The sequence below is a fragment of the Coregonus lavaretus genome (genome assembly GCF_964263955.1).
Source record: "Coregonus lavaretus genome assembly, chromosome: 1".
Classification (NCBI taxonomy): domain Eukaryota; kingdom Metazoa; phylum Chordata; class Actinopteri; order Salmoniformes; family Salmonidae; genus Coregonus; species Coregonus lavaretus.
Genome location: NC_139988.1, coordinates 49,669,761 through 49,741,654, shown reverse-complemented (window position 1 = coordinate 49,741,654; position 71,894 = coordinate 49,669,761). Strand labels below are relative to the sequence as shown.

Genomic DNA, 71,894 nt, shown 5'->3' with positions numbered 1-71,894 from the left:
AAAGTTATACTTAAATCTGAACTGGTTCTCTAGCAAATTAGTAAGATTGACTCACCCAATGTTCAAGAATGGCCTTTTCCCCTTTATTCAGATTACAACCACTCACTTTCAGTAATTTGAAAAGGAAATCATCTCCCAGATATCACTATTTCTAAAACAAGCCATAGAAAGTTGGTTGCAATTTCAATTTAATCCTCCAGAAACGACAGAACAAATAATGCAACAAATATTGTGGTTAAACTCAAATATACTAATTGACAAAAAAACTTTTTTTTTGACAAAATGTTTAAAAAAGGTATAATCTTTGTAAATTATATCATCGGTAGGACTGGTGGAGTTATGTCGCACATGCAGCTAACAAAAACATATGGAAATGTCTGCTCTACCCAAAATTACAACCAAATAATTGCAACCTTACCGCAAAAATGGAAGAGGAAAGTGGAAGGAGGAGAAAGTAAGGAACTTGTCTGTCGGCCTTGCATTAAAGAACATAATTGGTTAAGGAAAACTGTAATAAATAAAAAGGTATATCAGTTTCATTTAAGGACCAAAGGATTGACAGCCGTCCCATATACTGTAGACTGCAAAATAGTTGGGAAGAGATTTTTGACATACCGATCCCATGGCATAGTGTTTATGAACTGATACGCAAAACGACATCGGATTCAAAACTTAGAATCTTTCAATTTAAAGTATTATATAAAATTCTTGCTACCAATAGAATGTTATTTATATGGGGGATACAATCTTCCCAGCTCTGCAGATTTTGCTGCGAAGAGACAGAATCATTAGATCATTTGTTTTGGTACTGTCCATTTGTAGCTTGTTTTTGGACACAGGTCCAGGAATGGCTAAAGGATTGCAATATTTACCTGGAGCTAACCCTGCAGATAGCACTACTGGGTGATCTGAAAAGTCATAGTCAATCGATCAATAACATAATAATCCTATTAGCAAAAATGTTTATTTTCAATTCACAATCTGTAGAAACAATGAGAATAGAAAGGTTCAGAACTTTTGTAAGACATCACAGTACTGTTGAAATATATATGGCAAATAGAAATCCTATATGGATGGTGTTAAAAGATAAATGGGAGGTGTTGAATGGAATTGAAGGATGGGACTAATAACAACTAACAACAAACAATAACAAGATAACTAATAATGGGGGGGGGGGGGGGGGTCATGACCTATACAAATGTAAGTTACATGCCTGCCTATATGTTCTATTGCCTAATATAATCAATATTATAGCGAATTCGGGGGGTAGCCCCGACCAGGTTTCAAACCCAGGTCCAGCGACTGTCAAGCCAACACCTTAACCGTTATGCAAAGAGGTCCAAAACTCTTGACAAAGTTGCTAGGTGTTGGATTAAGGTTGCTACATTACCCCCTTCCTTTGGGAGAGCGTGTCCCCCCGCTTCTCTATACCAAGTCCCACACGTGCACACACCTCTCCGATGACCATCCCACTTCTTACACCAATGTAGCGAATTCAGGGGGTTGCCCCGACAGGGACTTGAACCTGGATCCAGTGACTGTCCAGCCAACACCTTAACCATTATATCAAGAGGTCCAAACTTGTTGACGAGTTCACTAGGTGTTGGATTAAGGTCGCAAATTGTAACATTGTTTATTTACAAGTTAAGTTACATTGTATGGAAGGCCTGTACTCACCACCACGGATTGTTAGAGGACTGATGCTTCGCACCCCCTGACAAGACCATAGGGACAAGACTACCAATTATCCACTATTTTACACTTCCATACAGTAGGCCTAACCTATTTCCCACCCAGGCATTCAAGGAAAAGTCTGATTCTGAAGTGGCTTCTTGGAACTGATATTGACTTGAATTCTTGTCTTAATTATATTCAGTTGGTAGGTAGCTGCATATTTGTTAGGCTACCTTTAACAATTTAAAGACCATTTTCTGGCTGTGGATGGTATAATCTGTGTTATAATTAGGTTTACTGTAAATGTTTTGAATATCACATGGGTATTGTCCTAGATTACTAAAATAGACAGACAGACAGACAGACAGACAGACAGACAGACAGACAGACAGACAGACAGACAGACAGACAGACAGACAGACAGACAGACAGACAGACAGACAGATAGATAGATAGATAGATAGATAGATAGATAGATAGATAGATAGATAGATAGATAGATAGATAGATAGATAGATAGATAGATAGATATATAGATAGATAGATAGATAGATAGATAGATAGATAGATAGATAGATAGATAGATAGATAGATAGATAGATAGATAGATAGATAGATTTTTCTATCTATCTATCTATCTATCTATCTATAGAAAAATGTGTTATTTTGGGGAAACAATGGCATTGTGTTTGCATGTAGCTTTTTATCCCTGTTCTAGACTGGTTTTCTGTAGTACAATAATAGTGGCTATCTGATCATTGCAGTGTCATACAGTGAACGACAGGGGGCAGTGTGGAATCAGAAGATTCAGACAATTGGAGAAATGTTTCAGTTTTATTCCTCTAAAAATGGCACATATCTCAGTCAGTGAAAAGCTCTTTCTGCCCTCCTTTATTGCGGCTTCATTAACAGACATTTTCACACTCAAATTATAAGTCAATTATTGTATTTTTACACATATGCACAATATATCACATACATTAAAACCTTTAATAACATAAACACAACAGATAGCCTAAGTTAGGTTAAATTAGATTTGTAAATTAGAAAAACAACAAAAAATAACAACCATTTACCACCATCAGAAAGGTGAGAGTCATGAACCCTGTCAGTGAATGGGGGTCATATCCATATCCAAAAGCCTGTATATGTTTGCAGTTAATTACCATCAGCTGTTTTCAGGGTTAGAAGAATATGAACGGTTATGGTCCCATTCATGATTGGGTTCATTCTCTGTCATCTCTCCCATTTTATACACTACCTGATCACCTCCATGTCTCAGAGGCACCAATGGTGTTGTCCCTCTTCTCGCTCTACCCTCCTCCCTCACTAGGCCTCAGAACCCAGGCTTTCCTAGTCACTTTCTTCTCATTTCTAAAGGCTGTGGGAAGTCCTTGACAAATATCCAAAGTTTCTCTCTCATGGCGCACTTTGACATATCTCCCCTCCTCTAAATGCCAGTGAGAACCTTGACTCTGGGTTTATAACCGACACCCCTTTAAATAATTTGGCAGGGACCATATGTCCCTGCTGCTTCCATATCCACAGCCCCTCTCATGTTTTTAACACTTCAGTCACAATAAATAAAAAATACACATCCATCATTAGTGTCATTTGTTTTAATACAACGTGAGCGGTGACATGGACACCAGACATCCAGAAAGGGCACACTAGTCTGGGAAGGGCTAGGTTGATGTGTTCATCCAGTTCGGTTTGCTGTCTGATCAGCTCTGCAAATAGGCAGTGACAGGATCGCAAGACACCTGTTGACTACAAGCACCGCCAAAACAGATAGCATTTCTCACTGACCACTGGGAGCCAGGGATCTGACCACCAACACAAACACTCAGGATGTAGAGAGGTCTAACAGAACTTCTCCCTCCTCTCATCTTCCCAGGTGGGTTTCAGCAGACTGGAAGGGAGCCCCAGCCCTAGATCCATTAAATATTAGACCTAGCCATTGTCCAATGAAAACTGAGCAATGACCTCTGTTGGAGAGTCCAGATGTCATAAGAGAGTCATGTCAGTGGTTTCCTCTGAGTGAAGCATCATGGTGCTTGGCACTCATCTGATGGTGCTCACATTGAATCAGTGGACCTCTGACCCCCCTGTGTTAGCCTCACCTCTCCCTCCTCTGTCCGCTCGTCAGAGAGAGGGAAGACACAGGGCCTCAGCGATCCTCCTGTTGCAATTTTTTAAAGAAATCCTACATGTCAACATTTCAAGTTTCAAATAATCATTCAGTACAGGCTCTCTCACTCCCATGGCTATTTAAACAGTATTTAGCTGACTGTGTAGAAAGATAAGCCTTACACAAACCTCCTCCAGGACAGTGTGTATACTACTTACTGTGTATGTGTAACATGACTGGACCAAATTCCTTAAAATGTCCTGATAGACAATGATTTAACAGACAAACCAGACAAATGCATTTCAGCAACAGCATGTGTGACAAGCAAGCTATGACTGCAATCACATGGATGACTATGATTTAAAGTTTATTATAGTACTTAGTTAACCTCATATGAACCATCCTGGTCTTGCGAGATCAGGATGGTTCGTACGAGGCTAGTTCTTAGTGACGTTGTTAGCAAATTACTTCTATTGCACAAACAAAAGGGTTGAAAATAATCAAATGCATGGAAACACATTTCTGAGTTTCAGCAATCAACCATTCATTTAGTGAGGGTTTCAAATCATTACAATCAAACACACTTAACACATTCGTAAAAACATTTTTGTTGGGTACTGAACAAGCTCATTGATCAGTATTTGACCACCTTATTACTTGATGTTTTGCAGATATTTTTTTATGGGGCTGAGATGTGTCCAGTTCTCTTAGTAACAGACAGGGTCTCCCAATCCCGATCACATGGCATCTGGTCTCCACACACACGGCTGGACGCCCACCTTGGTGGCGATGAAGCGGGGTTTGGGTGCCTGCATGGCATTTGCCCTTAGGGGAGTGGGGAGGTTAGCAAGGAAACTAAGCTCAGGGGCACTCTGAAACTGCTTGGCTCCTTGGAGCCAACTGCAGGACACTCCAGGATAGGGTTCTGGGTAGGGGATGGGGATGGGGTTAGGGACAAGGGTGGCATTGATTCTGGGCAGCCCGGGCAGGCCCCCTGAATAGGTAGGAGCAAGGACGGGATGTGGGGCAGAGATAGGAGCTGGGGCAAAGACAGGGGCAGGGGGTGAGGAGAGAGGAGCAGGGGTTGGGGAGATCATGTCAGAGCGGGTCAGGCGCTCTCCCAGTGTTGTGGCTGAGCGAGGAGCGATCACGGTGGGGGCCAGGCTCGGGGCTGACATGGGCGTGGGTGTGGAGAAGCGCTTGATCTCATACACACGGGCCGCCTTGACTGGGATCTGTCTGGGAGGGGTCATGGTGCTGCCCACCATAGTAGTGTACCCTCCCTGCTGCTGTCTCTGGTCCTGGTAGGAGGGCATCGCCGACAGGTTGGCAACACTACCCCCGAACATAGCTGAGTTGAGCTGGTAAGGCTGCCTTCTCATGAAATCCAGAGCTTTGATTCCCTCCCTCTGAAAGGCGATCCCTCCTTTGCCTCCCCAGCCCCCCCTGTCAGACCTGCTGGTATCTCTCTGTGGCCCCACAGGACAGGAGGGGGCCAGCAGAGGGTTGTAGCCAATAGGCGGGGGGGCGCGGATGTTGGGGGATAACTTCCACTGTGAGATGATATTGGGGTTGGGAGCATCCTGGGGCTTGGCCCCTGGGTGGGTGACCTCCTGCTGGTAGGCGGTCTCCTGTGGAGTGTCTACCACATACTGGTCCATGCAGCTCTGCCTGCGGGCAAACAGCTGAGCCCCCTTGCCCTCTTCCTGGGGGATCTGGGGGGCCTCGTGGATGACCCGGGGTTTGGGGGCCACCGGTGGAGGCATCCTTCCCTGGCAGGCTTCAGCACCCTGGTCTTCCTCAGCGCCTGACTCAAAGGCCATCATACTCTCTGAGTAGCTTCCGTAGCGGGGCCTGTCATCCAGGTTCTGCACCATGTTCAGCAGGTCAGGGTTGGGAGAATTCTTCTTCTCACCAGGGACTCCGAACATGGGCCTCCTACCGCTGCGCCGACGAGCCTCCTGGAGGATGCCGGTACGACCACCAGGGGGAGGTGGGACCTTGGATATGGGGGATCTGGGTATAGGTGTTGGGGTTGTGGGGGGTGGGAGTGGAACAACTGAGACAGAAGCTTGGAACATCTGGGCAACAGAAACTTGAGGCTGGGGTATGGGTGCACCTGAGAATGGTGATGGAGGTGGAATTGAGGGTACATTGGCAAATGATACTGGAGGTGGGGGTATGGGGCCACCTGAAAATTGTGCTGGGGGTGGACGTATGGCTATGAAGGAAGCCTGTGGAACAGAGGACATGGGTGGTTCTGCCAGGTTCTCCACAGAGAAGGCAGGACGGGGATGAATGGCCGATGCTGAGGAGGAGGTGGAGAAGGGTCCTCTGGACACAGAGGACGGGGGAGAGAAGGAGGGATTACCACTTGGAGGCAGCTCTGATGAGGAAGAGAAGGGAGGTCCTACAATAGACACAGAGGTCGCCGGACGCGGGGCCCTTTTGGTGATGACGGGGCGGAACACAACAGGAGCGGTGGCGGCTCGGTTGGTCACAAACCCTGGGTTGAAGGGGCGGGCTGTTCTGTTGAGCACAGAGCTGGAGGAGAGTTCTGGCAGCGGTGTTTGGGGCGGAGGTATGTGAGTGGTTAAGATAGACACTTGGGTGGTGATTGGTTTGGGTGCCACAGTCAGGGGTGACATCACCATGCTAGCCATGCTCACTGCAGAGTAGGCTACGTCTCCATTAGCCATGCTGTAGGCAGTAGGAGCAGCTGGGGCCGGTGCCATAGGCCTCTCTGCCACAGACCGAGCCTCCTCCTGGAAGGCTACAGGGGGCGGTGGTGCTGTAGGCTGCTGAGGCTGGTACATCTGTGGTTGTGTTTCTGCCTGGGGCTGGCTCTGTGTATATGGCTGAGGCTGCTCCTGGATCTGTAGTTGGTTCGGTGATTGGGTCCTTGTCTGAGGTTGGGCGGCAGCCACCTTCTTGGCGTGCTCGGCCGCCCTCTTCCTCTGCTGCTCAAACAGCTGGGCGCCCTTCCCAGAGATGTCACTCAGGCCGGGACTGGGGGCATCTTCTGCCCCGTCCCCTCGCTCCCCCCCTGCGGTCGCCCTCTTCTCCAGCGCATCTAGGTAGTCACTGTCCCAGGTGGTGTCGGGGGCGGCTGAGAAGCCATCCTCATCAAACTCCGACTCGCTTCCTGGGAAGAGACCATCTTCCTCCTGGGAATTGTGCTGCATGTCTTCGTCCACACTGCCGAAGCTGGTCAGCGTGTACTTCTTGGAGCGCTGCCTGCGCTTCTTGAACATCAGCACACCCTTGGAGTGGGGGTTGGGGGCGTCTGTCAGAAGGGAGGCGATGGAGCGGCACTTGGTTCTGGCCTCCTTCACCTTTTTATCTTGAGCCGTGTCACCCCGGTTCAGTTCTGTAGGTGTCAGAGAGCATTTTTTAGGGTGGGTATGTCTGTAGAAATGCCATTACTGTTTCTATGTTATCTTGGTTGGGGTAATTTTCATTTCAATCCAGTCGATACATTTTTTGAAAAGTTCTGGATGAAACTTATTTTCAATTCTTGAATAGGAGTTATAATTCATCTGAACTGATTAACTTAAATTGGAACTGAATCTAACATAATATACACAAAAAGATCACGGGATAGTATTTTATAGGGTGGACATTGATGCATTGGCAACAGTAAAGGGGGATTTTTTTTAACCAGTGATGAACGACCAGATTTAACCTTTAAATGGAGAACTCAGCGTGACATCAGGTTCTAAAAACAGCAGGGAGAGTCTTTAACAAGCATCCATCTTCTAACATGCTACCAGAGCACCTCCGGAAAAATGACTGGCAAGCCACAGGCTTTTCACATTAACCAAGGTGATATGATGTTTTTTATAGTGTAATGATGTCATGTCATAGTATCGTGGGGAACAGGTTAGAGTTACTAGATAAGTGGTTAGGAGACAGAAAGTGTACATTACTTATGTCAAGGTAGATTAGTGATGTTTAGGATAGCATGATTGATGGACAGGATACTGACTTGGGGTAAGGGTGATGAACATCAAAGACTGGGAGTGCCCATGGAGACTTACTAGATGTATGCCAAGAAGAGGGTAACAGAAGGTATATAAGGTAGAGTGTCTTCTCTGTTCAAGTTAGTTCGTAACACCAAGGGCAAAGCTCTGGTCATTGTTGTAACGAACCCGGTACCGATCATTAAACATTTGCATTAACTGTCTACAAAGTGTCTAACTATATTCTTGCATCCTTGATTATTTGATACCCAAGAAACTCATCATAACACAAGATAAAGGAGAAATCCCAAGTTCCCAGCTACTAACTTCACCAAATAGCATAAAGAGTTAACGGAAAGTCCCATCTTGTAGGCAGAGGTTGTACATTTCCACTAATTTGTTATGGTTTTAATTAGCGTAGGGAGGCTAAATCTATGATCCCAATGTCCTCAACTATGTAAGGAGTTGTTATTTAATTTGTCACCGGCAGTGTCCCTTAACAGGACATGTGACAGTGAACCTCTAATTAGGGACACTCAGGGATTTATGGCAGTTTATTTCTTTAACTTCTTAAAACAGCAACATCTTCGAATAGCCTCAGCCCTCCCTGTCCTGGAGTTTATAACTGACAGGTGGGCATGTTGTAAGTCTTTTGTACAGTGGGGGAAAAAAGTATTTAGTCAGCCACCAATTGTGCAAGTTCTCCCACTTAAAAAGATGAGAGAGGCCTGTAATTTTCATCATAGGTAAACGTCAACTATGACAGACAAAATGAGATTTTTTTTCTCCAAAAAATCACATTGTAGGATTTTTAATGAATTTATTTGCAAATTATGGTGGAAAATAAGTATTTGGTCAATAACAAAAGTTTCTCAATACTTTGTTATATACCCTTTGTTGGCAACGACACAGGTCAAACGTTTTCTGTAAGTCTTCACAAGGTTTTCACACACTGTAGCTGGTATTTTGGCCCATTCCTCCATGCAGATCTCCTCTAGAGTAGTGATGTTTTGGGGCTGTCACTGGGCAACACGGACTTTCAACTCCCTCCAAAGATTTTCTATGGGGTTGAGATCTGGAGACTGGCTAGGCCACTCCAGGACCTTGAAATGCTTCTTACGAAGCCACTCCTTCGTTGCCCGGGCGGTGTGTTTGGGATCATTGTCATGCTGAAAGACCCAGCCACGTTTCATCTTCAATGCCCTTGCTGATGGAAGGAGGTTTTCACTCAAAATCTCACGATACATGGCCCCATTCATTCTTTCCTTTACACAGATCAGTTGTCCTGGTCCCTTTGCAGAAAAACAGCCCCAAAGCATGATGTTTCCACCCCCATGCTTCACAGTAGGTATGGTGTTCTTTGGATGCAACTCAGCATTCTTTGTCCTCCAAACATGACGAGTTGAGTTTTTACCAAAAAGTTCTATTTTGGTTTCATCTGACCATATGACATTCTCCCAATCCTCTTCTGGATCATCCAAATGCACTCTAGCAAACTTCAGATGGGCCTGGACATGTACTGGCTTAAGCAGGGGGACACGTCTGGCACTGCAGGATTTGAGTCCCTGGCGGCGTAGTGTGTTACTGATGGTAGGCTTTGTTACTTTGGTCCCAGCTCTCTGCAGGTCATTCACTAGGTCCCCCCGTGTGGTTCTGGGATTTTTGCTCACCGTTCCTGTGATCATTTTGACCCCACGGGGTGAGATCTTGCGTGGAGCCCCAGATCGAGGGAGATTATCAGTGGTCTTGTATGTCTTCCATTTCCTAATAATTGCTCCCACAGTTGATTTCTTCAAACCAAGCTGCTTACCTATTGCAGATTCAGTCTTCCCAGCCTGGTGCAGGTCTACAATTTTGTTTCTGGTGTCCTTTGACAGCTCTTTGGTCTTGGCCATAGTGGAGTTTGGAGTGTGACTGTTTGAGGTTGTGGACAGGTGTCTTTTATACTGATAACAAGTTCAAACAGGTGCCATTAATACAGGTAACGAGTGGAGGACAGAGGAGCCTCTTAAAGAAGAAGTTACAGGTCTGTGAGAGCCAGAAATCTTGCTTGTTTGTAGGTGACCAAATACTTATTTTCCACCATAATTTGCAAATAAATTCATTAAAAATCCTACAATGTGATTTTCTGGATTTTATTTCTCAATTTGTCTGTCATAGTTGACGTGTACCTATGATGAAAATTACAGGCCTCTCTCATCTTTTTAAGTGGGAGAACTTGCACAATTGGTGGCTGACTAAATACTTTTTTTCCCCACTGTATATATGTACTTGGTCAGGAGTTTATTATTGACATAAAGTATGACATGATCACATACCCTACTGTAGATAACAGAGATTCTCTGTTATTGTAACAAATAAAATATTTGTATATATGGAATTTCCCTTTAATCTGCCATCTAGTCCATCTGTCTAGGGATCGTTATTGCTTGATAAACTCAAAGATTACAATTCAAATATGGAAAACTACTTATGTGATCCTGCTTTAGGTGGCTTTTCAATATGAGTTTAACCATTTCTGTGACTGATAAGTTGTAGTTGCTTTCTCACACCAACATAATTTATTAATTTTACTGATCCATTATTGGCCTTATCTTAAAACCATCAATTTCTGTGTTCCTTTGCACTAAGTGGAGCATCTGAAACATCCGTCGTGGAACGTCATCCCACAGCAAACCTCTTCATCGCTGATACACAAACATGCATTCTTCAGCTGTTAGCCCAGGTCACTGGTCCATACATCAGCTGTCTGACAGACTGATCAGAGCAGAGGACACTCAGCCTCACTATCATTAGCTATTAGTGTATTGGTGCCTAACCATCCGGCCAAAGACAGCACATGTGTGTGTATTTTGTATATTCACGTGTATGAATGGAATGTTATCATCTTTTGTTTACGCTGTTTTAAATGTGTCTTACATATACAGTACATATACATTATACAGTTGAAGTCGGAAGTTTACATACACTTAGGTTGGAGTCATTAAAACTTGCTTTTCAACCACTCCACAAATTTATTGTTAACAAACTATAGTTTTGGCAAGTCGGTTAGGACATCTACTTTATGCATGACACAAGTAATTTTTCCAACAATTGTTTACAGACAGATTATTTCACTTATAATTCACTGTATCACAATTCCAGTGGGTCAGAAGTTTACATACACTAAGTTGACTGTGCCTTTAAACAGCTTGGAAAATTCCAGAAAATTATGTCATGGCTTTAGAAGCTTCTGATAGGCTAATTGACATAATTTGAGTCAATTGGAGGTGTACCTGTGGATGTATTTCAAGGCCTACCTTCAAACTCAGTGCCTCTTTGCTTGACATCATTGGAAAATCCAAATAAATCAGCCAAGACCTCAGAAAACAAATTGTAGACCTCCACAAGTCTGGTTCATCATTGGGAGCAATTTCCAAACGCATGAAGGTACCACGTTCATCTGTACAAACAATAGTACGCAAGTATAAACACCATGGGACCACACAGCCATCATACCGCTCAGGAAGGAGACGCGTTCTGTCTCCTAGAGATGAACGTACTATGGTGCGAAAAGTGCAAATCAATCCCAGAACAACAGCAAAGGACCTTGTGAAGATGCTGGAGGAAACTGGTACAAAAGTATCTATATCCACAGTAAAATGAGTCCTATATCGACATAACCTGAAAGGCTGCTCAGCAAGGAAGCAGCCACTGCTCCAAAACCACCATAAAAAAGCCAGACTACGGTTTGCAACTGCACATGGGGACAAAGATCGTACTTTTTAGAGAAATGTCCTCTGGTCTGATTAAACAAAAATAGAACTGTTTGGCCATAATGACCATCGTTATGTTTGGAGGAAAAAGGGGAAGGCTTGCAAGCCGAAGAACACCATCCCAACCGTGAAGCACGGGGTGGCAGCATCATGCTGTGGGGGTGCTTTGCTGCAGGAGGGACTGGTTCACTTCACAAAATAGATGGCATCATGAGGAAGGAAAATTATGTGGATATATTGAAGCAACATCTCAAGACATCAGTCAGGAAGTTAAAGCTTGGTCGCAAATTGGTCTTCCAAATGGACAATGACCCCAAGCATACCTCCAAAGTTGTGGCAAAATGGCTTAAGGACAACAAAGTCAAGGTATTGGAGTGGCCATCACAAAGCACGCTGAGTGGCGCAGTGGTCTAAGGCACTGCATCGCAGTGCTAACTGTGCCACTAGAGATCCTGGTTCGAATCCAGGCTCTGTCGCAGCCGGCCGTGACCGGGAGACTCATGGGCGGCGCACAATTGGCCCAGGGTAGGGGAGGGAATGGCCGGCAGGGATGTAGCTCAGTTGATAGAGGGTTTGTGGGTTCGATTCCCATGGGGGGCCAGTATAAAACAAATATGTATTCACTAACTGTAAGTCGCTCTGGATAAGAGTGTCTGCTAAATGACTAAAATGTAAACCTCAATCCTATAGAACATTTGTGGGCAGAACTGAAAAAGCATGTGAGAGCAAGGAGGCCTGCAAACCTGACTCAGTTACACCAGCTCTGTCAGGAGGAATGGGCCAAAATTCACCCAACTTATTGTGGGAAGCTTGTGGAAGGCTACCCGAAACGTTTGACTCAAGTTAAACAATTTAAAGGCAATGCTACCAAATACTAATTGAGTGTGTGTAAATTTCTGACCCACTGGGAATGTGATGAATGAAAAAAAAGCTTAAATAAATAATTCTCTCTACTATTATTCTGACATTTCACATTCTTAAAATAAAGTGGTGATCCTAACTGACCTAAGACAGGGAATTTTTACTAGGATTAAATATCAGGAATTGTGAAAAACTGAGTTTAAATGTATTTGGCTAAGGTATATGTAAACTTCCGACTTCAACTGTACATAAAAATATGTATGTTTTTCTTAAATGTACCCTTTCTTTTTATTTCAGTCTTAGCGAGATGTAGCAAGACATGAACATGAGAGGGGAATATAGTGGAGGAGAAGGACAGAGTGATGTGTAAAGTTGGTCAGAGAGGGAAAGTGAGATGGGGGAGAACTACTCTGCTACTTGATATCAGATAGCAGCTGCATGGAGATGCTTTTCCCTGTTCATGCATGCAGTGCTCGGGTTATCGGACAACTGAACCAGGGGACAAATATAGCCCCTGTTCTAAGTAGAAGGGACCGCCTCTGTCCTCTTAAAAGGGCCCCATGCAGACTAATGCTGTCTCATGAGGAATACTCTGCGTTTACCTGAGAGGACAATGTCAATTTAAATAACTTAAATAACTCACAATATGCAGTGCCAGCCTCAACTAGCCATTACATGACTAATTCTTTGTACAGTAATACATCCCATATCACCCTGCGGGTCATGATTAGGATACTTACTGGCTTGCTTGGCCTTGTCCATGTAGGTGACACTGAGCTCCTCGTCCAGAGGGGTGTCTATGGGCCCCACCATGGGCACCAGCTGCCTGCGGGAGCTTAGCTGCATGGCCTCCTTGGCCCTCTCGGGGGACACCAGTGGGACCATGTTGGAGGGCTCCTGGAATCCACTGTCCTCCACCACTCTGTCCTGCCCTGAGACCTGGTCCTCAACTGAGGAGATGATGGAGGATGTCTCTGTGGAGGTCTGGGAGGACCATATCCTTGGAGGGGGCTGGTAGATCACTTCCCTTCGGGCCACCCCCGGCAGGCCCTCTCCCCCTCCTCTGCCATCCAGTAACCCGTGGCCCTGGAGTCCTGGGTAGACCCGGGCATCTGGAGCACTGTCATAGCCGCTAAACTCTGAGGTCTCCCCTCCTTCTGGGGAGGCTCTACCGGAGGCTTTTCCGGGTAAGTTGCTGGGACTTCTGTGCTTCTGCTTCCTCTGCCTCTCGTTGGCCGCCACGTCTGCGTCACTGTCTGTCTCCCCGTAGTAGGCCTCGCTGCCTGGGGGCGAGGTGAGGCCTCTGCGCACCATGGGGGACAGGAGGGAGCACCTGCCATGGGGGACCTCCCTGACAGCAGCTGTGTGGTGGGATCTGGAGGAGGGGGACATGGCACGCAGGGTGGCTCGGTACTCTTTGTCGATACGGGGTGACGGGGCGCGGGTCAACAGCACCACGGACTGGAAGCCTGCCGGCGCCCTGTGGGAGCAAATTCACAACACGGTTACTTAACTATTGTTGGTCATACTGCTCTGGCTTATCCTATTTGCGTAGCACTTAATGATGGAGTAGCACTTAATGATGGAGTAGCACTTAATGATGGAGTAAAACGTAATGATGGAGTAGCACTTAATGCTAACATAGCAGGTAAAACAATATGTTAACAGCAGGGTTACTTGACAGACAGGTGTACACATCAATGGTGATTGTAATTGCTCTCTGACCTCTTGACCCGGATGTGTAGTATTCCTGGGGAGCTGTCGATTATGGTCATGGCCTGGGCATGGGACAGACCTCCACAAGGCTGGCTGTTGATGGACACCAGCTCATCACCCTCCCGCAGTCCTGCCCTGCACGCCTTACTGCGCTTACGCACCTACACCAGCAGAGAGACAAAATATCACCCACAGTATTCAATATAAGACTGCCAACAGCACCCAATACGATGCTCTCTCTCTAACGATCTCTTTCTCTAACGATCACTCTCCCTCTCTGACTATTTATCTCTGTCGTCTCTCCCTTTTTCTGAAAAGTGATATTGTATGAAGAACATGACAAAGCCGCTCTTGATGTCTAGTCTTCATGACTTGCCCTGACAGCTTGGACGTGCAGCAGACATTGCCCACAAGCTGTGGCAGAAGTGAAGCCCTCTTACCCACTTTATCAGGGAAATGCCAGCCAGCACCTCTCCTCCCCCATGCACTCTCCCTCTATTTGTGTACAGGGTCAACCCATAGGCAGCACCTTGCCAGTCCTATGCTGTTATACTGTGTACATGTAAGTTATGTAGTACTTAGCATATTGCAGAGGAATGTATTTATTCTAAACCCCTAGAGGTTATTCTAGGATATGATACTGAATACATCTGCATATTGAATATGTTATGGCTGCAAATAGTGTGCATGTGTTCATTGTTTGGATCTGAGGCAGGGTATACAGGGTTCAACCCAATTAATCACTATAAGAATATTCAGGGCTGACATTTTAGGCCCGTAATTAAATCACAGGTCCCAGTTAGCTAACCCTGTCAAAGTGGCCCTGACTTTGTGTTGCTACTTGAAGACGGGTACATTAATAAGTCTATCAGTCACCTTGTGGTCTTAGCTCCTGGCTGCTGCCCCTGTATCAAAACACACACACATGCATATTCACATGTACACACACACACACACTTAACATGATTATGCTGCCTCCTTTTCTGAGGTCAGGGGTCTTATGGTTTTAGATTGGCCGCCATAGACACAGCTGTCTGTTCAGATAAGGTGAGCTGATGTCCTACGCTCCTACGCAACTGCGCAAGTCACCTCCATGTTGGATTATGATCTACTATTTTTGAGGGACCATTATTCTAAGGGCTCTACTAGTAATGTTGTTCTCTATTATGCAATTCAGGAAGTAGGGTACGGTCGTCGTGTTGATGCAACCTATGAGATTTAAAGAGTGTGTACATGTTGAAGCTACATGACCTAAATACCCTCAAACTCAACTCTGGACCTCGAAGCCAGTTCCACTGCATTTTTTCATTGTTCCCCTCTAATCAGGGACTGATTTAGACCTGGGACACCAGGTGTGTGCAATTAATTATCAGGTAGAACAGAAAACCGACAGGCTCCGGACCTCGTAGGGTAAGAGTTGAATACCCCTGACATATAAGAACCTTTTACTCTGGTAGAAACTTGATACATCAAGGGTTACATTGATGTGTGTGAGGATAGAGTATTTTGTCTTTGTTTTGGAGGGGCTCTTTAGCCCTTTATCAACTAGCACTGGCAAAGAATACAACCTTCACTAGGCTGAAACACACACCTTGGTGAGCCATCCCTCAACCCAGAATAGCCAGGTTGAAAAGCAATTATTCTCAGTTAACACTCTGTAAATGTGGTTTCAGTGTGTGTGTGTGTGTGTGTGTGTGTGTGTGTGTGTGTGTGTGTGTGTGTGTGTGTGTACTGTATTTACTAAAATAACCTATCCAGAAAAATGACTTATATTCAGATGAACAGAGAATAGATCCAACAGAAATACTTTGGTGTAAAACCTTCCTGAACTGTGAACTAATATGCTGTATGTACAGTATCTATGACAACTTTGATGAACTGGATATCCTTATGAATATGTGTAGTGACTGACTGAGAACCAGCCACTCAGAAACGAGTGCCAATGATGACCTTCTGCAAATGATGACCCTGATCTGTCCAACATGTGTATTTTATAGCTAGATATTTTTTCTCATGTCATTAGAGATTCATGATCAAAATCCACATAGCATGAAATTATGTCTGCCTAGAAACACACTATTTCTTACACACCCAAGATCTATGACTACTGATATGAAAGGTGATTAAAGAAAATAACATACCACATGGGAGGGTGAGAGGGGTTGCTACATACCCACATGAAAGAATACTACAGTTTACTATAGAATACTACAGTACTTACTATAGAATTATTTTTAATGGTTACATTCCAAGCAGTAGAAGTTTAAAGTTCAACAGCTCTATCAATCACTCCAATGTCTGCACATGACTAATTCCAGAACAGACACATGACTCATGCTCAGGTCTTTCGGCCCCTGCCAATGGTGGCAGCCAATATTCCATCCAAACCACATTCACAACCCTTTATATCACACTAATTCCAGACTCAATATATCATAGAATGCACTGTCATAGAAAAAAATGAACACCCACCATTTTGTCTGCAATTATTCAGAATGTCCCTATTACTGTATCCCCTGTCCCTTGTAACAGTTTTACCATCCTATCTTTCACTGAAGCCATACCTTGGCCACCTGAAGTGGTTTCTGATGCTCCACGCCCCCCTGGAGACGAAAGCCCCATGGTGCTCCACCGGACAAGGTGATTATAACCTCTTCTGACACCATTATTGTATGATACGTTCCCCTTTTTAGTGTTTCCGTCCGTTTGTCTGTCTTTCTGGGGGGGCCCTCAAGGCGTTTGCTCCATTGTTGTCAGGGCCCCCTCAGAGAGCTCTGTCCACTCTCCTTCAGCTATAATGTCCTAGAGCTGACTTCTCTCAGCCCACTACTCTGGCACCTGGGCACACAAACACACACTTTCTCACTGACACCCACACATGCCCACACCCACTCTGAGCATAAGCACTGCTGATAGGGTTGCAGGCTGGGGGAGCTGAGAGAGAGAGAGAGAGAGAGAGAGAGAGAGAGAGAGAGAGAGAGAGAGAGAGAGAGAGAGAGAGAGAGAGAGAGAGAGAGAGAGAGAGAGAGAGAGAGAGAGAGAGAGAGAGAGAGAGAGAGAGAGAGAGAGAGAGAGAGAGAGAGAGAGAGAGAGAGAGAGAGAGAGAGAGAGAGAGAGAGAGAGAGAGAGAGAGAGAGAGAGAGAGAGAGAGAGAGAGAGAGAGAGAGAGAGAGAGAGAGAGAGAGAGAGAGAGAGAGAGAGAGAGAGAGAGAGAGAGAGAGAGAGAGAGAGAGAGAGAGAGAGAGAGAGAGAGAGAGAGAGAGAGAGAGAGAGAGAGAGAGAGAGAGAGAGAGAGAGAGAGAGAGAGAGAGAGAGAAGGTGGGAAAGGAGAAGATAGGAGGGGGGTGAGAGACTTGTGTCTGCTTACACAGTGGAATGCTGGCCTGAGTGAGTGAGGGGAGGGTCTAACTGCACACTTGTCCTGTCACTAAGACCGCAGAGTTGAACTTCTTTTCTATTTAACCTTTATTTTATCAGGGAATCATATTGAGACCAAGGTCTGTTTTACAGATGAGCCCTGAATTACCGAAATTACAGAAATACACACATCAAAATATAAATACAAATAGCAAGCAGAAAGAAAACACGGTCATAAAAAACAAACACATTCATCAGTAATAAGGTCCTCAAACAGCTTTATAAATTGCCCTAGAACCCTCAAATTCAACTCTGGACCTCGAAGCCAGTTCCACTGCATTTTTACATTATTCCACTCTAATCAGGAACTGATTTAGACCTTGGAGACCAGGTGGGTGCAATTAATGATCAGGTAGAACAGAAAACCAGCAGGCTCCGGATCTGGTAGGGTAAGCGTTGAATACCCCTGCCCTAGAGGCACCAAAAAATAAAATGTTTCTGTAAAACAATAAAGGGAAACTGTAGTTAGATTGAGCCTGGTCAACCGTAGGGGCAATAGCATACACAACAGTATCACAGGCATACAATTGCAGGTTACATTATTTTACAGATAAGTCAATATTGTTAATGTGAACAGTAAAATGTACAGGACCCAGAATCAACCCCTGCGGACACCTTTCGTTATGTCCAGAAAACCTGATTTAAAGGTAGACTCAGCGATATGACTGAGATGCAGAAAGTAAACAGCATAGTGGGTCAATTTCCAAAACACCTAAGAGCGTTGAAGCGTGAGGCTCAACTTCTCCACTATTTTGGTGCCCTGGCTACCACACTGTGAACAACATTTACATTTAAATTTAAGTAATTTAGCAGATGCTCTTATCCAGAGCGACTTAGAAATTGGTGCATTCAACTTAGGATAGCCAGTGGGACAACCATCCTTTTTTAATGTTTTACTTTTTTATGGGGGGAGGGGGGGGTAGAAGGATTACTGTTATAACATGAAGCGAACCCGTGCACATGCACAGATACTGACTGTGTGAGACCGAAGTCTTGCATCTCGCTCACCTCAACATCTGTGGTGCTACTCGTGGCAACGTTATTCCGCTGAGTCTACCTTTAACACGATCAGTAGATACACATTGAGTTCTATCTGTCAAGTAACTTTTACACCAGTTAGATGCAGCCTGAAATAGGCCAATTGAGGAAAACCTCTGAATTTGCAGTGAGTGATCAACAGTATCGAAGGCCTTTGAAAGGTCAATGAAAGGGCAGCACAATGTTGCCTTTTATCCATACAGTTATCCACATCATGTATAACTAGGGATGCAGAGAGACATTTAGAATACATTTCATAGATAAATGAAGGGGTTGTCAAGGGGTTGTTGATAGCCCCTCCAAAGATAATCCACTACCTCCAGTGCTTTGTCCATGCACCTCTAAACCTGTGTAAGACTAGAATCTGAGCATGTCAATGTCAATTATTTATATCTGTGTCCCCAAATGGTGGGTGGGATCACTTGTGTAGTGGGTCATGGCTGATTCTTTTGGGGTTGTGACTTTAAAGTGATGCTCCAGAACTTTTGTATAATTTCAGCCAGTAGTTTTGAAAGTGGTGCTCACGCGCCAAAAGCGGTCACTGTTTTTTGTGTCCAACGTCATCTATTTCGTAAGATGTTATGTCCTGCAAAAATAAATGTAAAATTGCAATTCTTATGATATGTTATGAATCCAATCCTTACAATATGTTACGCATTTGTTGTGCTTAAGATCGTTAACAAAACATTTAGAACACCTGCTCTTTCTATGACAAACTAACCAGGTGAATCCAGATGAAAGCTATGATCCCTTATTGATGTCACTTGTTAAATTCACTTCAATCAGTGTAGATGAAGGGGAGACAGGTTAATGAAGGATTTTTAAGCCTTGAGACAATTGAGACATGGATTGTGTATGTGTGCCATTCAGAGGGTGAATGGGCAAGACAAACGATTCAAGTGCCTTTGAAAGGGGTATGGTAGTAGGTGCCAGGTGTGTGTCAAGAACTGAAACACTGCTGTTTTTTCACGCTCAACAGTTTCCCGTGTGTATCAAGAATGGTCCACCACCCAAAGGACATCCAGCCAACTTGACACAACTGTGGGAAGCATTGGAGTCAACATAAGCCAGCATATAAGCGTCTGCTACTTATGCCATGTAGCAGACGCTTTTATCCGAAGCGACTTATAGAATATGTATGTGTGCATACATTTTACGTAAGGATGGTCCCGGGAATCGAACACGCTATCCGCGGTCGAGGGCCCTAAGCGCAGCACGGGGCGAGGCAGCCCTGCTCAACAGTGTTCTGACTTATGTATTATGGTCAAGGACGTGAATGTGAGTGTGTGTTGATGCTGTGCATGTCCATATAGCACAAAGCAGCAGAGGCCTTTATCAAATAGGAGAGAGAGGGGTAAGTTGAGCCAAAGGTGTAAGTTGAGCAACCCTTGTTTCTAGGAAACCAAACTCAAAATGTATAATTTGACCAAATATTTAGGAAGAGGTCATAATTTCATGGAGTCTGTGAAGGAAGAAACCACATGGAAAAAGTGGTAAGCAAGTTGGGTAAAAAAACAGATTTTCACCAAGTCAAATGAATTTATTGTGTTAGAGGTTTCATGACGCTTGTGTCCAAACCAAAGTAGATAATTTAAGGATTATTCTATACATTAGTTAGGGTCTCTATAAGCTTCAATATGACGTCCTAAACCTAGCATGAAAGTGCATCCTTGTAGCTGTGCGGGCTAGTAGAGTCAAAATGTTTGCCTTGGCCAATGGCCATGGTGTAAATTGAGCCAATGGTTGAGCCAATGGCCAGTTGAGCAAATTGAAATGTTTTCTTCCCAGGCGTAAAAATAGTTTTAAAAAGTACAGTTTTACATTTACGTCATTTAGCAGACGCTCTTATCCAGAGCGACTTACAGAAGCAATTAGGGTTAAGTGCCTTGCTCAAGGGCACATCGACAGATTTTTCACCTAGTCGGCTCGGGGATTAGAACCAGCGACCTTTCGGTTACTGGCACAACGCTCTTACCCACTAAGCTACCTGCCGCCTCGGCAGTGTTTGTTATGTGTTTAGCCTGTGTAAAAATGTGCTTAAAATGATTAAAAGACAAAACGTGATTGTGATTGTGTTGATTTGTGTTTGGGAAATAAAGATAGACATAGTTTTAAAAAGGTAGTGGTAACATTTAATTCAGTACAGACATTTGTAGGCAGCTTAACTTACCCTGTCCCCTGGCTCAACTTACCCCATACCCGGGGTAAGTTGTGCCAAGAGACCACTTTTTTTGGACAAGCTATATTTTCAAAACTGAAATGTTTACATGAATTCTGATTATTTCCAGGGATAAACAACATCCTGAAATATATGTAGATACAATGTCTTTGTTAGAAAGAATACTATTTTACCTTTGACGGAGTGATGCTGAATGTAAAAAAATCGCTCAACTTACCCCACTCTCCACTACCTGGTCTAGTGTAAAGTAAATCTCAGTGACAATGAAAAGCCTTTAAATCCTATTGATGTGGATTGAATTTTCTTTATCCAGCACAGTAGCTCCTATCTATTCAAAGCTGTTTTTATCAACAGTGCTGTGTTTGTGTTACCAATGATAGTGGTAGCAGCTCAGATCACTAACTGAGGCCTGGCAGAGAGCAGGCATTATCGAATGTTGAATGCATATCACACCCTCTGCTGATTGCGGTTGGGATTACAGTCTCATTTGGTCAGTTTTCTCTCCCTGTTCCCTAATGTCCTCCTGTCCCATATGCTTTCTATTGGAAGAACTATGGTCTCCTGTTATTTAAAAATGTTCACAGATTGGTTTATGTGCAGTTAGTGGGTCTGATGGAAGTGTCAGTGGGAGCAGGAGAAAAGTGGACAGCACTATATTGCCATCCAGGGATCTGTAAAGGGTGTGAGCGGGTATGTGGGGTAGCAGAGGAAAGATGAGGTCATTTTGACCAGGATGAGATTGGGTCACTGTGGATTTACATTTTACATGGACATTTTAGTCATTTAGCAGATGCTCCAGAGTGACTTACAGTTAGTGCATTCATCTTAAGTAGTTCTAGGTCTAAGCCCTTAGATCTCAATATCTACTAAGCTAACATATGGAATCGTTTTAAGATGGTCATAAAATTGATCATTTAGCCATTTGATTTAGAATTGTAGGACCCCTGTAGGTATAGAAAATAATTTGATGAAATATTGAATTTGGCCTTTACTGCTATAGCCCATAGAAACACACTGAATAACACATTTGTACAAAACAGACAGTAAAAAATAATAATAAAGAATAAGGTTTTGAAGTGTCTGTCCTACACTACCGTTCAAAAGTTTGGGGTCACTTAGAAATGTCCTTGTTTTCCATGAAAACATACATGAAATGAGTTTGAATAGGAAATATAGCAAAATGCATAGGAAATGTTGTCATTGACAAGGTTAGAAATAATGATTTTTAATAGAAATAATAGTTGTGTCCTTCAAACTATGCTTTCGTCAAAGAATCCTCCATTTGCAGCAATTACAGCCTTGCAGACCTTTGGCATTCTAGTTGTCAATTTGTTGAGGTAATCTGAAGAGATTTCACCCCATGCTTCCTGAAGCACCTCCCACAAGTTGGATTGGCTTGATGGGCACTTCTTATGTACCATACGGTCAAGATGCTCCCACAACAGCTCAATAAGGTTGAGATCCGGTGACTGTGCTGGCCACTCCATTATAGACAGAATACCATCTGACTGCTTCTTCCCTAAATAGTTATAATATATAATAATAATAATAATAATATGCCATTTAGCAGACGCTTTTATCCAAAGCGACTTACAGTCATGCGTGCATACATTATTTTTTTTATTTTTTTTTGTGTATGGGTGGTCCCGGGGATCGAACCCACTACCTTGGCGTTACAAGCGCCGTGCTCTACCAGCTAAACAATATTGCATAGTTTGGAGTCATTGTCCTGTTGTAGGAGGAAATAGGCTCCAATCAAGCCACAGGGTATGGCATGGCGTTGCAAAATGGTGTGATAGCCTTCCTTTTTCAAGATCCCGTTTCCCCTGTACAAATCTCCCACTTTACCACCACCAAAGCACCCCCAGACCATCACATTGCCTCCACCATGGCATCAAGCACTCCTCCAGCATCTTTTCATTTGGTATGCATCTCACAAATGTTCTTCTTTGTGATCCAGACACCTCAAACTTCGATTTGTCTGTCCATAACACTTTTTTCCAATCTTCCTCTGTCCAGTGTCTGTGTTCTTTTGCCCATCTTAATCTTTTATTTTTATTGGCCAGTCTGAGATATGCATTTTTCTTTGCAACTCTGCCTAGAAGGTCAGCATCCCGGAGTCGCCTCTTCACTGTTGACGTTGAGACTGGTGTTTTGCGGTTACTATTTAATGAAGCTGCCAGTTGAGGACCTGTGAGGCGTCTGTTTCTCAAACTAGACACTAATGTATTTGTCCTCTTGCTCAGTTGTGCACTGGGGCTTCCCACTCCTCTTTCTATTCTGGTTAGAGCCAGTTTGTGCTGTTCTGTGAAGGGAGTAGTACATAGCGTTGTACGAGATCTTCAGTTTCTTTGCAATTTCTCGCATGGAATAGCCTTCATTTCTCAGAACAAGAATAGACTAACGAGTTTCAGAAGAAAGTTATTTGTTTCTGGACATTTTGAGCCTGTAATCGAACCCACAATTGCTGATGCTCCAGATACTCAACCAGTCTCAAGAAGGCCAGTTGTATTGCTTCTTCAATCAGCACAACAGTTTTCAGCTGTGCTAACATACTGTTGAAGTCGGAAGTTTACATACACCTTAGCCAAATACATTTAAACTCAGTTTTTCACAATTCCTGACATTTAATCCTAGTAAAAATTTCATGTCTTAGGTCAGTTAGGATCACCACTTCATTTTAAGAATGTGAAATGTCAGAATAATAGCAGAGAGAATTATTTATTTCAGTTTTTATTTCTTTTATCACATTCCCAGAGGGTCAGAAGTTTACATACACTCAATTAGTATTTGGTAGCATTGCCTTTAAATTGTTTAACTTGGGTCAAACGTTTTGGGTAGCCTTCCACAAGCTTGCCACAATAAGTTGGGTGAATTTTGGCCCATTCCTTCTGACGGAGCTGGTGTAACTGAGTCAGGTTTGTAGGCCTCCTTGCTGGCACTCGCTTTTTCAGTTCTGCCCACACATTTTCTACAGAATTGAGGTCAGGGCTTTGTGATGGCCACTCCAATACCTTGACTTTGTTCTCCTTAAGCCATTTTGCCACAACTTTGGAAGTATGCTTGGGGTCATTGTCCATTTGGAAGACCCATTTGTGACCAAGCCCTATTTGGTAAAATACCAAGTTCATATTATGGTAAGAACAGCTCAAATAAGCAAAGAGAAACGATAGTCCATCATTACTTTAAGACATGAAAGTCGGTCATACGGAAAATTTCAAGAACTTTGAATGTTTCTTCAAATGCGGTCACAAAAACCATCAAGCGCTATGATGAATCTGGCTCTTATGAGGACCGCCACAGGAATGGAAGACCCAGAGTTACTTCTGCTGCTGAGGATAAGTTCATTAGAGTTACCAGACTCAGCAATTGCAGCCCAAATAAATGCTTCACAGAGCTCAAGTTACAGACACATCTCAACATCAACTGTTCAGAGGGGACTGTGTGAATCAGGCCTTCATGGTCGAATTGCTGCAAAAAAAACACTACTAAAGGACACCAATAATAAGAAGAGACATGGTCTGGAGTCCAAATTGTAGATTTTTGGTTCCAACCGCCGTATATTTGTGAGATGCGTGTGGGTGAACGGATGATCTCTGCATGTGTATTTCCCACCGTAAAGCATGGAGGAGGAGGTGTTATGGTGTGGGGGTGCTTTGCTGGTTACACTGTCTGTGATTTATTTTTGAATTCAAGGCACACTTAACCAGCATGGCTACCACAGCATTCTGCAGCGATACACCATCCCATCTGGTTTGGGCTTAGTGGGACTATCATTTGTTTTTCAACAGGACAATGACCCAACACACCTCCAGGCTGTGTAAGGGCTATTTTACCAAGAAGGAGAGTGATGGAGTGTTGCATCAGATGACCTGGCCTCCACAATCCCCCAACCTCAACTAAATTGAGATGGTTTGGGATGAGTCGGAGGGCAGAGTGAAGAAAAAGCAGCCAACAAGTGCTAAGCATATGTGGGAACTCCTTCAAGACTGTTGGAAAAGCATTCCAGGTGAAGCTGGTTGAGAGAATGCCTAGAGTGTGCAAAGCTGTCATCAAGGGAAAGGGTGCCTATTTGAAGAATCTCAAATAGAAAAAATATTTAGATTTGTTTAACACTTATTTGGTTACTACATGATTCCATATATGTTATTTCGTAGTTTTGATGTCTTCACTATAATTCTACAATGTAGAAAATAGTAAAGATAAAGAAAAACCATTGAATGAGTAGTTGTGTCCAAACTTTTGACTGGTACTGTAGGACATACACTTCAAAACAAACTTCCTTTAGATTATTATTATATATTTTTATATATGTTTTTTTATTTATTAATCTGATATTCAATGTTTTTCTATGGGCTGATCAAATAAATGGATCCTAAAATTCAAAATCAAATATGACCATCTTAAAACAATTCCATGTGTTAGCTTAGACTCTAGGGCAGGGATGGGCAACTCCAGTGCTCGGGGGCCTGATTGGGGTCACAGTTTTGCCCCAGCCCCAGCTAACACACCTGACTCCAATAATCAACTCATCATGATCTTCAGTTTAGAATGCAATTTGTTTAATCAGCTGTATTTGCTAGGGATGGCGAAAAAGTGTGACACCACTCCAGCCCCCGAGGACTGGAGTTGCCCATCCCTGCTCTAGGGGGTTTTAGGATGCTTTTGGGAAACCGGGCCCAGAGGTGGCGGAGTAGGTTTGCTGTGATGAGCTGAGTAGTGATATACTGAGCCTGTAGGTGGCAGCAATACACCACTTACTTGTTTAGTCTGCCAGAAACTGAAAGGAAGAAGAAGAGGAAGAGGATCACTTTGTAGGGAGTGATAATTTTCTGGTTCGATGTAAGGTCAATATGGGTGTGTGTGTGTGTGCAGAGTAGAGGCAATAACATGATGTGGTGCTTTGAGAAAGCTAACTGGAAGATGTTCAAGTGCCTGTGTGAGTGGGCGGGACAAAGTGATCAATGGAGGGGTCTGTGGATGAGTGCAATGAGGCAGTAATGTCTGTAATTATATCAGCTGCAGATGTGACTGTTCTAGTGTGTACGGGGGGGAAACGACAGCGGGTGGTGCTGTGGTGGACAGATGAGTGCTCAATGGTGGTACGGGAAAGGGTTACAGCTCTACGGCTCTCTTAACTTTTCCCTACGTCTCCTCTTACTCTCATCACACAGGTGCTCACATCTATGAACCGCTTCAAACGCACCACCTAGGACATTTGCCTTTTCTTTACTTGATACAGCCGTGACGTTTCCTTCTACCAACACAGCAATTCCAGCAGTTTTACCCTTCCCCATCATTAAAAAATATATATCCTAACCACACCAATTTTGGTCAAAGATTCTCACCATGCCTCCCTTTTCACTGTCTTTATCATTCTTCTCACCATCGCTCTCTTCCTGTGATACTCCATGAGATTCCTTTTTGTCAAGCCATTCTTAAGGGTTTGATGAGCGTAGCACAGAGTGGGTTCAGGAGAGGGAGGTCTGCCATGGATGCCCTGGTGACAGTTAGTACAGAGATAGCCAAGGTCCTTAAAATAAAAGAGTTGTGTATTTTGACATTGAGAAAACGTACAATACAATGTGTAGGGAAGGGTTGTTGATCAAGTTGAGTGCATTGGGCATTGGTGGACGTCTGCATAACTGGATTATGGACTTCCTGTTCGATTGAGTCATACGGGTGAGGGTGGGGTCAGAAATGTCAATGGAGTTTGAAGTGGACAATGGTACTCCTCAGGGAAGTGTGGTTAGTTCAGTGTTGTTGACCCTGATGATAAATGACATATTTAATGTGGGACAGGGAGTGGGTGTGGCTTGTATGCCGATGATGGGGCAGTATGGAAGAGAGGTGGGAATGTGAAATATGTGATGAGGAAGATGCAAGAAGTTGTGGGAGTTGTGGAAGATTGGTCTCTAACATGGGGGTTTAGGATGTCTATGGCCAAGTCCTTCTTTAAGGTGTATTCTAGGAGGAAGGTTAAAGATGTTAGGCTGCAAATATACAGGCAGGATATAGGTTGGGTGTATTTAGGTATGTGGTTTAATGAGAGGCTTACGTGAAAGAGATATGTTGAGTATATTGAAATTAAGTGTAGGAAGGTGCTGAACCTCATGAAGGCAGTGGCAGGATATGATTGGGGGTTGTATAGACAAACACTGTTATGTACCAGGCATTGATCAGGTCATCTTTGGATTATGGGTGCTTTGTAAATGGATCGGCAGCCAAAACGGTACTACAGCACCTGGATTGGATACAGTCAAGGGCCCTGAGATTGTGTGTGGGTGCCTTTAGGACTACACCTGTTGAGGTATTGCAGGTGGATAGTGGGGAACTGCCACTGAGGATAAGGCAGGACAAACTTGCATTTGCGTACTGGGTGAGGTTGAAAGGGAGTTCAGAAGGACATCCTGTAGTCACGGCAACTGGGGAATGCTGGAAATTAGGAGTGGGTAAGCAGAGGGCGTATGGGTGGACAATCCGGCAGAAGGTAGTAGAATATGGACTGGGGGAGAGCGAGATAGGGCCGGCAATTGCATTGGGGAACGTTCCTCTGTGGCTGTTTCCGAAACCAAGTGTAGATGTGGACATGATTGAGGGCAGGAGCGAATGGGGGCAGTACGTGAGACGGTGTGTCAGATATATACAGTTGAAGTCAGAAGTTTACATACACTTAGGTTGGAGTCATTAAAACTTGTTTTTCAACCACTCCACAAATTTCTTGTTAACAAACTATAGTTTTGGAAAAGTCGGTTAGGACATCTACTTTGTGCATGACACAAGTAATTTTTCCAACAATTGTTTACAGACAGATTATTTCACTTATAATTCACTGTATCACAATTCCAGTGGGTCAGAAGTTTACATACACTACATTTTACGTTACATTTTAGTCATTTAGCAGACGCTCTTATCCAGAGCGACTTACAGGAGCAATTAGGGTTAAGTGCCTTGCTCAAGGGCACATTAACGTCATTTAGCAGACGCTCTTAGCCAGAGCGACTCACAAATTGGTGCGTTCACCCTATAGCCAGTGGGATAACCACTTTACAATTTGGGGGGGGGGGGGGGGGGGGGGGGGGTAGAAGGATTACTTTATCCTATCCCAGGTATTCCTTAAAGAGGTGGGGTTTCAAATGTCTCCGGAAGGTGGTGAGTGACTCCGCTGTCCTGGCGTCGTGAGGGAGCTTGTTCCACCATTGGGGTGCCAGAGCAGCGAACAGTTTTGACTGGGCTGAGCGGGAACTATGCTTCCGCAGAGGAAGGGGAGCCAGCAGGCCAGAGGTGGATGAACGCAATGCCCTCGTTTGGGTGTAGGGACTGATCAGAGCCTGAAGGTACAGAGGTGCCGTTCCCCTCACTGCTCCATAGGCAAGCACCATGGTCTTGTAGCGGATGCGAGCTTCAACTGGAAGCCAGTGGAGTGTGCGGAGGAGGGGGGTGACGTGAGAGAACTTGGGAAGGTTGAACACCAGACGGGCTGCGGCATTCTGGATGAGTTGTAGGGGTTTAATGGCACAGGCAGGGAGGCCAGCCAACAGCGAGTTGCAGTAGTCCAGCCGGGAGATGACAAGTGCCTGGATTAGGACCTGTGCCGCTTCCTGTGTAAGGCAGGGTCGTACTCTCCGAATGTTGTAGAGCATGAACCTGCAGGAGCGGGTCACCGCCTTGATGTTGGCGGAGAACGACAGGGTGTTGTCCAGGGTCACGCCTAGGCTCTTCGCACTCTGGGAGGAGGACACAGCGGAGTTGTCAACCGTGATGGCGAGATCATGGAACGGGCAGTCCTTCCCCGGGAGGAAGAGCAGCTCCGTCTTGCCAGGGTTCAGCTTGAGGTGGTGATCCGTCATCCATACTGATATGTCTGCCAGACATGCAGAGATGCGATTCGCCACCTGGTTATCAGAAGGGGGAAAGGAGTTGACTGTGCCTTTAAACAGCTTGGAAAATTCCAGAAAATGATGTCATGGCTTTAGAAGCTTCTGATAGGCTAATTGACATCATTTGAGTCAATTGGAGGTGTACCTGTGGATGTATTTCAAGGCCTACCTTCATCAAACTCAGTGCCTCTTTGCTTGACATCATGGGAAAATCCAAATAAATCAGCCAAGACCTCAGAAAAAAAATGGTAGACCTCCACAAGTCTGGTTCATCCTTGGGAGCAATTTCCAAATGCCTGAAGGTACCACGTTCATCTGTACAAACAATAGTACGCAAGTATAAACACCATGGGACCACGCAGCCGTCATACCGCTCAGGAAGGAGACGCATTCTGTCTCCTAGAGATTAACGTATTATGGTGCGAAAAGTGCAAATCAATCCCAGAACAACAGCAAAGGACCTTGTGAAGATGCTGGAGGAAACAGGTACAAAAGTATCTATATCCACAGTAAAACGAGTCCTATATCGACATAACTTGAAAGGCAGCTCAGCAAGGAAGAAGCCACTGCTCCAAAACCACCATAAAAAAGCCAGACTACGGTTTGCAACTACACATGGGGACAAAGATCGTACTTTTTGGAGAAATGTCCTCTGGTCTGATTAAACAAAAATAGAACTGTTTGGCCATAATGACCATCGTTATGTTTGGAGGAAAAAGGGGAATGCTTGCAAGCCGAAGAACACCATCCCAACCGTGAAGCACGGGGGTGGCAGCATCATGCTGTGGGGGTGCTTTGCTGCAGGAGGGACTGGTGCACTTTACAAAATAGATGGCATCATGAGGAAGGAAAATTATGTGGATATATTGAAGCAACATCTCAAGACATCAGTCAGGAAGTTAAAGCTTGGTCGCAAATGGGTCTTCCAAATGGACAATGACCCCAAGCATACTTCCAAAGTTGTGGCAAAATGGCTTAAGGACAACAAAGTCAAGGTATTGGAGTGGCCATCACAAAGCCCTGACCTCAATCCTATAGAACATTTGTGGGTAGAACTGAAAAAGTGTGTGCGAGCATGGAGGCCTACAAACCTGACTCAGTTACACCAGCTCTGTCAGGAGGAGTAGGCAAAAAATTCACCCAACTTATTGTGGGAAGTTTGTGGAAGGCTACCCGAAACGTTTGACCCAAGTTAAACAATTTAAAGGCAATGCTACCAAATACTAATTGAGTGTATGTAAACTTCTGACCCACTGGGAATGTGATGAAAGAAATAAAAGCTGAAATAAATCATTCTCTCTACTATTATTCTGACATTTCACATTCTTAAAATAAAGTGGTGATCCTAACTGACCTAAGACAGGGAATTTTTACTAGGATTAAATGTCAGGAATTGTGAAAAACTGAGTTTAAATGTATTTGGCTAAGGTGTATGTAAACTTCCGACTTCAACTGTAGATAATCCGTTTTTATTTGTTTTTAAGGATATATACAGATTGTTCAAAGGATCTAGTCAGGGTAGGGGCAGGAGTGTATATCCCAGATTTCAATCTTAGAGTATGTAAACAGTCAACTGATTATGTGTCAGTGTATGTGGCCGAGTTGACGGCCATGATTCTAGGTTTGAGATGGGTGGAGGAGGTGAAACCACTCAGAGTGGTGATCTGCTCTGATTCGGCTGCAGTGTTGAGTAGTGTGAAGTTGGGCAGGTCAGATAGGAGAGACTTGTTTGTGGAGATAATGGTGTTGTTATTGGGATTGGAGAGGATGGGAGTGGTGGTAAGCTTTTGCTGGGTTCCCGTCCATGTGGGTTTGGAGGGTAATGAGAAGGCCGATGTGGTCGCTAAAAGTGCTGTGAGGAGAGAAGGGGTAGATATTCAGCTCTCACTGGGCCGCAGGGAAGTCATGTTCTTGATCCGGGCAAAAGGACTTGATCTTTGGCAAAGGGAGTGGGATGCTAGTAGTAAAGGGAGGCAATTTTATCGCATGGACCGGTCAGCAAAGGAACAGGTGGGGAGTATGGGATGTAGGATAGAGGAAGTTGTGTGGAGTAGACTACGGTTTGGGCACACAGGTTTGCATGCCACGTTGTGGATGATGGGGAGACATGAAACGTGTTTAGTGGAGGAAACGGTGGCGCATGTGCTGATATTTTGTGAACTGTGTGGCGTAGACAGGGAGAGATTGTGTGAAAGGGTTAGAGAGGTTGGGGTTTGGGTGGTGTAGTAGGGGGAGGAAATGGGAGGGAAGTGGTGTCTAGGGCTCTATTTCACTTTCTTAGAGGAACAGGACTAATGAATATAATTTAATGTAGGTAGGCCGTGACTGGCCTCACACTCCAGTACAGTAGGTGGCGGTGTATGTACCTTAAAAGTTGGATGCGATCCGCCAACCCAATTCCGAAGAAGAAAAAGAAGAAGAAGAAGAAGATCACTTTCATTGAAAGGAGGGATTACTGGGGTATCGGTAAATGTGAAAGTTGACCAACTGAAGGGGAAGATTCACGATGTTTGTGATGCTCGTCGTTTGGAGTGACGCAGACAGGGTGGTGTGAGTGGTGAAACAGAAGACTCGTTGTCTGTTCTTTTGAGTTTTGATGTTGAGTCTTTGCCCAACAAAGTGATGTTAGGATATATAAGTTATCCCGTACGAGCTTTTGTGTCGAATACATTACGTTGTTACAGGTGTCAAGCTTATGGGCATGTGGCAGCAGTGTATAGGAGGGAGGTTCCTAGGTGTGAGAAGTGTGCAGAAGGGCATGAGACAAAGGAATGTGTAGCATTGGGGAAAGTAGTGATATGTGTTAATTGTAGGGGTGCCCATGGGGCTGGGGATCAGAAATGTCTGGTGCGAGAGAGGCAGGTTGAGGTTTCCAGGGTTAGAGTAGTGCAGAAGTTGTCATATGCTGAGGCAGTGAAGAAAGTAGAGGAAGATGGGTCAAGGGGGAGGGATCCTGAGAGGAGTGGTGTGAGTAGTAGAACTGTACCTGTACAGAGGGATAGGCCAACAAGTGATATATGTTTCAGTAAGATTGTATTTTTAGCATTTCTAGCAATGGTTATCAACTGTACTGCAGGGATGGAACGTAAGTCGCAGAAAATTGAGGTTGTGGTGGCAGCTGCAGAGAGGTATTTGGGTGTGCGAGACTTGACGTCAGAAGAATTACAGGATGTGTTAAGTGGTGGTGTCCTATCCTTTCAGGCTGTTGGCCTGAAGTAGGACTAAATAGATTTAAATAGTGGAGTAGGGTGGTTTTATTTATTATTAATATTAATAATTTATTTTATGAGTGTAGTGTTAGATGGTAGGTTATTTGTTTAAAAAAATTTCAAACAAAGTATAAGGGAGTTATACTCCAGTCTAGTAGGTGGCGGTAATGCAATATTTATTGGATGCCAACTGCCGTTTAATCTCATCGAAGAAGAAGATCACTTTCATTTGCTAGTGCTGCAAGTCGTCATCGATAGGGAAGTGGTAGAAAACATTCTGCAGTGGTTCAAGTAAGGAGGGTCCATATAGAGTGATATCACAGATACTGTTTTTCTTGTTCTGTTTGGTGATATTGGCAGCTTAGTTTAACATAAATAAGCATAAGTAATGTATGTAAGTTGTACTGTACAGGGAAGCTGAAGGAGAACTAAGGTAGGCTATGTGTAGCCTTTGGAACCAGTCCCTCTAGCTGCTTTTAGCAACGCGGGTGTATTTACATACACTCACGTTGAGCCCAATTGTATTGGGCTGCACAAAAACAGTCCGCAGGAAGCCAGTTAAATAAAATTCCATTTCGACTTACTGTGCCGGTCGGTTGGTCATTATGACGGGGTAATATAAGTAAATAAAAGTTCTGCACATGCGCCATGTGGACAAAAAATGAATAACTTGTGGGGGACTTTTATTTTGACATGAGGTAAGCAGAGAAGAAGTGGGTCTACAACAGACCCACGTTTGGAAGGTATGTTTAATAGTACGATTCTTTAGATATTTTGTCTCAAATTCTCAGTTTTTGTGCAACCCAATGAAATTGGGAGCAACGATAGTGTATTTAAATACACCCGCGTTGCTAAAAGCAGCTACCCTCTCTCAAGTACTGATGTAAACAAACACGCAATAATCATTACAAGCATGGCATTTGCATTACTTACACCAAGGATCCTCTCAGAATCGAATAATGATTTGTAGCCTAGTTGTTGGATCCAGAGGCATATAGAGATCAATACTGGTTGTGGTGAAATCAGTGGGTTTAATCCTTGGTCATGTCCATAATCTACAACCGCTTATTTTTCTTTTGCCCAGTAGATGCATAGGTAGGGATCTCTTGCTTTCACCAGTCCAGCTTTTCCGATGGTGATGACTCATGAAGTAAAGAAGATGATGAGAGGAAAGTGCTAGTAGTGCATCGTTAATCTATTTGTTTATTTACTAGTTTGTTAATCCCAGACCTTGGATGTTGGGACTTGAATTTGCACATGGATTGGGACTATAACCCTGTGTTTTGTCCTAGACCCAGTAGAGTTCTTCAGACAGCGGATCCATGGCAGCTGTGGGGACATGGGGTTTCTCTCAGCCTTCCGTGGAGAGAATACGGTCCCTGATTACCGCTGGAAGACACGCCACAGATGCTGTAGAGGAGGCCATGGCAGGTTGGCATGAGTTGGCGTGGGTGACCCACCTACTACAGTTCCGCAGAGCAGCACGTCTTATGTCCATTATGATACTCTTGTATTTCTTCCAGAGGTTGAAGATGACCCAGAGACTGGGCTTCACATTGTGGGGAGGGGAGGATTCCCTAACAGTGGGGGAGTGGTGGAGTGTGATGCTGCCATCATGGAGGGCATCACTGGCAGGTTCGGGGCAGTCGCAGCACTACGAGGGTGAGAGAACCACCTGCTAAAACTAATGCCATGGCATGGGAAAGAGATGTCTGTGAAAATGAATACTCATAGGGAAGCCCATTAATAAATGCACCGGAATGAAACTATTGTTTCCAGGGTTGGGGCTCCGGTGCGGGTGGCTCGTAGGGTGATGGACAGAAGCCCCCACAGTCTGCTGGTTGGGGAGGGAGCAGCAGCTTTCGCCAGGGAGCAGGGCTTTACTATAGAGCCCAACGACAACATGTTGAGTGCACACTCAGCCAAGGCTTACCAGGTACCAATACTCCCTAGGGTAAAATGGCATGGCTAACCATTTTAAATATAAATGACAGATATTGGAAAACAAAAAAAATTATAACTCCTATTCATTCATGCAGGAATTTCTGGAACAGAAGCAAAGTGTTAGTGGACATGACACACTTGGTGAGAACTGAAACTTGCTTTTTAAAAATGTTTATTTATCATGATCTTCCTGCTCATTGTAGAACATTGAGTGACAGTAGAACACCTACTGTAACATAACTGAAAACGACGGATAAATGTGACTGATACTTGTGCATTAAATTGTTTGGTCCTCTACGGGGAGTCCTAATCCATATAATCACATTAGTCTGGGTTGTCTATTACATTATGTATGGGTCCCTGACCTGACACCTACTGTTTTGAATCATCTGGAATCTCTTTACAATAGTCTTGATTCCCCAATCTCCAATATCCAATTTTCTCATCTAGGTTAAATAACCCCACTTTCCCTTTTTATATTATGATTTTTTTTTATTACTGACCATTCCTTCAAGACATGTTGGTACAAAACATCTGTGGAAGCAGGTCTAAAAGTGCAGGTTACATATTTATTAGCACATCTAACACCTTCTCATCTTCCCTTTCTCAACAGGACTTATAGCATTAGACAACATGGGGAACATAACTGTTGGTGAGGAAGTTGGTGTCTTCTGTTTTTCTCTTGCTCTTTCTTACTTATTATGTAAAAGACATTGCAAGCTCCATTCATTGAGTATTTATTTTCAAAATCTAAAGATACTTCCATAGTAGCTACAGTATGAGGTTAGGTTGTAGTATTATGATTCAGCTGATTTTGCTCATGTCCTGTTTTTCAGGAGTTTCTACTTCAGGGGCTCCCTTCAAATCACCAGGGAGGGTGGGAGACTCGCCCCTACCGGGCTGTGGCCTATATGCTGAACACATGGCAAGTTTACAGCTACCAAAATCAACTCAATCAAAGAACTGCACACACTGATGAACTTCTTCCCCTCAGTGTTTTAGTAGCCTTTTCTGGGTAATATTGTTATGTGAAGTACTACATAATGAATCCATGTTACTGCATGTTTGTTAATCCTACAAAGATTGAAGGTTTATGTAAAGTTTTAATACGCTATTGTTATGTTAATGTCTATTTAATGTTAGCCAGTACAATACTCAATGGACTAGTGGGGCAAGAAAACCAATGGAGAATTGTTAGGGGGCAAATAATTTTGGCCTTATTCCAACAGCCTATAAACAGTCTCTCTTTGACCTGGATACTCACTAGCGCCTGGGAGTGGATTAAATATTTACAATTTTCTCCCAGTTCCAGAGCAGCAGCACACACACAACCATGTCTTGGTTTCAGTACGCTTAAAGGGAATCTGATTCATAGCCAATTCACCACACACCACAGTTTACCATCTTATGATCAATAAGAAAACACTAGCGCAAGGGAAACGCATGTTGAATTGAAGGTGGTTTAAAATATTTAAACTGAAGTAACAGTCAGATTGGAGGTTCACACTAAGTGTAACTGCCACATTTTTCTATGACTGTCATCTCTGTCATTGTAAAACCCTGCTCACTTTTTCAGGTGGGAGCCGCGGCAGGTATGTGAACTATTTGGATTATCTTTTCTTTGCATGCTCAAATATATGTTTTATTATATTTTCTAATGAGTTCTCTTATCAGCCACAGGTGATGGTGATAAAATAATGTGCCATTGCCCAAGCTTCCACGCTGTTCAACTGATGAAACAGGTAGTGTTATGAGATTATCAAGTTATAAATCATTTTACTTTGTCAACCTTATACTGAGTCAGGTGTAGATTTGATGTGCCCTGTGGTTGAGATGTTTGAGCAGCCACACTGACCCATGAAATCTAACTAGCCAGCTATAATTCACACAGCATTAGCCTGCCTGGAACGTTTGACCTCCCCCTTAACTCAACTGACTCCCTGTCTCTCTCCCAGGGGTCATCACCCAACAGGGCCTGTTACACTGTCCTGGATGACATCATCAGGAGGACTGCCCCAGACAGGTGCTTTGAGATTGGACTCATCGCCCTGAACGTGAAGGTATCTTTTCTACTCTTAATACTATATTAAAGAGATATATAGAGTTGTCATTTGCTATATAAATAAATTAAGTTGCACACAAACAGATTGGGTCTTTCTGTCTCCTCGACTCCCTAACACTAGATTGAAACCTATCCTCTGTCCTCTAGGGTGAAGTAGGGGCTGCCTCTTCAGTGGAGTTTCCCTACACATTCTGGAACCAGGGGAAGGACTATGTGGAAACAAGTACTCAGCTTCCAAATTCCACAGTAACGGAAGGCACAGAAGAATGTGACACACATGTACAGTGAAATAAAGGGTGTGTCATTGTTATCGGTGATGTCTTGAATTGTATTGATAGTAATGGATAATAAAACTATTGGATGATTACTATAAGGGTATAATTGTGCTGTCTGAAATTATATTTTAAAGTAGGCCTACACACAGGTATGAAAATAATGTTATAATGGTATGTAGCAGACTTTTTTAAACCAATTTGTGTAAAGGAAGTTTCTAGCTTTAGCCTACTTGTGAAATGTTGAACTCCTTTCACATACACAGCTTATGGACTGACTGACTCATACCTGTGCAGGTGCTGACAGGTCTGACAGGTGACCATCCTAGGCTGATGTCACTCACACTATGACTCAACAACTCAGGATGGAAGATCCTTCTGAATGTACAAATTTAGCTAACCTTTGTTGATATCAAATGATCTGATGTCGCTGGTCAATTTCATGAGGGAACTGGACTGTGCCTTCAGTTAATTTTGCAATTGTATCCCCCATGTGGTCCTTTGTTGTCATTAGTTTACACACTGAACAGACTTTAACCATCAGGGTCATACTATACATTTTGAGAACATATTGACAGAGAAACAATTCGTTTTTTTGGCACTCATCTTAGAATTAATGTAATCAAATATGACAGACATGATTTAGATTTGATTAATCTTAATGGAGAGCAATTCATTGATTTCCCCAGTCCAGACTGATTCACGCCAACATTTTTGCCACGTTTCACTAGTAATGACGTAATCTTCCTAAGCTTTGACAGCAAGCACAAGGGGCAAGCGAAACATCGACCAGCCTATTTTCCTAGCTACATTGTCATTAGGGTACTGTAGTCATATTCGGCACGGTAGAACATACTCAATATAAGACGACCCTTTAGGAACAAACTACGATTTCCGAGAATCGCTAAACTCGCTCTAGTAGGGCTTCTCTGTTCAGTGTTTGAGGAGTTGCTATTTCCTGGTTGATACTAGCAGCCATTTTGGGTTTCAAGACAACTAGCCTGGGTTTGGAGGAATACCTTGCCAGCTAGTTAACGTTAGTTACTTTTTTAATCAAAGGAATTAGCTAGCTAACTATTTATTAACAGTTTTCAGAGCGAAAGGGAGTGCCGTTTTTATAAGAAACGGGGATTTACTGTGACGAGTCCACGATGAATCCCGAATAGTAAGTAACTAACTGTGAACGTTCGCTAACCTAGCTAGCTAGCTGTTCTGCTAGCTACCTCGCTAACCTAGCTGTTCTGCTAGCTACACAGCTAACGTTATCTAACCTGTTTGTGTTTTGTCCGTCTAAAAAGTGCAAACTAGTTGGCTAGCTACCATTAGTCACTGTGTTGTTTGTTGAGGTATATTAACGTTTCACACAGGTTACTCCATGTCATTAAATGTGTGTTTACAGCCAGCTAGCTAGTTGCTAGCTAGCACCGGCATAGTTATTCAAAATAAATAGTTAGCTAACGTTAACTGCTAGGGCAGAGTAGCTAAGTTTAGTTGGTACTAGCTAATGTAAGTTACTTAGCTAGTTACCTTTTTATTCTAGTAGCCTGATAATTCAACACACGTCAGCTAGCTACTGTACATGTCATTAGATATGTTGTGATAATCTCTAATTTAGCTAACTAGTTAACTAACATTAGCCAGGCAAGTCAATATCCCAGTGTGTAACGTTACATTACTACAGCATTCGTACACTTGTGGTCAATAATTAATGTTAACTAGCTAGCTATATCTATACCAACGATTTCAACTGCGGCTATACCGCACAATGTTAACTAGGTAACTCCTTGCTAGTTAGGCAATGCAGTTAACTAGTACACTGTTTGTTAGTTAACTACATTGACAAGAAACCAAATTAGTGAATTAAGGTTTGTGATTGATAAATACACTTATCCATGATATTCTGTGAATTTGGCCATCAAGTGGAAAGCAACTAAGCAATAGGATAGGAGTCCGTGCCACACACCTACTCTCTACATCCTGAGTCAGTCATGTGTAGGTCACATGCAATATGACATGTTGCTTTCAACACACTCATTGGGTTGTTGGGCAAGCCACTGTCTACCATCCCTCCAAGCAGGTTGGCAAGTACCTGAGTCCTGTAGTTTAGACCTATAGGTTGGTGTTTTATGATACATATTTTGTATTTTATCTCAGTTGACATTATTTTTTTCTCATCTATTCAACAGTCCCACTGGCATGGCTGTGAACATCTGATTTGAAATGTTCTCCAGAAGATTCTATTCTGATTACACAAGATAATGAATATGCCATTGCAAGGGTAGCCATTTCCTTTTTTGACAGGCACACTAGGCAATAACCTCCATTTATAGTCAGGATAACATTTCAAATCAAATCAAATCAAATTTTATTGGTCACATGCGCCGAATACAACAGGTGCAGACATTACAGTGAAATGCTTACTTACAGCCCTTAACCAACAGTGCATTTATTTTAAACAAAAAAAGTAAGAATAAAACAACAACAAAAAAAGTGTTGAGAAAAAAAGAGCAGAAGTAAAATAAAGTGACAGTAGGGAGGCTATATATACAGTAAAATAAAGTGACAGTAGGGAGGCTATATATACAGGGGGGTACCGTTGCAGAGTCAATGTGCGGGGGCACCGGCTAGTTGAGGTAGTTGAGGTAATATGTACATGTGGGTAGAGTTAAAGTGACTATGCATAAATACTTAACAGAGTAGCAGCAGCGTAAAAAGGATGGGGTGGGGGGGCAGTGCAAATAGTCCGGGTAGCCATGATTAGCTGTTCAGGAGTCTTATGGCTTGGGGGTAGAAGCTGTTGAGAAGTCTTTTGGACCTAGACTTGGCACTCCGGTACCGCTTGCCGTGCGGTAGCAGAGAGAACAGTCTATGACTAGGGTGGCTGGAGTCTTTGACAATTTTAAGGGCCTTCCTCTGACATTTATTTGAGACAGAGGTGTAATGGGTTCACACTCAAATATATTGCATAAAGCTTACTTCATTATTCAATGTCAAGGATAGCGTACAGACGTTTCAGCTTTACAGCCTTCTTCAGTGTGTAGGTACAATTTTATTTCATTCAAAACAGCATTTCGAAAGAACAACAGATGAGCAGCAGTTGCTTCTAATCAGGGTTGCCACTCATCGGCCCCTCTGGTCTACCTGTATACAAATTTGTCACAAAAAGAAAGAGTTATAGGGTATGGGAGTGGGTACGAAGGGCAACTCACAAATCAATCGCCCCCAGGTGTCCGCTCACCTAAATACATCAAATCCATTCATGAGCTAGCCCACTATAAAGGACATCAGGCAAAGCCGTTCATAAATAAACAATATGCAAAATCTGATATGGACATTGTTCATGTAGAACAGTCCAAATGTGGCTTATAGGAAGGAAGTGAAATCTAATTCTTAGTTTAAACCGTGTGGAGATACAGAATTTAATTTATATATCCAGCCAAGCTTCTGGGAGAGTGCGATGGTTCTCTTTTGATTAGTTATTTCTTTGAGACCTCAAGGGGGTACATTATTCATTATAACTCAGTTGTTATTAAACTCATAAAGGCCCAGTGCAGTCCAAAATGTGATATTCCTGTGTTTTATACATATCTACACTATGCAGTTGGAATAATACTGGCCCCTTGTAGCTCAGTTGGTAGAGCATGGCGCTTGCAACGCTAGGGTTGTGGGTTTGTTTCCCACAGGGGGCCAGTATGAAAAATGTATGCACTCACTAACTGTAAGTCGCTCTGGATAAGAGCGTCTGCTAATTGACTAAAATGTTTTAAAAAATCATGTAAATTGATTACCTTTCAGTGTAAGAGCTGTTTGAAAAGACTGCCTGAAATTTCAGTCTGTTTGGTGGGATGGACTTTTGGCCTTGCGGTAAATTAGTTAATAAACAAATGAGAAAGAGTTCCAAACCTCTTTCTCAGCTAATTTTTCCCCTCCCCGCTCAGACCAATCCTAAACAGTCCTAGCAAAATTCTTGCTTGAGAAATTGAACTTTGCTAAGAAACTATTTTTTTTTTTTTTTTTACCATTTTTATTGAAAACAGTCACGGTAAGGTACTTATTTGTTACCCAGAAATGATTTGGTATTGAGATGACAGGGGTCTCGTTAATGCAGAATTCTGAGTTTTTCACACAGAAAAATAGATAAAACGCATAAGAAATACCTTACTGCGTTTTGTAAATGCAGATCTAAAATGCTTATTTTTGTAATTTCTGCTCGGCATCAGATACATTTTATGTTTCAGTTGCACTTCTCTTCTATTTGAGTGAAAGTTTGAATCGCAATACATACCGTATCGGTACTTAAGTATTGTGATAATATCGTATCATCAGGTCCCTGGCAATTCCCAGCCCTAGTGTGTTTTTTGCAGAGCGCTTGCTTTCATTATCTTTTGCCTAACTCTAACCCAAGCTCTAGCCCATCTCCTGTCTGCTGGAGCTGAGCAGCTGATGTGGGAGTCAAATAATGGTGGGCGGTATCGTGTTTGGTGTGTCTGTCTTTGCAGCATACAAAGTATCATCCAATCCAACTTAAAACGCTGACTGTGATAGAGTGGGGCGGACAGGTTTTTGCTGTAGGCTATTCCCCCTCTCTCTTGCATGACCAGTCAGCGGTACTACTAGCCTTTCACAGGGGCTGTCATTGTTGTCCTCAACCATCTGCTTAATGAAGACTGCATGACTGTAATTCATAACAATGGGTGAGGAAAAGGACAGGGAGGCAGGAAACAGGCCTGCCTCAGAGGTTCTTAGCCTTGGTGCTGGGTCAGACTAGAGCGTCGCCCAGGTTCTTTCCAGCCTGTCTGCCTGCCTTCTTTTAACTGTACTACTGGAGAGAGTGGAGGAGGGTCCGATCTGAAGTCCAGCTGAATTCCCCTCTACTGTGGAATGCTTAATCAGCTTACTGGAGTTTCCGTACCTTTCTGTGTGTAGCCTAGTTGTATGGCACACTGCACAGCACATGCCCCTGTTAAATAAACACAGCATACCGAGTGGAGGGGGTTGAGAGAGCTCTGTGTGTGTGTAGGCCTCGGTTAGAGCTGAACATGAGTGGACAATAGCTGTATAGTTTGCTAGAGGTTTGTCTTTTGCTGGTCTGACCTATTTTGATAGGGAAGCATTATCAGCATAGCCTAATTCACATGGTTGGGAGTGGGACAGGATGTATGGACTGTTAATGCTCAGCATTTTGTTGTCGCATTATCCATCCTGCTGTGGTTTCAGCTCATATAAATGAGCATAGCATGACTTGGTGTATTTTAGCAAGCATCAGTGGAGCAAGGAATGGTGTTTTAGTGTTAGACCTATCGTTTCAAGATCAGTGTTTGGCAAGCTCATACGCGGTTGCTACACTGTTACGCTGTAAAAGCCTATTTGATAAGATGTCCAATTTGAATCTAAGAACACTATCATTAAGGCTACCACTATCTGTCACACATTGATATTAGTGGTATTGGTGACCATCACCCGAGCTCACAACTCACAGCACCATGTCAACTCAGTCTTAAGTTCACACCTCAGCCCTCACCTTTTCCTCCTCACTGTGAGTTGCTGCAGAGGTACCCTGCCTCATTCCACCCAGTGTGCATGTACGTACGTGTGTCTGACTGTGTCTCTGTTTGTGCGGTTATGTAGGCTCTGTTTGTGCGGTTATGTAGGCTCTGTTTGTGCGGTTATGTAGGCTATGTATGTATGAGTGTGTGTGTCTGCGTGTTTTGTCTGTCTCACACCTGATCAAGGTTAGCAGCACTCTGAAACCTGAGCTGATGAACTACAGAGAGCTTTGGCAAACTCAACAACTGCTCACTATTCACTAAACATGAATCAGGCTGATATGACATCATATCTGAAGGGAGAGTTGCCACAGAATTGTCTGAGCTCAATTAAAGAAGGCTTCTTAGTCGAGCATAGGCCTACTGAGTTGGTCAGTGCAGACTTTACCTCTTTAAAATTCCATTGTCTGAGCGTGTATCACATGAGCACTGAACCGTTGACCTCCTCCACTGATATTTAGTTCCTTATGTGGTTTTGCTGATCATGCACAGCTCCGTATGGTCATAGCAGTGTGAGGTTTCATTTGCCTGTAAAACCCAATGTTTCACTGTCTGCTGCAATCGCAGACAGTAGATGTCAGCTGAAATCGCTACTTTTCTGTACCAAAAATAATGCAGGATTGCATCTCTTTGTGTTTGGACTCAGGCTTGAATTAGTCTGGTTTCAACTTGTGTGTGATTGTCTATAATGGGGTTGGCGTGAAATACCTTTCTAGGCATTAGGCAAGCATCATAACACATCAGACTTATCCTCTCTTTTGATTGTATGGTGGTGTGACCAAAGTAGTTCTGCTGAGAGTTAACATTTACATTTACATTTACGTCATTTAGCAGACGCTCTTATCCAGAGCGACTTACAGTTAGTGAGTGCATACATTTTTATTTTTTATACTGGAATCGAACCCACAACCCTGGCGTTGCAAATGCCATGCTCTACCAACTGAGCTACATCCCTGCCGGCCATTCCCTCCCCTACCCTGGACGACGCTGGGCCAATTGTGCGCCGCCCCACGGGTCTCCCGGTCGCGGCCGGCTACGACAGAGCCTGGATTCGAACCAGGATCTCTAGTGCCACAGCTAGCACTGCGATGCAGTGCCTTAGACCACTGCGCCACTCGGGAGGAGTTAACCCAACACGGTATCTTGCCCAAGGCACTGAAAGCAATGTAACAGCAATGGCATCTTTGAATTGTCTGACGCAACACCACAATGAAATCTCTTCTTGAGAGATGGTGAAAAGGGAAGAAACTGTTCTGAGGAATGCTGTCTACAGAGTTTAGAGTCAAGCTTCCAATGGTTTCTAACAAGGCTAGCGTTTTATAGCTACTTTTGTTGAAACTGTGTGGGAAACCTGGAATCCTGTTGTTTAAAACATCTCTCTTCTCTCCACAGTGACTATTTATTCAAGCTGCTCCTGATCGGTGACTCTGGCGTCGGAAAGTCTTGTCTTCTACTCCGATTTGCAGTAAGTGTCCTGCTGATCCGTCCATGTCCCAGAAGTGTCTCATAGCCATTCATAACGTGCTCGTAATCACTCATTAGCTGTTCAATAGGCTGACCCAGTCATATTAACATTAATAATTATAGTCCTATTATTATTATTAATAATGATAATAATGATGTAATTATTAGTGCTCTGCTTGGACTAAATTCAGCAGGTAAGAACTGGCTGCCCTGTAATGTAAAAAAGGTCAAGTCAATCATAGAAATAGTATTCAAATTAATATTAATACTGTATTATAGTATTAATACTCCATGTTAAGTCAACATTCTCTCGTTTACTCTCCTATTGCGGTGAATGATCATACTTTTCATTCCTTTTTTCTCTAGACTGAGAATGTATGAAAGGGTTAAGGATTTGTACTTTGAGCAGGATGTCTGAATGTTCCCACACCAACTCCTCTCATTTCCTTTCTCCCCAGGATGACACGTACACAGAAAGCTACATTAGCACAATCGGAGTGGACTTCAAAATACGAACTATAGAATTAGACGGAAAGACCATTAAACTTCAAATCGTAAGTGCTTTCCCCGCCACATCTCTTTGTCTTCTACTGTGTAAAGGGAAGCTCCAAGTTATACTAACAAGGACCTAACAAGTATGTATTTCAGCATCTGGCCACATTTGGACCAAAAAAATGCCATTGTAGGCATTCCAAAACCTAACTCTAGACTCTTCACCAAATATCCCAAGGCAGAGGCCTCCTATCATGGTTGACTACAAAATGGTGAATTATCAGTTAGAAATGCCCTTCTCTCATTTGTGTGTTTTGGTCTTATTTGTCACAGTTGAATGTGCTATGAAGCAGCATCTATTTGGCAGAGATGTTGTACTCATGTATGTGTGTGTTTGGCCTTCCCGTATTTGTGACTGAGCGTCTCTGCTGTGTGTTGACACTGACAGTGGGACACGGCAGGGCAGGAGAGGTTTCGCACAATCACATCCAGCTACTACAGAGGAGCCCACGGCATCATCGTAGTCTATGACGTCACAGACCAGGTCAGTCTGCCTCTTTAGCACAGTCCATCTTTACCTTTTCACTGTGTTTGGGTTTTCTAGATTCTTTTCCACAATTAGATGTTTTTAATTGAAAGTCAGGAGTGCAGGTGAACCTAAGGCCTAGATTCAATCAGATCGAGCATTAACCGGTGATAGCCGAACCCCGCATAGCTGATGTTTTCGCGGTGTCGAAGGTGTAACTGCGTTGGAGCTGTCAAATCGGTGGGCAGCTGCTCTTGATCATTGTCACGAAGCCACATCTGTCCCACTCACATTAGAAGTTCAGAACAAGAAAGTGTAGGCTATATAGAAATAATGACGCTCAAATAGAAAATCATTAAACAAAATAATGAGGATTTCTATCAGCCTAATCGAGGTGTAGATTACATCACACGTTCCATTGTTCAAACTTGTAAACATGGCTGCATGGGGTTTCTTGTAATGCGACACTATGCAGCCAATGTCCGCTTTAGGTATAATGCCAGGTGCCGCTTGTGGACTTGAAAGCTCTAACGCATTTCCACCTCCGACACCGCCAAAACAACCGCTATGCGGATGTCGGTTAAAGCGGATCTGATTGAATAGAGGCCTTACTTTGCAAATATCTTGCCTACCCTGACATGTTGGTTTTGATTATCTTTCTTCTTCTAGGAGTCCTTCAACAATGTCAAGCAGTGGCTACAGGAAATCGACCGCTACGCCAGTGAAAATGTCAACAAGCTATTGGTGGGGAACAAGTGTGACCTGACAACAAAGAAAGTGGTGGATTACACAACAGCAAAGGTAAGGGCTTCCAACAAAGACAATGGGTTATCAGATGGCGCAGGAGTAATGCATTTTTCCATTTAACTCTTTGAAAAAATAGTCTAGAGCTGTGGTTTCCAAACTTTCACATTTTTATTTTGTTGAGGCCCCCAAACAAACCAAATGTTTCTGGACACAATCAGGTCTTTGTCTGCAACCCAGTAGTAAAATAGTAGCAGTAATAGTGTACAGTACTGTCATGAATGCAGCATCTCCTCTAACCCCCTCTCTCCATTCCTTTCGCTGCAGGAGTTTGCGGACTCCCTGGGCATCCCATTCTTGGAAACGAGTGCCAAGAATGCCACCAATGTAGAGCAGGCCTTCATGACCATGGCTGCTGAGATCAAGAAGAGGATGGGCCCTGGGGCTACGACCGGCGGCAACGAGAAGTCCAATGTCAAGATCCAGAGTACGCCTGTCAAACCTGCCTCGGGGGGCTGCTGCTGAGAGGGAGAACCCCACCAACACCTCAACCACCCCCCTCTGGCTTGTCACCCCCCCCCCCTCCACCTGGCCCCATTCTCCACCATGCCCCACCCACCCATCTTAACAGTAACTGAGTGCGAGTGTGATAGAAAGTAAGAGCGAAAACAAAATTTAAGTTGCCTGAATTTGTACTGTAGCCGCACTACCAACAAAAATTAATGGTTATCACCCTCCCTTTATGCCCTGGTAATTGATGATTAGTAGTACTTTCTAGGCAATCTGTTAGCAGTCAGATGGTCAGCCGCTCACTGGACCTCCCCTGGCCCCCTCCTGGAGTGGCTTTACCCCTCCCCACCCTTACCCGGACCTCATCAGAAACAACGGATTTCGCTTGCCCCCCCCCCACCCTCCTCTGTGTGAAGGTTAATGAGAATAATGTGTGCGTGTCTATCTCACTGCATTCCTACTGCAGGGTTGGTCTGTAGTCAAATTCAATGATGTTTTCTGTTCTTCTGTCCCCCGCTTTTCTTTTCTGGTTGGTTATTTTGCTGTTTGTATCGGCAAATGTAGTTTCTTCGCCAATATGCGTGTCAGCCAACTGCACAACAGTGTCTCACTGTCTCGCAAAAAAGTATAGTGAAAAATATGTACATATACATGATGTGTGTATATATATGTAAGATCTGATTTGCTAGTTCTGTAGACTTCAATACATTATCGTAGTAGTCTTGACTTAATCTCTGCATTAAATTTGTCTCAACATGTCACATTTAAACTGAAAAATAAATAAATGTTGTACTTCCAGACTGTATGATACGGAAAGATCTGTCTGCGATTCTTGGTGGCTGTGTAGGAACATTTTGTGTTTTTAATAATTTATTCTACATTTATATGGCAAATATGTTGTACCAGTAACTAGGATCTGTATGCAAATTGGCCATTACCTGTGGAATATCTCAGTACAGAATTGCATATATAAAACACTATGTTCTTTTTTCATAATAAAGGCAACTGAATACAGTTTTAAAAGAACTCTGTAACCATTTCTCTAGCACTGTTTACTTAGTTTGTGTGTTTGCTATAGGGATAAGTGTGTCTAGATAGATTTGTGCTATAGTACAGTGGTCTGTTGTATGTCCAGATAGCATTCTGTGGTAAAGTCAGACTACAGAAGGTCAGAACAGAATTCCCATGTATCCCATTCTCATGAGTTCAACCAGTACACCAACTGTTAAATTCAGACACATTCTAATTATTACACTTGAGTTCTATACTGATTATACATAAAATCAAGTGGCCATACAGTATGAGGTTTACTCAGTAGGAATAAGTAGTGTAGTTTTCACCAGGTTTATTCTGTGAATGAGGATTACAATAGTGGGAAGAACAAAGTTTTCCATGGCGTTTAAAAGTCCTAATTTGAAGTGCACATTACCCTCATAACATTCACAATAGATTACTACAGTAACAGACACTGGTTAAAAACTTGTTGCACATTTAGAGGCTTTAGGTACAGGTATTGTATGTCTTAATGCACTTTTCATCAGGTTTTCCATGTTCTGGCCCAAGCGCTAACTGCTAGGCAACCTGCCGCCATAAGGCCACTGAATGGTCCAACATCCTATATTACAAGTCTACAATGATGTGTAGTGCATGCCACGTTCTAATATACAACAACACTGTACAAGTGCAGACCTTCCCTCCGGGAGGAAGTCTGAACATTGTACCAGAGACAGGTGAGGACACAACCTGAGACAATCCACAGTGATATAAAAATGGGTTAAAAATGCTGTCATGCATGTTGTAGAGTGAGTAGTGCATTGGGTCGTTATTAATATCTAACTCAAATAAATTATTAGACATCTGCTTGAGCATATCACAATACTTAGCTTCTTCAGCACACGTCATGCATACACTGCCTTCAGAAAGTATTCACACCCCTTGACTTTTTCCGCGTTTTGTTGTGTTACAAAGTGGGATTAAAATGGATTTAATTGTCATTTTTGGTCAACGATCTACACAAAATACTAAAAGTGTAAGAAAAATTCTAACATTTATTATAAGAAATATGAAAAATAAAACGCTAATATACACTACATATACAAAAGTATGTGGACACCCCTTCAAATTAGTGGATTCTGCTATTTCAGCCACATTCGTGGCTGACAGGTATATAAAATCAACAAGTCAGTTCGTCAAATATCTGCCCTGCTAGAGCTGCCCCGGTCAACTGTAAGTGCTGTTATTGTGAAGTGGAAACGTCTAGGAGCAACACCGGCTCAGCCGTGAAGTGGTAGGCCACAGAAGCTCACAGAACGGGACCGCTGAGTGCTGAAGCATGTATAAATTGTCTGTCCTCGGTTGCAACACTCACTACCGAGTTCCAAAATGCCTCTGGAAGCAACGTCAGCACAACAACTGTTCGTCGGGAGCTTCATGAAATGGGTTTCCACGGCTGAGCAGTCGCACACATGCCTAAGATCACCATGTGCATTGCCAAGCGTCGGCTTGAGTGGTGTAAAGCTCACCGCCATTGGACTCTGGAGCAGTGGAAACGCATTCTCCGGAGTGATGAATAACGCTTCACCATCTGGCAGACCGATGGACGAATCTGGCTTTGGCGGATGCCAGGAGAACGCTACCTGCCCGAATGCATACTACCAACTGTAAAGTTTGGTGGAAGAGAAATAATGGTCTGGGGCTTTTTTTCATGGTTTGGACTAGGACCCTTAGTTCCAGTGAAGGGAAATCTTAACGCTACAGCGTACAATGACATTCTAGACGATTCTGTGCTTCCAACTTTGTGGCAACATTTTGGAGAAGGCCCTTTCCTGTTCCAGCATAACAACGCCCCAGTGCTCAATACAGAAATGGTTTGTCGAGATCGGTGTGGAAGAACTTGACTGGCCTGCACAAAGCCCTGACCTCAACCCCATCGAACACCTTTTGGATGACTTGGAACGCCGACTGCGAGCCAGGCCTAATTGCCCAACATCAGTGCCCGACCTCACTAATGCTCTTGTGGCTGAATGGAAGCAATTCCCTGCAGTATTGTTCCAACATCTAGCGGAAAGCCTTCCCAGAAGAATGGAGGCTGTTATAGCAGCAAAGGGGGGACCAACTCCATATTAATGCCCATGATTTTGGAATGAGAGGTTCGACGAGCAGGTGTCCACATACTTTGGTCATGTAGTGTATCTTGATTAGATAAGTATTCACCCCCGAGACAATACAGCAGCGATTACAGCTGAGTCTTTTTGGGTAAGTCTCTACGAGTTTTGCACACCTGGATTGTACAATATTTGCCCATTATCATTTTTAAAATTCTTCAAGCTCTGTCAAGTTGGTTGTTGATCATTGCTACACTGAACAAAAATATAAACACAACATGTAAAGTGTTGGTCCCTTGTTTCATGAACTGAAATAAAAGATCCCAGAAATGTTCCATAGACACAACACAATGCCACAGATGTCTCAAGTTTTGAGGGAGCATGCAATTGGCATGCTGACTGCAGGAATGTCCACCAGAGCTGTTGCCAGAGAATTGAATGTTCATTTCTCTACAATGAGTCGCCTACAACGTCGTTTTAGAGAATTTGGCAGAACATCCAAACGGCCTCACAACCGCAGACCACATGTATGGCGTCGTGTGGGCAAGCGGTTTGCTGATGTCAACGTTGTGAACAGAGTGCCCCATGGTGGCGGTGGGGTTATGGTATGGGCAGGCTTAAGCTACGGACAACGAACACAATTGCATTTTTTATAGATGGTAATTTGAATGCACATAGATGCCGTGACGAGATCCTGAGGCCCATTGTCGTGCCATTCCTCCGCCGCCATCACCTCATGTTTCAGCATGATAATGCACGGCCCCTTGTCGCAAGGATCTATACACAATTCCTGGAAGCTGAAAATGTCCCAGTTCTTCCATGGCCTGCATACTCACCAGACATGTCACTCATTGAGCACGTTTGGGATGCTTTGGATCGACGTGTACGCAGCGTGTTTCAGTTCCCGCTAGTATCCAGCAACTTCGTACAGCCATTGAAGAGTGAGACAACATTCCACAGGCCACAATCAACAGCTTTTTTTAAAGGTATCTGTGACCAACAAATGCATATTTGTATTCCCAGTCATGTGAAATCCATAGATTAGGCCCTAATTAATTTATTTCAATCTGATGATTTCCTTAGATCCTCAGTAAAATCTTTGAAATTGTTGCATGTTGCGTTTATATTTTTGTTCAGTATAGAAAGCCATTTTCAAGTCTTGCCATAGATTTTCAAGCCGATTTAAGTCAAAACTGTAACTAGGCCACTCAGAAACATTCAATGTCGTCTTTGTATGCAACTCCAGTGTAGATTTCGCCTTGTGTTTTAGGTTATTGTCCTGCTGAAAGGCGAATCGACATTGTCTGTTGGAAGGCACACTGAACCAGGTTTTCCAGGATTTTGCCTGTATTTAGCTGTATTCCGTTTGTTTTTATCTTAAAAATATCCCTGGTCCTTGCCGATGACAAGCAAAATAAGAAGAGTGGTACTCAGTGATGTGTTGGATTTGCCCCAAACATAACGCTTTGTATTCAGGACAAAAAAGTCATTTCTTTGCCACATTTTTTGCAGTATTACTTAAGTGCCTTGTTGCAAACAGGATGCATGTTTTGGAATATTTGTATTCTGTACAGGCTTCCTTTTTTTCACTCTTTCATTTAGGTTAGTATTGTGGAGTAACTACAATGTTGTTGATCCATCCTCAGTTTTCTCATATCACAACCATTAAACTGGGGGGGCTACGGTAAAATACAAAACAAAGGCTCAAATACGTCATTTTAGTGATACAGGTCATTAGATGTTGTACACATGAAATTGTGTAATTCCGAACTTTATCCGCAACATTAGATTTTTCCATTTTGTGCGACTCGAGCAGTTTCCCCTACCAGCCTTTGTTAATGTTTTTCCATAGACCCCATACTCCAGAACAAGCAATGAGGAAGTCTATTGCGGGTGGTCTACGTTTCTCAAAACCAAGTGAAATCGCAAAAAAAGTGTCTGGACCCTTCTATAACATGCCATTGACATAGAAAAATAGACATTTGGTCAAACAAACTGTGAACCAATCCTTTAAGGCATGTCAAAGTGAAGAAGCTCCTCCCCCTCATCAAGCCTGCTCCACCAATCCGCTCTCATTCTTCTTTACTGAAAGAGAAAAGGAGACAAACGACTTCTTATGATGACAAATAATAAAACACGTCATAGAGTAAACATATCCCTATCTCTACATAACCGTAGAAACATACTATCCATACATTGAATGGAGCCTTCACTGAGCTGTCCCCTGGACCTCCACCCTGTCGGAGTCCCCTGCCTGGGTCTCCTCTCCCCCACTGGGCTCCCCGGGCTGGGTCAGGCTGTCCATGGCTGAGAGAAAAGAAGAGAAGAGGTGCTCTGAGTGGGTCTCCAGCACCCTGGACTGCCTCTCAATAAGACAGAGGGTCTCTTTCAGAACTGGGGGACATAAGAAGAGGAAGAGAGAGAGGGGGGGAGAGACGGGGGAAGAGAGAAGAGAGAGTATTATAGAGATTAGCATAGAAAACAGAAGAGAAATGGGAAACTTTAGTGGTACATTTCACATTCAACTCACCAAGGCTACCCGGAGTATTTGCATTGTCCCCCACCCACCCCCTCTTTTACGCTGCTGCTACTCTCTGTTTATTATCTATGCATAGTCACTTTAACTCTACCTACATATACAGTACCAGTCAAAAGTTTAGACACACCTACTCATTCAAGGGTTTATTTTTACTATTTTCTACATTGTAGAATAATAGTGAAGACATCAAAACTATGAAATAACACAAATGGAATCATGTAGTAACCAAAAAAGTGTTAAACAAATCAAAATATATTTTATATTTGAGATTCTTCAAATAGCCACCCTTTGCCTTTATGACAGCTTTGCACACTCTTGGCATTTGGGTCATTGTCCTGTTGAAAAACAAATGATAGTCCCACTTAGCCCAAACCAGATGGGATGGCGTATCGCTGCAGAATGCCTTGAATTCTAAATAAATCACAGACAGTGTCACCAGCAAAGCACACCCACACCATAACACCTCCTCCTCCATGCTTTATGGTGGCAACTACACACTCTGAGATCATCCGTTCACCCACACCGTGTCTCACAAAGACACAGTGGTTGGAACCAAAAATCTCCAATTTGGACTCCAGACCAAAGGACACATTTCTGTGTTTCTTGGCCCAAGCAGGTCTCTTCTTCTTATCGGTGTCCTTTAGTAGTGGTTTCTTTGCAGCAATTCGACCATGAAGGCCTGATTCACACAGTCCCCTCTGAACAGTTGATGTTGAGATGTGTCTGTGACTTGAATTCTGTGAAGCATTTATTTGGGCTGCAATTTCTGAGGCTGGTAACTCTAATGAACTTATCCTCTGCAGCAGAGGTAACTCTGGGTCTTCCATTCCTGTGGCAGTCCTCATGAGAGCCAGTTTCATGATAGCGCTTGATGGTTTTTGTGACTGCACTTGAAGAAACTTTCAAAGTTCTTGACATTTTCCGTATTGACTGACCTTCATGTCTTAAAATAATGATGGACTGTCGTTTCTCTTTGCTTAGTTGAGCTGTTCTTGCCATAGTATGGACTTGGTCTTTTACCAAATAGGGCTATCTTCTGCATATCCCCCCTACCTTGTCACAACACAACTGATTGGCTCAAACTCATTAAGAAGGAAATAAATTACACAAATTAACTTTTAATAAGGCACACCTGTTATTTGAAATGCATTCCAGGTGACAACCTCATGAAGCTGGTTGAGATAATGCCAAGAGTGTGCAAAGCTGTCATCAAGGCAAAGGGTGGCTAACTTTTTTGGTTACTACAGGATTCCATATGTGTTATTTCGTAGTTTTGATGTCTTCACTATTATTCTACAATGTAAAAAATAGTAAAAAAATAAATAAAGAAAACCCTTGACTGAGTAGGTGTGTCTAAACTTTTGACTGGAAATGTACATATTACCTCAATTTCCTTGACTAACCTGTGCCCCCGCTCATTGACTCTGTACCGGTACCCCCTGCATAATAGCCTCCCTACTGTTATTTTCTTTTACTGCTGCTCTTTAATTATTAGTTTTTAATTTTTTACTTATCTATTTTTTACTTAACACTTATTTTTCTTAAAACTACATTGTTGGTTAAGGGCTTGAAAGTAAGCATTTCAGTGTAAGTTCTACACCTGTTGTATTCGGCGCATGTGACACATACAATTTGATTTGAAGTTTCCTTCATGTTTGGAATAAGAGCATTTGGAATAAGAGAAAGAAAAAAAAACAGAGCCCCAACACTCTTAGTCATGCATGCATGGCCGCATTCTCCTCACACAGTGTTTCCTGTTTCTGTCAGAGGGGAGGACTGTGAGTATAGAATTACCCCTGACCGCCAGAACAAATCTACAGTATACCAGTGTTAGCTGTTGAACTGACCTATATGAGACCTGAAACAAATAGACAAGCTCATCACTGTTAGCAGACAATAAATTCTACCCTTTGATAATAATAATAATAATAATATGCCATTTAGCAGACGCTTTTATCCAAAGCGACTTACAATCATGTGTGCATACATTTTTACGTATGGGTGGTCCCGGGGATCGAACCCACTACCCTGGCGTTACAAGCGCCATGCTCTACCAATTGAGCTACAGAGGACCAAGGTAGCCTTCACACAAACACGTAAACTAATCATGCAATGTAATTTGGAGCCCTTTAAAACACAGGCAGTGCCTACTTCAACAGTCTCAGATGTTGTTGCTGTGTCCCGCAATTCATTTTACTCTTCCATTAGTAAAGGAGCACAAGTGTATTTTAGAATTCACAAAAGGAAATAGTGTAGGGTGGTCATTGTCTTCTTCCAGTAAAACACTTCCATATCCTTTACTAAGAAGAAGTCTGGTCTGACAGGCTGATCCGCTTGAATTGAGAACAGGGTCATTCCTGTGTGAAGGCAGCATAATTTATAAACCTGTTCTAATTATCAAGGGTGGGTGACACCTGAGATACAGTAGATACAAATGAAGTAGCTGTAGGCAAAGAGCAACTTGTCAGTGATGGAAGGGTCACCGGGAGAAATGGAGGTCAAACAACCCAGGAGAAGCTCTCCAGTTTGCAGAACAGAGGTGGTCAGGGGCTGGTGGGCGTTTACTTCTCTCTGAAACCTCTGTGGAGGGAGAAAGGGAGGGGGAAGGAGAGAGAGAGATGGGGTGAAGAAGACAAAGGGAAGAACAGAGGGAGAGAGGCATATAGAGATATTAAGAGAGAGAGAGACAGAAACAAAATGGAGAAGGGGGCAGAGAGGGTTGATTAATAATAAGGCACTTTCCATTCTCCCAAAGCCGAGAGGACGTGTAGTGTACACCAATAGAATTACATATAGAATTGATTTATATGATAATTTAAAGGATCTGTGTATGTGCACCACTGACCTTATAATCCGCCAGAGATGACTTGACACTCTTGATGTCCACAGTGGGTGGAGCCAGCACCTCCATCCTCTCCACCACCGTGTACAGCCATTGGATGAGCTCCTCCAGGTTAAAACAGAAGGTCTGATTGGTAAACAGGTCGTAAGTCGCAGAATTAATATCAAATTGCCCCACAACAGCTTGTTCGTGGATTTGGATTTAGTAGTATTTAAAGGTGCTACACATAGGACTTTTTTGTTGTTTAATTTTTACATTGTAATTTCAGAAAATGTCGATAATATATCTGCAGTAATAGTGGAATGATAATGTTTCACAGTATTACTTACCCGCCAGTGTTGTGATTGGCTGTGATATTTGCCTATTGATTTCTCCCGCCGGAGCGGCATCTGTTGTCAAAATAGGAAAGCTGTTCTGACTTTGTGGCTGTGCTTCAGTTTATGTTCCAGTTTAGCTCCTGAGTGGCGCAGTGGTCTAAGGCACTGCATCGCAGTGCTAACTGTGCCACTAGAGATCCTGGTTCGAATCCAGGCTCTGTCGCAGCCGGCCGTGACCGGGAGACTCATGGGCGGCGCACAATTGGCCCAGCGTTGTCCAGGGTAGGGGAGGGAATGGCCGGCAGGGATGTAGCTCAGTTGATAGAGCATGGCGTTTGCAACGCCAGGGTTGTGGGTTCGATTCCCACGGGGGGCCAGTATAAAAAAAATATGTATTCACTAACTGTAAGTCGCTCTGGATAAGAGCGTCTGCTAAATGACTAAAATGTAAATGTAAATATTTATGTGAGAAAACAAGCACTGAATAATGTAGGGAATCATTGTACCATCTAAATCGCTGTGAAATATATTTTCAATATAAAAAAATATAGTTTTTACAGCTGTTTGAAGCTGGTGGATCAAACCGCTGTTTGAAGCTGGTGGACCAAAACCGAAAGTAAGAATATTTGTTCTTATTGAAAGCGATTTAGATGGTACAATGATTCCCTACAATATTCAATGCTTGTTTTCTCACATAAATATTTACATTTACATTTTAGTCATTTAGCAGACGCTCTTATCCAGAGCGACTTACAGTTAGTGAATACATATATTTTTTATACTGGCCCCCCGCATTATTCTCACATAAACTGAAATTGAGTGAACAGTGTAGAATTTGAGCAAATATCACAACACTGCCGGCTAAGTAATACTGTGAAACACCATCATTCCACTATTAGCGCCAGATATACACTGAGTGTACAAAACAATAGGAACATATGCTCTTTTCATGACATAGACTGACGAGGTGAATCCAGGTGAAAGCTATGATCCCTTATTGATGTCACCTGTTAAATCCACTTCAATCAGTGTAGATGAAGGGGAGAAGACAGGTTAAATAAATACTTTTAAGCCTGGAGACAATTGAGACATGGATTGTGTATGTGTTACCATTCAGAGGGTGAATGGGCAAGACAAAAGATTGAAGTGCCTTTGAATGGGGTATGGTAATAGATGCCAGGCGCACCGGTTTGTGTCAAGAACTGCAACACTGCTGGGTTTTTCATGCTCAACTGTTTCCCGTGTGTATCAAGAATGGTCCACCACCTAAAGGAAATCCAGCCAACTGTGGAACGCTTTCGACACCTTGTAGAGTCCATGCCCTGACAATTTGAGGCTGTTCTGAGAGCAAAAAAACGGTATGCAACTCAATATTAGGAAGGTGTTCCTAATGTTTTGTACACTCAATGTATTATGGACATTTTCAGAAATGACAATGTCATTATTTATGTTTTATCCTGTGTGTAGCACCTTTAAGAGAGATGAGACCTATGTACTGTACATGTATTATGCAATATACCATTATCAACACCTTGCATAGATTGTGTAATGTGTATTGTATTTCATTGTGTTCTGTATCATATTGCATTATGCTACATTGTATTGGTGGCAGTGGCATATGCTTGTCATTATATTGCACAAAATATAGTGATCATCTTAGCTCTCTGTCCTAACCTGGATGTGCTGCATGAGGGACCCCCTGTTTTCCTGCTCCCCCTGGCTCCACGTCTGGAACTCAGGCAGGGTTAGTCCACTCAGCTGGTCCACCATGCCCACCTTCTCCCTCAGACTGGCCCTTCTCACTCCCCTACCTACTACCCCAGCCTTCATCCTAGGACCAGAGCCTCTGGCTGCCTGGGAGGACTCCCCACTATGGACCGCTTCAGAGACGAAAAGTGTTTGAAGTCAAACATGCTAAGTTGAAAAATATTACAAATACTATAAAATACCATAGAATAATAGAGCCTACTGAAATGCTGCCACCAACACATACCTTTATTGATGTATTGAAGTGCTTCAGAAATGGACACTTCCTCTTTCTCCTTCTCGTCCTCCCTTTCTTCCTCCTCATTCTGCTCCTGTTCTTTTCTCTCCTCCTCTGCCTCCTGTTTCTCTGCCAGGGTCATAGAGGACTGGACGGAGGTGTTCCCCCTCTCCAGGGAGTCCCAGTAGTCTGTGACAGGCTGGCTGAGTTGGGCCGTCACCTCCCTGACCTGCCGGGACAAACCCTGGAGCTCCTCCAACTGCTCCGGGAGAGGCCAGAACTCCTCGTCCCAATCCCACACTCCGAGGTACCCTGGCCGGGGAAGGATACTGGTTGTGCGGATGAACGTGGTGGAAGAGGAGGAGGAGCTGCCATGTTGGCGGTAGTGACCTTCCCCACTACGATGCGAATGGTTCAGACCACTACCACCTCCAGTACAGTCCAGACTCTCCACGGATAGACCAATAGGGTCCGCAAAGGAGAAGGGGCTACTGGAGAGGCGACCATCAGAGGACTTGGAGTGTGAGAACCCACGCAGCTCAGATGACCTCTGACCTATACCCAGCATCCCACTCTCCCTGGCCCTACTAGTGCCCACCCCTGCCGTGACACTTAGGGAAAAGTCCAAAGCTGATAGGCTGGTGGAGCTGCAGAGGCGGTCCAGTTTTATCCCTGAATCCTGGAGGCCTGGGTCTGTCTGGATGAGAGACCCACCCCCGAGCTCTGAGGTATCCCACCCACCCACCACCCTACCTGGCCTCAGGGGGTAGGTGTAGTCCAGGAGGGCCTGGTACTCCTTATCAGGGTCCCAGCTCGAAGAGTGTCGGTCTGGGGAGGGGGGTAGGGAGCTGGTAATGGCGCAGGGCCAGTAGTTGGCCTGGTGGGGGGACATGGTGTGGAGCACAGGGTTGGAGCGGCCCTTGGAGTAGCCCACTGAAGGGCCTACGTTTAGATAAGTTTCCCCTCCTCCTTCACGTGATTGATAAACTTCCCCTGCAACCACTCTCAGCTCTGTCCATCTCTGTCTGGAGGGGCGCAAACGGGGGATGTAGGAAGGCGAGAGGGAGGATAGCAGAGTGGAGGTCCACTTGGGTCTTTGTGGAGTAGAGAAGCTATGGACCTCCAGGGGTGGGCTGGAGAGGCTACGTCGGCCGGGCCTGCTGCCCAGGTGTAATGAGTTGAAGGTGGGTTCTTCGTGTGACAGCCATGTCCTGAGATCAGACACCCCCAGGGAGGTGTTGAGGTCCTCTTTGGAGGCTGAGCAGGGTGAGATGTCAGCCTGAGAGGGGTTGAGGTTGTCTGGGGACTCCTGTTCAGCCCGTCTAGTCTGGAAGTCAAACGCTCTATGATGGTCTGCTTCATTACTGCTACCTTCCCACAGTCGCTCCTATGGTGAGGGATAGAGTAGGAGTAGGACATTAGGTACAGCTAACATACAATGTGGTGTTCATTGTTGTTATTTGTACAGTAGAAGTATAATTTGTTTCAAAGCAAAAAAATTAAGTCAAAGGTAATCAATCTAACGTGTTCTTTATACTTCTCAGAAGTCATACAATTGTAGCAGTCAATGCATTTGTTACAAAGCATATACACGCCTAGCTCACGTTTTTTGGGTGCTCCTGTAGGTATGAATTCTTTAGGATGGAGGTCTGCTGCTCTGTGGTGGTGACCAGAGGTTTCCTCATAGAGTACTGTCTCCTATCACTCATATACCTGGAGGTGGGTGCCATGGTAAAATTCTTCCTGGAACCACCCGTGTCCCATGTCCTCCTCTCCTCGTCTTTGTCTTTGGAATGTTGGGTTGTTGTTGTGCCTGTCCCACTCTGGATAAACTCTGGAATCTGGGTCTTCCGTCGCCCACTGCAGCCCTTGGACATCATCGGAGAGACTGGGAAGGCCCTGTCAACTCCCAGCTCCATGGTTACAAGGAAAGGCCCAGAGATGCGTCATGTATCCAAGGCAACCGCTGAAATTGACAGCAAAAAATGTACCTTTCAGTCTGTAAACAGTTGTTGTGATGTAAACCAAAGACTGCTTATAATGGTACCACTATCTGTTGCATGGTCAGGGTTGGCAGCACAGATATGTGTGAGGGCGCTGATTGGATCCATGTGAGTGGAATGATATCATATGTTTGCTCCTGGCTGCCTGACTCACCTCACTGATCTCATTAAGTCTGCATGCTCAGGCTTGCCTTGCCAGTGTTCACTGGACTAGGAGAAAGAACATTGCCCTTTGTCCACTTCTGCAGTGTACCTGCAGTAACGTAGCTACAACCAGACAGACCAGCTATAAAAACACTCAAACATTTAGCATTCATCCAGCTAGAGGCACCTGACAAGTCATGCTGATATAGCAATGTAAACCATCATATTAGGGTAACGTGCGGTAACAAGTGGTTTATTTATAGTAAGGCTCCCCTAATGGTATATACACTACAAGACCAAAAGTATGTGGACACCTGCTCGTCGAACATCTCATTTCAAAATCATGGGCATTAATATGGAGTTGGTCTCCCCTTTGCTGCTATAACAGCCTCCACTCTTCTGGGAAGGCTTTCCACTAGATGTTGGAACATCGCTGCGGGGACTTGCTTCCATTCAGCCATGAGAATTAGTGAGGTCGGGCACTGATGTTGGGCGATTAGGCCTGGCTTGCAGTCGGTGTTCCAATTCATCCCACCGATCGCGATAAACCATTTCTGAATGGACCTCGCTTTGTGCATGGGGGCATTGTCATGCTGAAACAGGAAAGGGCCTTCCCCAAACACTTGCCACAAAGTTGGAAGCACAGAATCGTCTAGAATGTCATTGTATACTAAAAGTTTTAAGATTTTCCTTCACTGGAACTAAGGGGCCTAGCTTGAACCATGAAAAACAGCCCCAGACCATTATTCCTTCTCCACCAAACTTTACAGTTGGCACTATGCATTCGAGCAGGTAGCGTTCTCCTGGCATCCGTCAAACCCAGATTCGTCTGTCGGACTGCCAAATGGTGAAACGTGATTCATCACTCCAGAGAACGCTTTTCCACTGCTCCAGAGTCCAATCCGACGCTTGGCATTGAACATGGTGATTTTAGGCTTGCGTGCGGCTGCTCGGCCATGGAAACCCATTTCATGAAGCGCCTGATGAACAGTTATTGTGCTGACGTTGCTTCCAGAGGCAGTTTGGAACTCGGTAGTGAGTGTTGCAACTGAGGACAGACGATTTATACGTGCTTCAGCACTCGGCGATCCCGTTCTGTGAGCTTGTGTGGCCTCCCACTTTGCGGCTGAGAAGTTGTTGCTCATACACGTTTCCACTTCACAATAACAGCACTTACAGTTGACTGGGGCAGCTCCAGCAGGGCAGACATTTGACGAACTGACTTGATGGAAAGGTGGCATCCTATGACAGTGCCACGTTGGAAGTCACTGAGCTCTTCAGTAAAGCCATTCTACTGACAATGTTTGTCTATGGAGATTGCATGGCTGTGTGCTCAATTTTATACACCTGTCAGCAACAGGTGTGGCTGAAATAGCCGAATCCACTCATTTGAAGGGGTGTCCACATACTTTTGTATGTATGTACAGTCGTCAAAAGTTTTGAGAATGACACAAGTATTGGTCTTCACAAAGTTAGCTGCTTCAGCGTTTTTAGATATTTTTGTCAGATGTTACTATGGTATACTGAAGTATAATTACAAGCATTCCATAAGTGTCAAAGGCTTTTATTGACAATTACATTAAGTTTATGCAAAGAGTTGCAATATTTGCAGTGTTGACCCTTCTTTTTCAAGACCTCTGCAATCCGCCCTGGCATGCTGTCAATTAACTTCTGGGCCACATCCTGACTGATGGCAGCCCATTCTTGCATAATCAATGCTTGGAGTTTGTCAGAATCTGTGGGTTTTTGTTTGTCCACCCGCCTCTTGAGGATTGACCACAAGTTCTCAATGGGATTAAGGTCCGGGGAGTTTCCTGGCCATGGACCCAACATTTCAATGTTTTGTTCCCAGAGCCACTTAGTTATCACCTTTGCCTTATGGCAAGGTGCTCCATCATGCTGGAAAAGGCATTGGTCGTCACCAAACTGTTCTTGGATGGTTGGGAGAAGTTGCTCTCAGAGGATGTGTTGGTACCATTCTTTATTCATGGCTGTGTTCTTAGGCAAAATTGTGAGTGAGCCCACTCCCTTGGCTGAGAAGCAACCCCACACATGATTGGTCTCAGGATGCTTTACTGTTGGCATGACACAGGACTGATGGCCCCAAACAATCGGAAAGGGGATTCATCAGAGAAAATGACTTTACCCCAGTCCTCAGCAGTCCAATCCCTGTACCTTTTGCAGAATATCACTCTGTCCCTGATGTTTTTCCTGGAGAGAAGTGGCTTTCTCGCTGCCCTTCTTGACACCAGGCCATCCTCCAAAAGTCTTCACCTCACTGTGCATGCAGATGCACTCACACCTGCCTGCTGCCATTCCTGAGCAAGCTCTGCACTGGTGGTGCCCCGATCCCACAGCTGAATCAACTTTAGGAGATGGTCCTGGCGCTTGCTGGACATTCTTGGGAGCCCTGAAGCCTTCTTCACAACAATTGAACCTCTCTCCTAGAAGTTCTCGATGATCCGATAAATGGTTGATTTAGGTGCAATCTTACTAGCAGCAATATCCTTGCCTATGAAGCCCTTTTTGTGCAAAGCAATGATGACGGCACTTGTTTCCTTGCAGGTAACCATGGTTAAGAACAATGATTTCAAGCACCACCCTCCTTTTAAAGCTTCCAGTCTGTTATTCTAACTCAATCAGCATGACAGAGTGATCTCCAGCCTTGTCCTCGTCAACACTCTCACCTGTGTTAACGAGATAATCACTGACCTTTTGTGGCAGGGCTGAAATGCAGTGGAAATGTTTTTTTGGGATTAAGTTCATTTTCATGGCAAAGAGGGATTTTTTTTCTTCTCTTTAGGGGGTAGATCAGCTTTAATATTGCAGATAGATTGTAACTTCCATCAATGTAATTGTCTGCATCACTTCCAATCCCCCATATGTTTTTCTTTCTCGCAAATATGTGTGTATATATATATATATATATATATATATATATATATATATATATATATATATATACAGTGGGGGAAAAAAGTATTTAGTCAGCCAGCAATTGTGCAAGTTCTCCCACTTAAAAAGATGAGAGAGGCCTGTAATTTTCATCATAGGTACACGTCAACTATGACAGACAGATTGAGAAAAAAATATCCAGAAAATCACATTGTATGATTTTTTATGAATTTATTTGCAAATTATGGTGGAAAATAAGTATTTGGTCACCTACAAACAAGCAAGATTTCTGGCTCTCACAGACCTGTAACTTCTTCTTTAAGAGGCTCCTCTGTCCTCCACTCGTTACCTATATTAATGGCACCTGTTTGAACTTGTTATCAGTATAAAAGACACCTGTCCACAACCTCAAACAGTCACACTCCAAACTCCACTATGGCCAAGACCAAAGAGCTGTCAAAGGACACCAGAAACAAAATTGTAGACCTGCACCAGGCTGGGAAGACTGAATCTGCAATAGGTAAGCAGCTTGGTTTGAAGAAATCAACTGTGGGAGCAATTATTAGGAAATGGAAGACATACAAGACCACTGATAATCTCCCTCGATCTGGGGCTCCACGCAAGATCTCACCCCGTGGGGTCAAAATGATCACAAGAACGGTGAGCAAAAATCCCAGAACCACACGGGGGGGACCTAGTGAATGACCTACAGAGAGCTGGGACCAAAGTAACAAAGCCTACCATCAGTAACACACTACGTCGCCAGGGACTCAAATCCTGCAGTGCCAGACGTGTCCCCCTGCTTATGCCAGTACATGTCCAGGCCCATCTGAAGTTTGCTAGAGTGCATTTGGATGATCCAGAAGAGGATTGGGAGAATGTCATATGGTCAGATGAAACCAAAATAGAACTTTTTGGTAAAATCTCAACTCGTCGTGTTTGGAGGACAAAGAATGCTGAGTTGCATCCAAAGAACACCATACCTACTGTGAAGCATGGGGGTGGAAACATCATGCTTTGGGGCTGTTTTTCTGCAAAGGGACCAGGACGACTGATCCGTGTAAAGGAAAGAATGAATGGGGCCATGTATCGTGAGATTTTGAGTGAAAACCTCCTTCCATCAGCAAGGGCATTGAAGATGAAACGTGGCTGGGTCTTTCAGCATGACAATGATCCCAAACACACCGCCCGGGCAACGAAGGAGTGGCTTCGTAAGAAGCATTTCAAGGTCCTGGAGTGGCCTAGCCAGTCTCCAGATCTCAACCCCATAGAAAATCTTTGGAGGGAGTTGAAAGTCTGTGTTGCCCAGCGACAGCCCCAAAACATCACTGCTCTAGAGGAGATCTGCATGGAGGAATGGGCCAAAATACCAGCAACAGTGTGTGAAAACCTTGTGAAGACTTACAGAAAGCGTTTGACCTGTGTCATTGCCAACAAAGGGTATATAGCAAAGTATTGAGAAACTTTTGCTATTGACCAAATACTTATTTACCACCATCATTTGCAAATAAATTCATTAAAAATCCTACAATGTGATTTTCAGGATTTTTTTTTCTCCTTTTGTCTGTCATAGTTGACGTGTACCTATGATGAAAATGACAGGCCTCTCTCATCTTTTTAAGTGGGAGAACTTGCACAATTGGTGGCTGACTAAATACTTTTTTTCCCCACTGTATATATATATATATACAAACAGCTCTGGAAAACATTAAGAGACCACTGCAAATTTTTCTTAAATCAGCATCTCTACATGTATGACAGCCATTCCATTCCAGTGTCTGTTGAATTCCAACACAGGCACACCTCATTCTACTGAATTAGGTACTGATTAGGTGATCACCTGAACCAAATCTTATTTAACAAGGAAAAGCATAACAACCACTGCTGTGGTCATCACTATCCTCTTGCAATAGGACCAGCTGGATGGCAAAAACAGTGCTAATAGTACCTCAAAGTAATATTAATCAAAAAATAACTATTGACCATGCCAAAAGAGTTGAAAAAGAAAGTTTTGAGTGAGTAAAAGAAGGGTTCAATTCTGGCTTTACTGGCAGAGGGATACAGTGAGCGTCAGGTTGCTTCCATCCTTAAAATTTCAAAGACGGCGGTTCATTAGAACAAGGTCAAGCAGCAGACATTGGGGACAACAAAGCCACAGACCGGCAGAGGGCGAAAACAACTCTCTACTGACCGGGATGACCGCCAACTCATTCAAATGTCACTCAACAACCGTAGGATGACATCAAGTGACCTACAAAAATAATGACAAATGGCAGCTGGGGTGAAGTGCACGGCGAGGACGGTTCGAAACAGGCTCATAGGGGCAGGGCTGAAGTCATGCAAAGCTAGAAAAAAGCCCTTCATCAATGAGAAGCAAAGAAAAGCCAGGCTGAGGTTTGCAAAAGACCATAAGGATTGGACCGTAGAGGACTGGAGTTAGGTCATCTTCTCTGGTGAGTCCAATTTTCAGCTTTGCCCAACACCTGGTCGTCTAATGGTTAGACGGAGACCTGGAGAGGCCTACAAGCCACAGTGTCTCGCACCCACTGTGACATTTGATGGAGGATCGGTGATGATCTGGGGGTGCTTCAGCAAAGCTGGAATCGGGCAGATTTGTCTTTGTGAAGGACGCATGAATCAAGCCTCATTCAAGGTTGTCCTGGAAGAAAACTTGCTTCCTTTTGCTCTGACATTGTTCCCCATCTCTGAGGATTGGTTTTTCCAGCAGGACAATGCGCCATGCCACACAGCCAGGTCAATCAAGGTGTGGATGGAGGACCACCAGATCAAGACCCTGTCATGGCCAGCCCAATCTCCAGACCTGAACCCCATTGAAAACTTCTGTTGCTAGTTGTTATTAGTCCCATCCTTCAACTCCATTCAACACCACCCATCTATCTCTTAACACCATCCATATTGGATTTCTATTTGCCATATATTTTTCAACTGTACTGTGAAGTTTTACAAAAGTTCTGAACCTTTCTATTCTCATTGTTTCTACAGATTGTAAATTGAAAATAAACATTTTTTGCTAAAAGTATTATTATATTATTGATCGGTTGACTAAGACTTTTCAGATCACCCAGTAATGCTACCTGCAGGGTTCGCTCCAGGTAAATATTGCAATCCTTTAGCCATTCCTGGACCTGTGTCCAAAAACAAGCTACAAATGGACAGTACCAAAACAAATAATCTAATGATTCTGTCTCTTCGCAGCTAAATCTGCAGAGCTGGAAGATTGTATCCCCCATATAAATAACATTCTATTGGTAGCAAGAATTTTATATAATAATTTAAATTGAAAAATTCTACGTTTTGAATCCGGCGTCGTTTTGCGTATTAGTTCATAAACACTATGCCATCGGATCGGTACGTCAAAAATCTCTTCCCAACTATTTTGCAATCTATATGGGATGGCTGTCAAGCCTTTGGTCCTTATATGAAACTGGTATACTTTGTTATTTAGCACAGTTTTCTTTAACCAATTATGTTCTTTAATGCAAGGCCGACGGACAAGTTCCTTACATTTTCCCCCTTCCACTTTCCTCTTACATTTTTGCGGTAATGCTGCAATTATTTGGTTGTAATTTTGGGTAGAGCAGACATTTCCATATGTTTTTGTTAGCTGCATGTGTGATATAGAAATTAAAATATATATACAGGTTAAAAGTAATGACTAAATGTTCCACCCTTAAATAGAGTTGTGAAATGTTCTTGTTTTAAGTATGATTAGTACTTTCTTGGTAGTGACTAATTATTACACTCCGAAACTGTGTGAGATGTGTTAGAATCTACTACCTGGTAATGTGTAAGCGTAGGGCAAGTTGAGATTACATTGTGTTGCTGTTTGGCAATGTGAGTGGGAGTTGGGCCGGGGAGTAGACTATGATAAGAATATGTGTGTGTGTGACCTGATGGTCAGGAGAGCAGAGGAAAACATGAGCTAAACCCATGTACAGTGGAAATATACAGCCCGCCTAAAGCGGGTGGGATTTTTGTATGACGTGTGTGTATAAAAGATGGACTCTGAAATTGTGATAGCAGAATTCTCGAATAAAGACCTGGCTATTGCACTGAGGCTCTGTCCGTTTCTTGATCCAAAAGCCTTACAACCTTTTGGGAGACGCACAGAGACACTGAAATAGTTAGTTAATAAATTATCTTAACAATGTGCGACATAACTCCACCAGTCCTACCGATGATATCATTTACGAAGATTATAACTTTTTAAAACATTTTGTCAAAAAAAAAGTTTAACCACAATATTTGTTGCATTATTTGTTCTGTTGTTTCTGGAGGATTAAATTGAAATTGCAACCAACTTTCTATGTCTTGTTTTAGAAATAGTGATATTTGGGAGATGATTTCCTTTTCAAATAACTGAAAGTGTGAGGTTGTAAGCTTTTAGTGATAGGTCTAATGCTTTAATATTTAATAATTTCTGTCCTCCGAATTCATATTCATTATATAAATAGGCCCGTTTAATTTTGTCTTGCTTGCCGTTCCAAATAAAATGGAATATATTTTTTCTCATATAACTTAAAAAACTGTTCGCTGGGCATAAGCAAGACCATAAGCAAATAGGTAAACTGGGATAATACTAAAGAGTTAATCAAGGTGATTTTTCCACAAATTGACAGGTATTTACCTTTCCATAGTAGCAAGATCTTATCTATTTTTGCTAACTTTCTATTAAAATGTATTGGAGTGAGATCATTTATTTCATTTGGGATATGTATTCCGAGTATATCCACATCACCATCAGACCATTTTATTGGTAAACTACACGGTAATGTAAAGTTCTTATTTTTTAGTGATCCAATACGTAATATAGTACATTTATCATAATTTGGTTGTAATCCAGAGAGGTTAGAAAATGTATCTAGATCCTCTATGAGGCTGTGGAGGGATTCAAATTGTGGATTTAGAAGAAAACATGAATCATCAGCGTACAATGACACCTTTGTTTTTAAGCCCTGGATTTCTAATCCTTTGATATTATTGTTGGATCTGATTTGAATAGCTAACATCTCGATGGCCATAATAAATAGATATGCCGATAGTGGACAACCTTGTTTCACTCCTCTTGACAGTTTAAAACTTTCTGAGAAATAGCCATTATTTACTATTTTACACCTAGGGTTACTATACATGATTTTAACCCATTTTATAAGAGATTCTCCAAAATTGAAATGCTCCAGGCATTTATATAGAAACCCCAGTCGTACTTTATCAAATGCCTTTTCGAAGTCTGCTATGAATAGCAGGCCTGGTTTCCCTGATTTTTCATAGTGTTCTATTGTTTCCAGTACTTGCCTTATATTATCTCCAATGTATCTTCCATGTAAAAAACCTGTCTGATTAGAATGAATAATGTCCGACAATACCTTTTTAATTCTATAAGCTATACATTTTGCTAGAATTTTTGCATCACAACACTGAAGTGTAAGGGGCCTCCAATTTTTTAAATGGACTGGATCTTTGTATTTTCCACTTGTATCCTGTTTCAGTAATAATGAAATCAGACCTTCTTCTTGAGTGTCTGATAATCTACCATTTACATAGGAGTGGTTAAAACATGCTAATAACGGTCCTCTGTGTATATCAAAAAAGGTTTGGTATACCTCGACTGGTATGCCATCCAACCCTGGAGTTTTCCCGGATTTAAAGTCTTTAATTGCATCCAGAAGTTCCTCCTCTGAAATTTCACCTTCACATGAGTCTTTCTGTATGGCTGTTAATTTTACATTATCAATAGAAAACAATCTCTACAATTAGCTTCAGTTAGAGGAGATGGAGGCGACTGAAACGAAAACATATGCTTAAAGTATTTTGTTTCCTCCTTCAAAATATCATTTGGTGAATCATGGGTGACTCCGTCATTTGTAACCAGTTTCAGTAAATTATTTTTGGTAGCATTCCTATGCTGAAGATTAAAAAAGAATTTGGTGCATTTTTCCCCATATTCCATCCAGTTTGCTTAATTTTTTATAATATATTACACTTGATCTTTCTTGAATAAGTTTCTCAATTTCTTTTTGTTTTTCCTCTAATTTATTCTGAGCCTGTTAGACCTTCTATTTCCTTTGTTAGTATGGACTCTTTTGACCTAAATTGCTTTTGTTTTCGAGATGAGTACTGAATTGCATGGCCTCTAAAGGCACATTTAAAGGTGTACCATACAATAAGGGGATTTGCTGTACCTATCTTATGTCGGAAAAAATCAGTTATAAATTCCTTTGTCCTAGTTAAAAACAAGTTATCATCCAATAGGCTTTGATTAAATTTCCAAAATTCTCGCCCACGTGGAAATTCAGTAAGAGTAATGTATATGCCAATTATAATATGGTCCGACCACATTCTGTCCCCTATCAACACTTTTTAAACTTTTGGGGCCAACGAGAATGACATAAGAAAGAAGTCAAGACGACTAGCTTGATTGAGTCTCCGCCATGTATATCTCACTAGATCAGGATATTTAAGCCTCCATATATCTACTAGTTCTAATGTATCCATGACATTCATGATTTCCTTAAGAGCATGAGGGTGATTGTTTGTAGTGTGATTTCCTTTACGGTCCATTGAGCTATTTAAAACGGTATTATAATCTCCCACCATAATAATAGAATCTTGAATTGCTTGCAGGGTCGATAATTTATTATATATATTGTCAAATAAGTGTGGATCATCATTATTTGGTCCATAAAGGTTAATGAGCCATATCTGTTTATGGTCCAATAACATATTTAAAATAATCCATCTACCTTGCGTATCTGTTTGGACAATTTGCACATTCGGATCGAAATTACTGTTAATTAATATCATCACCCCTTTTGAGTTTCTTTGCCCATGGGAGAAGTATATTTCGCCCCCCATTCCTTTTTCCATGCAACTTCATCTAGAATTGTTGAATGAGTTTCCTGTAAACAATATATATTATATTCCTTCTCTTTGAGCCATGTAAATATTGTTATTCTTTTGTTATTATCTGCTAAGCCATTACAATTATAACTGGCTATACTTATTTCACCATATACCATAATGAGATACAAGTTTCAAAACTATTTATCATTATATATGTTTGTACATTTACCCATAAAAAATACCATAGTGATTGAGTGTCCATATAGCTGTACCATGATATTTCCATTGCCACTAAGTAACCCTCCAATTGTTCTCCACTAATTCCCCCCCTAAAGCCCCTCCCCGTTCCAAGTTGGGCCATCATCCCAGTGATCGGCATACCACCCCCGTCCCTCCGGATCCCTAGGGCCCGAGAGGCCAGGACCCATCCATCGAAAACAGCACACAGTGCCACCCACAAAACCGAAGCAGGTCAACCGCCAAAAGCATTTCCTTTTTTTTTTTTTTTATATACTTTGTTTATTGAATTTTCAGTACCAGCATTTAGTAAATAATTGCACTTGAAAGTTATTTGGTATGAATATGGAACAACAATTTAAAGACAACGATACAGCAAAACATGGAGAGACAGACATGAAAGAAAAAATAGACATTAAGTACATAAATAAGATAAAACACAAAAAAAAAAAAAAAAAAAAATAAAATAAAAAAAAGGGAAAAATATCTGTTTTGATCCAGTTGTTATAGGTCAGCTAGCACAGTTATTACCGTCCTTAACATCCGAGATGTCGTATATGCACATACCAGGCTTCTTACATCACCAATATATAAATATACATCACTCTGGAACTGCAGGGAAATGTATTCTTTTGACATAAGAAAAGAAGGGAGCCCACTTTGCATAAAATTTGTCTACAGACCCATTGAGTGTCTGTTTTATTTTCTCCAACTTTATGCAATTCAAAATAGATTTAATCCAAAGAGCATGAGAAGGGGCTGCAGAGGATTTCCATCTAAGTAAAATTAATCGTCTCGCTAACAACGTGACAAAGGCAATTACATCCTTATTCATTTTGGTCAATTGTATTGTGGGTAAGGAAACTCCAAATAATGCAATGAGAGGGTCTGGCTCGATCTGTGTGCCGCTTAATTCTGAGAGTGTGTTAAAGATGTCTTTCCAGAAACCAACAAGAGATGGGCAGCACCAAAACATGTGCACATGATTAGCAGGGGACTGGTTACATCGAACACAATTAGGGTTCACATCCTTGTAAATTTTTGATAGTCTTGCTTTGGTCCAGTGGGCCCTATGAATGAGTTTGCATTGGATGAGGCCGTGTCGAGCGCAAATAGAAGAGCTATGTACCCTTTTGAGTGCCTCTTCCCATAGTTCATCAGATATTTCCTCACCCAGTTCCTCCTCCCAAGAGGATTTGATATTGTTTAATGAGATGGCTTGTAGTGAGCAAATTTGACTATAGATTATTGACATTGTGCCTTTCTGATTAGGAAGAGGGGTGAGAAATGTGTCGAACTGTGTTCCACTAGAAAGGTTGGGGAATCCTGGATCTATGCTGCGGATGTAACTCCGGACTTGTAAGAATCTAAAAAAATGATGTCTGGGGAGACCAAATTTAGCTGATAGTTGTTGAAACGTACTAAATGTATTGTTAGTATACAGATCTCTGAATCTTTTAATACCGAGATTAGACCATGTTGAGAAAGCACCATCAATCATAGATGGGGGAAAAGCTGGGTTTGAGGCTACCGGAGCCAAGGAAGAGGTTGTTTGAAACCCAAAGTGGCGCCTAAATTGATTCCAGATCTTCAATGTTGTTTTGACACATGTATTATTGGTGAAGGAGGAGTAAGGGCCTGTAATAGAGGAGTGAGCGAGGGAAGACAGTGATGCCGGTGTAGACGAGGCAGCCTCCATCTCCAGCCAAGTTGGGGGTGGGAATATTACTCTGCTCTGCAACCAGTACTGAATGATCCTAAGGTTAGCGGCCCAATAATAGAATCTGAAATCTGGTAGAGCTAGACCGCCGTCTGGTTTGGGCCTCTGCAAGAGCTGTTTTCGCATCCTAGGAGGTTTTTTGTCCCATATAAAGGGTAGAATTAGGCCGTCGATCTTTTTGAAAAATGTATTGGGTAGAAATATTGGAAGGCACTGATAGAGGTATAAGAATTTAGGGAGAGTATTCATTTTAATAGAGTTAATTCTAGCAACTAAGGAGAGGTGTAGCAAAGACCACCGTTCCAAATCGTCCTTAGTACGGGTTAAGAGAGGAGCAAAGTTGGCTTGAAAAAGGTTTTCAAACCTAATTGTGACATGTACCCCGAGATAAATAAAACTGCTGTGTGCTATTTTAAATGGCAAGTTATGTAAAGGGGATTTTTTTGCAGCCATGTTAAGTGGCATCAATTCACTTTTACTGAGATTTAGTTTATACCCTGATATGTGACCGAAGGATGCGAAAGTGGCAAGGGCAGCAGGGACAGAGACAGAAAGATTGGATGTGTATATTAATAAATCATCTGCATATAAAGACAGTTTGTGTTCGTGCCCGTATCTGACTATGCCTTTGATGAGGGGGTTGGAGCGAAGTGCTATTGCAAGTGGCTCTATGGCGAGGGCAAACAGTAAGGGACTTAAAGGGCAACCCTGACGTGTCGATCTTTGCAGAGGGAAGCGATCTGATTGAGTGTTATTAGTCCTGACAGAGGCTTGGGGGGATGAGTACAGAAGTTTTATCCAGGTCATGAATTTGGAGCCAAAGCCAAATTTATTTAGAGTGTAAAAAAGGTATTTCCATTCCACCCGATCAAACGCTTTCTCCGCGTCCAGGGATATAATGGCTTCAGAGGTATTGTCGGCAGAAGGATTGTATATAATATTAAATAATCTTCGGAGATTGAAGAATGAGTGTCTATTTTTTATAAATCCTGTTTGATCCGGAGAGATAATTGATGGGAGGACTGTTTCTAGCCGCGTTGCCAGAATTTTGGCTAGAATTTTATAGTCCACATTTAGCAGGCTAATTGGACGGTATGATGCACAGTCAAGAGGGTCTTTGTTTTTTTTAAGAATAACACAAATGGTTGCTTGAGTGAGAGTATGTGGGAGAGCACCATTTACAAATGCATCATTGTACATTTCAATTAGAATAGGGGCTATTTTGGTGATAAACTTTTTATAAAACTCTGTCGGGTAGCCATCAGGCCCTGGGCTTCTCCCAGATTGAAGGGATTTGACAGCGTTAGACAGTTCTTCAACAGTGATCGGCTGCTCTAATTTTTTTACCAAATCCCGGCCGACCGAAGGCACAGATAGTGAGTGGAAGAAATTATCCAATTCCAGTGTATCCGCTTTACTTTCAGAGGTATATAGAGACTGGTAAAATCTCTTGAACTCCTCATTGATCCCCCCAGGATCTAATGATATCCCAGATGATGTACGAATTTTTGTAATCTGAGATGATGATGATTGTTGACGTAACTTGTGAGCTAATAATTTACTGGCTTTCTCTCCTTGTTCATAGTAAGTGCTCCTAGACTTGACAAGCATTTCAGTAACCTGGTCTGTTAATAGTGTGTCAAATTCTGCTTGCAGAGTTAAACGTTCCTTATAAATATCCGGGGATGGTGAAACGGCATAAATGTCATCTAATTGGGCAATACAGCGTGTTAGCATAGATAACCTATTCCTTTTCAATTTGTTCTCATGTGCGGTGTAGGAGATAATTTCACCTCTGATATAAGCTTTCAAAGTTTCCCAGAGAGTAGACGCAGAGATGTTTGGGGTTCTATTTGTAATCAT

The 71,894-nt window shown here is 43.0% G+C and overlaps 4 protein-coding genes across 9 annotated transcripts; 2 read left to right on the top strand and 2 right to left on the bottom strand.

Annotated features, from left to right (window-relative positions):
* Window positions 1–4,542: 4,542 nt before the first annotated feature.
* On the bottom strand, window positions 4,543–16,765 carry LOC311128847 (synaptopodin 2-like protein; the record flags this gene model as incomplete). Its single annotated transcript, XM_084161068.1, has 4 exons — window positions 4,543–7,175; window positions 13,124–13,863; window positions 14,109–14,260; window positions 16,664–16,765. 4 exons carry the CDS (start codon window positions 16,763–16,765, stop codon window positions 4,543–4,545), a joined length of 3,627 nt encoding a protein of 1,208 aa, XP_084017194.1.
* Window positions 16,766–32,027: 15,262 nt separating this feature from the next.
* LOC311102623 (N(4)-(Beta-N-acetylglucosaminyl)-L-asparaginase) lies at window positions 32,028–36,138 on the top strand. 6 transcript variants are annotated; one of them, XM_084143988.1, is made up of 12 exons: window positions 32,070–32,255; window positions 32,910–33,001; window positions 33,115–33,253; window positions 33,346–33,484; window positions 33,602–33,758; window positions 33,862–33,907; window positions 34,380–34,418; window positions 34,603–34,691; window positions 35,343–35,358; window positions 35,441–35,508; window positions 35,722–35,826; window positions 35,976–36,138. In XM_084143988.1, exons 3-12 carry the CDS (start codon window positions 33,145–33,147, stop codon window positions 36,114–36,116), a joined length of 909 nt encoding a protein of 302 aa, XP_084000114.1. In that variant the 5' UTR covers window positions 32,070–32,255; window positions 32,910–33,001; window positions 33,115–33,144; the 3' UTR covers window positions 36,117–36,138. The 6 variants fall into 6 exon arrangements, with proteins under 6 accessions (XP_084000117.1, XP_084000119.1, XP_084000114.1 ...); XM_084143993.1 differs by lacking the exon at window positions 35,343–35,358 and having other exon boundaries at window positions 32,057–32,113; window positions 32,910–32,995; window positions 34,603–34,695; XM_084143990.1 differs by lacking the exon at window positions 35,343–35,358 and having other exon boundaries at window positions 32,910–32,995; window positions 34,603–34,695.
* A 681-nt stretch (window positions 36,139–36,819) lies between these two features.
* On the top strand, window positions 36,820–46,396 carry LOC311130311 (ras-related protein ORAB-1). Its single transcript, XM_084163041.1, has 6 exons — window positions 36,820–37,265; window positions 43,039–43,111; window positions 43,569–43,664; window positions 44,051–44,146; window positions 44,798–44,929; window positions 45,200–46,396. Exons 1-6 carry the CDS (start codon window positions 37,252–37,254, stop codon window positions 45,395–45,397), a joined length of 609 nt encoding a protein of 202 aa, XP_084019167.1. The 5' UTR covers window positions 36,820–37,251; the 3' UTR covers window positions 45,398–46,396.
* A 4,299-nt stretch (window positions 46,397–50,695) lies between these two features.
* LOC311133384 (centrosomal protein of 68 kDa-like) lies at window positions 50,696–58,087 on the bottom strand (the record flags this gene model as incomplete). Its single annotated transcript, XM_084166886.1, has 6 exons — window positions 50,696–50,880; window positions 53,509–53,605; window positions 53,871–53,993; window positions 55,859–56,064; window positions 56,178–57,555; window positions 57,773–58,087. The coding sequence occupies 6 exons, from the start codon at window positions 58,085–58,087 to the stop codon at window positions 50,696–50,698; spliced, it is 2,304 nt and encodes a 767-aa protein (XP_084023012.1).
* Between the last annotated feature and the right edge of the window lie 13,807 nt (window positions 58,088–71,894).

Coding starts and splice junctions, on each gene's coding strand:
- LOC311102623 (XM_084143988.1), top strand. CDS start 33,145: ATGGCAGCTGTGGGGACATGGGGTTTCTCTCAGCCTTCCGTGGAGAGA. Junction 35,509..35,721: donor CTGTTCAACTGATGAAACAG/GTAGTGTTATGA, acceptor TCTCTCTCCCAG/GGGTCATCACCCAACAGGGC. Junction 35,827..35,975: donor TCATCGCCCTGAACGTGAAG/GTATCTTTTCTA, acceptor TCTGTCCTCTAG/GGTGAAGTAGGGGCTGCCTC.
- LOC311130311 (XM_084163041.1), top strand. Junction 43,112..43,568: donor GTCTTCTACTCCGATTTGCA/GTAAGTGTCCTG, acceptor CTTTCTCCCCAG/GATGACACGTACACAGAAAG. Junction 44,930..45,199: donor TGGATTACACAACAGCAAAG/GTAAGGGCTTCC, acceptor CTTTCGCTGCAG/GAGTTTGCGGACTCCCTGGG.